Source organism: Lytechinus pictus, chromosome 2 (assembly GCF_037042905.1).
Source record: "Lytechinus pictus isolate F3 Inbred chromosome 2, Lp3.0, whole genome shotgun sequence".
NCBI classification, from domain to species: domain Eukaryota; kingdom Metazoa; phylum Echinodermata; class Echinoidea; order Temnopleuroida; family Toxopneustidae; genus Lytechinus; species Lytechinus pictus.
The window spans coordinates 53,185,470-53,257,558 of NC_087246.1; the positions used below are offsets into that span (position 1 = coordinate 53,185,470).

Consider the following 72,089-nt stretch of genomic DNA (forward strand, 5'->3'; position numbering starts at 1 on the left):
TTTACAGATGATTCTTAAAAAAATCAACCAGTTGAAAAAAATCATAATTTTTTGTGTATTAATGCTGACTCAAATTTCAGCATTGGGGCACTTTAATGTTTTCATGAAAAGTTGTGATTAAAAAAAAATGAAGAGTTTATATTCTGTTTATTCATTATTTTTGGCCCTAATTAGTATCTGCACTTCACAATTTCCAACAATTACCAACAAATATTATACCCGTTGCTTTTCCTAGATGCCAGAATTGCGAATGTGAAAGGGTAATTCCTATTTGGCAATCCCTTTTAACGAAAATTTCCCAAAATAATGTTCAAATAAATGGTTCTAATTTTGAAAAAATGTTCGGACTCTCAACTGATAAGTTCATTTCATACCTTTTTTTACTTTTGAAGTATTATATTCATACATGTAAATTTAAGAATAATCCTCCAAGTTTTGCTCTTTTTAAAACATTTGTTAAAAAACAACAAGACTTGGAATATTTGATAGCTAAGAAAAAAAATAAGTTGCCCGCTCACTTTAAGAAGTGGCGATTCACCTTATAATTTGGTTGTCAAAAATGTCAGCAGGTTACACGATAACTAACACTGTATATTTTGTATAACAGGTTTAGTGTCCCATTTTTTAATAATACTGCACTGTATTGGTTATATGGTTGTAGACATCAGATCCCATTTTTTCATGCAACTTGTATCTCAGTCACCTTGATATACTTACTAGTATTCGTTTAAAAACCTCTATAATTATGTCGTCTTGGATAACCAGTTGTGCTTTTTGATCCTATGAATAGTTGTTTGGAAACCACTTCATATAATCATAGCTTGTATATTTTGCTTTGTCTACTTTATTTACCAAACACATTGCCACATTCCTTTTTTTTTTTTTGGGGGGGGGGTGGGGGAGGATAAGTGGGTAGGTTTTTTTTTAAATTATTATTATGGTTGTTATTTTTTTGTGTAACTAAATTGTGTTTATGTGATTTGCAATCACCTATTAATCATTTGTAAATTTTGTGATTTATTTCAATTTGAATAATAAAAACAGAATTATAAAAAAAAAATAGATGCCAGAATTGTTTAAACAAAAATATTTTTATTTTGATGGTGTCAATGAACCTTTGAATCCCATCCATCTGAAATCATGGGACTGGGATGATCGGAGGAAGAAATGGGAAGAGTAAACAGTGAAACTGATTGAATAGAAACGGTTCTGCAGGAGCAATAGAGTTCACAGTTCTGAGGATGCTGTGTGTCAGGTTCTGTACTAGTGTACTTTATTGTGGTCGTCATGAGTGTGTGAGAGTGACATGGGTACTGCAGCAGTATACATGTGATTGTCTGTCTGGATCAAGTCCAAGGTATTTGCTGGAGTGATAGCATGTGAGTTTTATGGGTTAGTCTTGATTTTGCTCTATGCAGATGTACATGTACAGCACATATGTAGCTACCAGTAGTTATACAATTGGCAATTTTAAAGGAAAAAAGATACGGTTCAACGCCAGCTGCAAATTTGTAATTTCTATCTGAATGTCCTACTACCTATACTAGTTACACATCCTCTGCCACCTTGGCCACCACTACATCAAAACCAGTCATTTTGAGGACATGGATGGGACAGGCATTGTGAATGTACCAAGAATCATTGAAGCTTCCTCACTCTTCGGACCATGCGTCAACTCCAATTATTGATCGATCGATGCTAAAAATAAGTGGAAAAGCTAAAGCTGTTTAGGCTGTGTGTTCAGCTTGGGACAGCTGCCTGTGTGCACTTCTCATCAGGTGTGGGGTGAAAATTAATTTGAGCTCCTGTAGTAAGGCTAGTACTTGGCAAGTGCTAAGAAAGGTTGATTTTCCCATTTTCCAACGATTCTTCCATCCTGTTCATATCTTTATTATGGCTGTTCACTTCAAAATTGTTTGCTGGACGATGGCTATATTGAGAGAGGGGAACTGCAAACTGGGAGAGGTGCAAGTGGCAAGGGGGGGGGGTGGAATGAAGAGAGACAAGGGTGCAAAAGGAGGAGAGTGGATGGAGATGGAGAGGGGGAAAGGGAGGAAAAGGAGAGAGGACAATGATAAAAAAGAGGGAGGGGAGCTTAAAGGGAGTTGAGAATCATGAGAATGGGAGAGAGAAGCCTGGAGAGATGATGTAGGGATTGGAAATGAGGAAGGAAGCTACATGATGGATGCCTTTACCACTTTGGCTTGGGTGATGTTTTATGGTAATTTTATAATAACTGGTGGTTTCAAAACAAATTATTGTGCACTGACATACCTGGCTCATTTTATAACATATTGAAAGTGCTTTTCTTTTTTGTTGGAACTTGGAAGCCCCTAGTTTTGCTGCCATAAGTTGCAGTGATCTGAAATTGGATTCCTCGAAGACACTTCAAGACAGTCTGTGATGGGAGGAGGGGAAGAGCCAGCATAGGAAGTGGAGAGGCGAGAAACCATAGTGAAAGCAAGAAAGCTATAAAGGAAGTAGAATGAGAAAGCCAAGTTGAACAAAATTATACTGTCTTATAACAGTACATGACACCGTTCCCACTACGTTCCTAAAACTAGTTTAACGCGTAGTGAGAACGGTCGAAGCGGTCTTGGAAGCGATCTTCCAAACCAGTACGGAAAACCAGCTCGCGATGTAATTTTCAAGATCGCTTTGTCTCGTTTAATTGGTCTTAGCATAAGTGAGGACACAACCGTTACATTTTGAGTGCGCTACTCCACACGACAGAAGTAGAATGTCTACGCTGCAGTTTCGAATTTCGCACGAAAGGTGTCACCCCACTGAGAGCATTTCCATAGCAACAAGATCGCTGTACATGAAGTGATTTTGAAAACCACTTTCATGTGATCAAGAGGGAACGCTAGCAAAGCGATCTTCCAAACTGGTTTCCTGGATCGGTTCCCAGTAAACTAGTATTAGAAAGCATAATGAGAACGGCCTCCATGAAAGAATGAAAGCTGCAGCCAGGTCACAATGGAGGAAATAGAGAAATATTCTAGTCCTGTTCATCATGTTGTTTATTGAAATTGGTTTACTTCATGCGTCACCTCCATGACCTGACCATGGTTTGATCAGGGAACTGTGGTTGGATGTTATGATTGACGCTTGGTTTCCTTGATGGATCATCTGGGATCTGGGGAACCAAGGGTTGAATGGAAAGGCGTTAACCATATCATAGGATTGCAAGGACCTGTTCAGGGCCGTAATCAATTGATCGGGTGAATATACCTTTTGTTCCAGTTAGATAAATGTTTTGATGGATCCTTTTTATAGTGGGGTATTATTGATTTTTGTGAATCAAAGGTATCACTGTCTAGGAAAGCCTTTTCTTATCTGAGGTAAAGATGAATGGGGGGGATTTCTTACAGCAATTACTTGCCATCAGTGATTTTCACAGACAACTACTATATATGTAACTGAAATCTTTGAATCATGGTCAGATGTAGACAATAACTAATTAAAGCAATTTCATAGAAGAATCATTTTTCAAGAAAGCAAGGGAATGGAGAGACAATATCCAAGTGTTTGATTGAATTTTTAGTGTACTCATTTATCTTGCCCCTTGACAAGATTATACAAACGATGTGATGACTCATTATTTACTACATGGTTCAGATATACTCTATATTACGTTAAAAAAGAATAAAATATACTTTCAAAAGTTTAATAACTAGCAGTGGTTAGTGCTGGCAAGATGATGTGAATGCATTCACATCTAATTCATTCATTCATTTATTGGTTTTTGCAACATTTTTCATAACAAAAATCTTGACAAGAAAATACATATCTAGAATTTGACATACAGATAATGAACAAATATTTTTGTATATTAATCATCAAATGTATACAATGAATATTAAAGTTGGTTGCCAAATTCTGTAAATCTCCTACCATTGTCCCTACCTTCTTTTGTGTAATGTAAATAATATTCTTGTGAATACTGCTGTTAGTCACTTGCTTGTACTTGCACACATCGTAATACACAATAATGGTATTGTCTGCAAGGTTATTAACTAAAAAAAAAGGTGGTTGATATATAGTGGACCTACTATATCTAGGAAGAAGTTTTTTAGCTTGCCATAGACAAGACTGTATCTGCACTTGGTGAGGTTACTGCAGTGAATGCAAAAAGTGAAATATTAGGTGGTTTCAAACCGCCTTGATCATAAGAATCCCTGTTAAATTACGAGAACTTTTTTAGGCAATGAAAATACCCATTAATTATTCCTGCATTCACCCGAAACTACCCTTTGGGATAAGTTCCTGAAGTTACGAGCATGCGCATTATGGTTTGATAAGCAGGCAAGGCCCGAGATTCAAAATCACTAGCTCAGCAGCCACCCACGGCGCCCGCGCCCAACTACACGCTTGGCTAAAAGTTCCTGTAAATTGCTTTCACATTGCCAAAATACCTGCGACCTTGGAAAAATCCCTGCGAAAGTTCTCGTAATTTTGACAAGTACCTACTATTTAGTGGGTATTTTCTTTCGGGGAGATTACGCGTAATTTGCTTGGTATTTTCTGATCGAGGTAAATTTCCCGATCAGAAAATACCTGGAACTGACAAACTTCGAGGCGGTCTGAAACCACCTATTGAGCCAATTATTAGTAATGCTCCCCATCTGACATTTATCTCTCCCATATGCTGCTCGGAGGAAAAATATTGAAGTTCATTTTCTCGGTGCCCAGAAACCAAGAAATGCATGAGAGAAAGGAACAGGTTAGAGGACCGTAAATCTTGAGGAGGGATGACTCAAAGGCAATTGAGGGGGCTCTGTGGGGATTTATGGGATTATCACTTAGATTAGCTTCTTTCTTTGCAAGAATGGTCTTGATGGGGACATGGTTTTACCGAAGAGGATGGACTAATAGGATAGAATGGGGCTTCTTTATTATCATGAGGAAGAGCTTCCATATGTTTATGGTTATGGGAACATGTTTCAGGTTGTACTGTACAGAAGAGGAGAGATGGGTAGTGGGGGTGGACAATATAAAGATGAGTGCCTTGTAAATCTTTTGATGGGGTAGCCCTACAATGGTTTGTTGTTCTGAATAAGATTAGGATAGAATCATAGGATGCAATGAGCTTTTACTCTTTTTAAATGTTTTTTATACTTGGTATACAGTCTAATTTCCCTTGAGAGTTTACTATATTGTAGCTGTTAGGACTTGCGATGAGTTTCTGTTGAGAAATAGGTTTGCTGGAGGTGGTTGTACAGATTATTGGACGATAATGCTGTCTTACAGTTACAGATATCTCAAGATGAAGTCTTGATTAAAAAAAAGGAAACTGGGACAGTTCTACAGGGACATCTTGTAGACCATACATTACCTGTGCTAGCTTGACAAGGAAATGGGTATTACATGTAGGGGACACGTTTTTACTCCAGAATCCAGATGGTTGAAAACATTAATGTAACGATAAGGCCTTCTTCCCACAGAATGGCCTTCTTGAAGTTGGTTTTACTACATGTGGATAGAAAGATGGGGGGGGGGGGGACACTAATCTTTATCCTTCCTACATGTGTATTATAGATGGCAAGTACAGAGAATATTGAGGGGTGGGGTTGCCTCTTCATTAATACAGAGCTCCAAGGGTAAAAGGTTGTCTAGGCGACACCAATGTAATGGGATTTGAGATTGCTATGAAGAAGCGAAGCTGAATTGACTTTTTCCATAAGGCATCTTTACTGAAATGAGGCTATTCCCAAAGAGAAAATAATAAGCATTTGTGATGATGTAAATGGGGCCATTACAGTTGCATCACTAAGGACCCCTTTGTCAGAAAGGACATGGTCCATGAGATGAGTTTTAAGAAAATTAAGTCTATATATGACATTAGGATGAGAACAAGGTTATAAGGATTAGTATCATTGAATCCATTTTCTGTTTATTACTAAATTTATCCCCTTGCTCGAAATAGCATGATATGATGTGAACAAGGTTGGTAGGATGAGTGTGCACTATTATGGGATTATACATGTAGGTCATGGACAGTAGGATATACAATACAACATTTGTGAATTCTGTACCATTCTTTGTTTTTCTCTTTGATATGATATTGCTTGAATATATATATGAATATATATACCTTGATTTGAAGTATTTCCACTCATTCATGCATCAGTAATGTTTTTTTTTATTTTATAGGAAATACGCATTTGAATAGTAACCATGCCTTTATATTGAAAACTTCATTGAAAACAACTCAACAATAATGGGAGGTGGATAAGAAAATAGTGCATGCAATGATTTCATGTATGGTACATGAATGAGAATTAGTTGTCGGTAGAACTTGTACAGCCTTTAGAAGTGCTGAATGTAATACTGAATCTCGTGTTACAGATATTAATCCATTTCAGTCTGAATTGACATGAAAACAAGTTCAATTACAATCTTAAGTTTCAGGACTTCCAGGATTATTTTATTTGAAGGCAGATTTAAATTGATTGTTTTTTGTATTTTCTTGTCTGACAGTGCTTTGATAGTTTAATGACTACAATCCCATGAACTTTCTTTTATGTGTGTGTGTGCATTATTTCCATTTGGATGTGTGTGTTGCTTTTTCATTTTTGCGTTCACATTCATTTTTTCCTCCGAGGACGCAGACCTACATGTATATAGTGCATTAAAACATTGACCAATTTCTATAGAAAAATGGTAAAGGTAAACAAAAATATATATACACCAAAGAATAAACTTCAAGCAAACAAATTCATTGGGTTTTTTTGTTGTTTTTTTCACTCAATCCTGCAGGTTCTTCATGTAGGCAGACAACAAGCATCAGTCTCAGACAAGTCTAAAACATTTTGTTTCAAAGCCTAGACTGGAGAAACTTCTCTGGAGCCATAAGTGTAAGTAGTAAACCTCCAGTGATGGAATACAGTAGGTGGTTTCAGACCGCCTCGAAGTTAGTCGGTTCCAGGTATTTTCTGATCGGGAAATTTACCCTGATCAGAAAATACCAGGTTATATTGGCAATGTGAAAGCAAATTACGCGTAATCTCCCCGAAAGAAAATACCCACTAAATAGTAGGTACTTGTCAAAATTACGAGAACTTTCGCGGGGATTTTTCCAAGGTCGCAGGTATTTTGGCAATGTGAAAGTAATTTACGGGAACTTTTAGCCCAGCGTGTAGTTGGGCGCGGGCGCCGTGGGTGGCTGCTGAACTAGTGATTTTGAATCTCGCACCTTGCCTGCTTATCAGACCATACTGCGCATGCTCGTGACTTCAGGAACTTATCCCGAAGGGTATGATTCGGGACGGTGTGAATGCAGGAATAATTAATGGGTATTTTTTAGCCTAAAAAAGTTCTCATAATTTAACAGGGATTCTTATGATCGAGGCGGTTTGAAACCACCTAGTGATAAATTTAATGCAAGTTTTGCATAGTTGGATGTGATTTGAATGCAGATACAGTTATATGGACATGATCCTCATGAAATTTAGTTCATATGCTTAAAGGGGAATGAAATCCTTGAAACCAGCTGAATCCATATCAAAGAGAAAAATCAAAGAAACATATTGTTGAAAGTTTTAGGAAGATTGAATGAATAATAAGAAAGTTATGAGCATTTGAATGTTGAGATCACTAATGCCATGTAGATCCTCCCATTGGCAATGCGACCAAGATCTGTGATGTCACACACGTACAACTCCCTTATTACTTTAGTACTTATTTCACTTATATTCTCACTTTTATAGAGTCTATCACAAGGTCAGGTGTTCTCTTTATGAGAGGACAAGTACAGAGGTTTCACAACATTATATCATTGATGAAACGTTTGTCATATGATTAGAATGAGCAAAAAGAGATGTTTTGGGTTATATTTTCAGTGTCCAAAAGGGGAGAGTTGTTCATCTGTGACATCATAGATCTTGGTCGCATTGCCAATGGGAGGATCTCCATAGCATTAGTGATCTCGACATTCAAATGCTCATAACTCTTCTATTGCTAGTCCTATTTTACTCAAAGTTTTGTTGATCTTATTCTTTGATTTTTCTGCTTTCACAAAAGCTAACTTGCTCCAAGAGTTTCATTCTCCTTTAAGATTGAATATCGTTCAAGTTCACATTACGGCAAAGTCAGAGCTCAGTTTGGACCGAAACTGCCAGCAGGTATCCTTCCAAGTTTGTTTGCCGGGTTTCAATCTCAAAAGATTCCATTGATAATATACCCTTCCTTATAGACCTGAAGCAAACTCAAGAGATTATCATCTAACAAACTCCTTTGGCTTTCCCATTCCCCCTTCAAATAATCTCTTTTTCCCAGTCTACACCAATCGAAGGATAATACACTCTATCACCTTTCTAGCCAGCAGTCATGAATGAATAAGTTGGGAGTTTTTCCTGTAGATTTTTTGTTTGAGTTTGGGATCTAAAATCTTCATAGTACCCTACCTAATTCAAAAAGCTTATTATTTGTGCATAAAAGGCCTCCGCTGGTGGCTATTTTCTTGTCGAGAAGTATTAAAAGTATACAATCCCCAACCATGCAGCACAAGAAATTTTCACAGTATTGATGGGAACTTGTGCAAAGTTTTCAGCTGAAGAATATTGAAAACTAACACAAAGTATTATTGTATGTACATCATTTTGGTTTTATTCTTGTTGTGATCACATATTTTTATTTTTTCTTGAAAACCTGGGAAGATATACAACGGTACCTCATAAATTTTCACTTTGTCCATAAAAAAATGTATCAAAATATGAAGCTGACTGATCAAGAACTATCACCATTGAGCTAAAAAGGATGCTCTTTGAATAAGGGATGGATGTGACAATTGAGTGTTGTATTTTCTTTTGAATACCTCTTGAATACCTAGTATTACATAAGAATTTGCAGCTGACAAATCACCAAATTAAAAAAAAAATACATGTATATAAGTCCATAAAAGTTAGGATTACATAACAAATTGTTGCAGAGAAATTATTAGAATCTGAACATAGAGCTATAAAGGGGTTGCCTTTTGATCAAGAGATGCTATGGCCATTGTAGGATCGTGTAGGATTGTATCCAGAGATCCAGGATATTTCTATTGATTGTATGTCATTGAAGATGGCTCAGATTTGGTCATGGGTTTGAGGCACCTTGTTATATTGAAATGAAGAAAGGAATTTATGTGGTTAATTTAGCAGAACCTGGGAGAAATGTATTGCCATTGAAAAGGAATTGTAGGTTGCCACGGAACAGGACTAGATAGGAGAGGAGTTTTTCCTAAGAAAATTGTCATTTACATCAATAGGACAGGCACTGTATGTCCAGTTCTGAGGATATTATATTTGATGTTTATGCTTCGAAAACATGATCTTCAAATCAATTCATTTGGCATTTGTCAATTAAGGTCAACAAGGTATCTATATCAACAAACCTATTTTTAGTTTTCTAACTTTTTAGATTTCCAGAAGCAATTTCAGGAATCTGTCAATGATCCATGAAGTATACTTAGTCCCTGAAAATTAGATTACAGATTCCAGAATCGATTCCAATGTAACATGACCCCATCAGTCCTGCATATGTATGGGAAACATTTCAGTAAGCATCTTGTGAAGCATTTGCTCTTAGCCTATCAAAATAAAGATTTTCAAAAATTATATCTGAATATCATTGACAAATCACTTTGCGAAACCCCTTCCATGTATGGCTTCTTTTGCTTAGTGTTTCAGTTGAATCATAAGAATCAAATTGAACAAGATCCTTTATTTTTTAGCAACAGCATATTTGTACTCATCACAAGATTTGAGCACAATTATTGGACCTCCAAATTAATAGTGAATCACATCTCATTTGCAACCACACTATATGTAGGTTTAAAGCTTTCCATCACAACTGATGCAATCATCCGTTTCCTAATCAAGCTAGCTGAGATTGAACCCTTCGTAATAAGCTGCTGCTATTCAGGCAAATGCCACATTCCATCAAGCTTTAATATTTGTGTCTCGAAGTAAGGAATATTATTTCGGACCTACTTCAGCTTGAGCGCGTTTCCCCTCCAGCCCCTTCCAGCTATATTTGCATTAAGTACCAATCAATTTTCTCTGTCTCTGTCTCTCTCTGTCTCTCTCTCTCTCTCTCTCTGTTATACAATTGTATTTCTCTATTTGACAAATGATAAATGGTAGTAATAACTAATATAGGTATTAATTAAATAAAGTCGTGCATGAAATTTAGTTATTAATAAATGTTTGAGGGACTTTGGAGTGTATGGTGAGTTGACAGTGTGCGGGCATGCAAACGTGGGTCTTACATCTGTGGTCATGAGGAGGATGATAGTCCTAATGATAGTGATGGTGCTCTTAATGATGATATCATTGTTCATTATTGTTCTTAGTGGTAAAGGTGGATGAGAAGTTGCAAAATTTACGCCAGTAAATGTCAGGAGAGGTGAGAGTATAATGTTGTTCCCCGAATCAGTTATCTTTAGATTTGAATCTTGGGTGTGGCAGTAATCTTGGCAAAAATTATTATTAGCTTTGTCAGAATAGCTAATCTATGTCTTGTGCATTACAGTAGGCCCTATTGGAGCGTTGTGGTCCAGTGGATTAGTCTCCAGACTTTGAAACAGAGGGTCGTGGGTTCAAATCCCAGCCATGGCGTAGTTTCCTTCAGCAAGAAATTTATCCACGGTCATTGTGCTGCACTCAACCCAGATGAGGTGAATGGGTACCTGGCAGGAATTTATTCCTTGAAATGCCGAGTGCTGAATAGGATGCTTGAGCTACAGCCGGGGTAATAATATCCAAGTACTTTGGAAGCGCATAGAGACGTTATTCATAATGTGTTATGCGCTTTACAAGAACTGACTATTTTTATTATTATTGTCTACTGATTAAGATGTCACAGAAGTTGGTCACAAATATAAAGCTGTCTTTATAGTGATCATTTACTTTTACACTGTTTTCATTTTGTGTGTCGGGGCAAGGGCAAGTTGTGTATGTGGTTGGGGGAGGGAGGGGTAATCGTGTGAACCCTTGGGATAGAGGGCGACTATTTCGAATGCAGCAAATCATTTCCTGACACTCGTTAACTGTTCTTTGGCATAGCCACTGCCAAGGGTGATCGCAATCTTTGTTTAAATTCATTAAAACCACTTGCCCCACCCCTGAGGGGACGACTCTAACCCTCCCTATCCCTAGACCTTTCATTGTTTGGTTGATATGATGAGGGTTTGTCATCTCTCATGAGACTGGCAGGGTGAACGTGACAGAATCAGATTTAATTTGAAGGAGATGAGCGGGATTAATATCGCTGTGGTAGAACCAGGTTTGGGAAATGATTTTGTAGTCAAGATGAGAGGCACATAGCATGCGAGGTATATAGGAGAACGTGATTTATTTTTATACTACAGTACATGTACATCTCATCATTGTTATTGAAATATGGTTTGCCTGCACAGAAGCCTCTGATCTTGATAGGAAAATACATACCATGCATGCGTACATGTATTGTCAATGTCATATCAATCAACCCATTATGATGCATTAAGATTGAATTATTAATTAATTTGGTTGGATTGTTGTTTAAAAAAAAGCACCGAGAACTTTCATAAAGTACATTGTGTGTATTAGTTCTCAAAGAAAAAATTATTTCCTATTAACAAATTTTGTAGAGGAAGGAAGAGGGGGGGGGGGGCAAATAAGAGGAGAACGGTATGTTTCTTTAGTATATTCTTAATAATAATAATAATAATATAGGGTATTTATATTGCGCACATATCCACCTTGTTAGGTGCTCAAGGCGCTCCTATATTACCCGGCTAAGCTAGGCGTTCATAGCGCACACAGCTTTTTAAGGAATTACTTCCTACCGGTTTCTTATTCACTCATGTTTTATTAAACAGTTGTCGCTACATTTGTACTATAAAATAGTTCACAGAATTAACTACTTGTTTTATGATGAACTTGCAAAATTACAGTCAGAATCAGGGGCTGCGGAACAGTTTTCAAAGTGGGGGGGGGGGGCTGACCATGCAAAAATCACAATTATATGGTCATTTTTGTCTCACCTGCATAGCAGAGTGAGACTATAGGCGCCGCTTTTTCGACGGCGACGGCGACGGCGGCGGCGGCGTCAACACCAAATCTTAACCTGAGGTTAAGTTTTTGAAATGACAGCATAACTTAGAAAGTATATGGACCTAGTTCATGAAACTTGGCCATAAGGTTAATCAAGTATTACTGAACATCCTGCCTGAGTTTCATGTCACATGACCAAGGTCAAAGGTCATTTAGGGTCAATGAACTTAGACCATGTTGGGGGAATCAACATCAAAATCTTAACCTAAGGTTAAGTTTTTGAAATGTCATCATAACTTAGAAAATATATGGACCTAGTTCATGAAACTTATACATAAGGTTAATCAAGTATCACTGAACATCCTGCATGAGTTTCACATCACATGACCAAGGTCAAAGGTCATTTAGGGTCAATGAACTTTGGCCGAATTGGGGGTATCTGTTGAATTACCATCATAACTTTGAAAGTTTATGGATCTGATTCATGAAACGTGGACATAATAGTAATCAAGTATTACTAAACATCCTGTGCAAGTTTCAGGTCATATGATCAAGGTCAAAGGTCATTTAGGGTCAATGAACTTTGGCCAATTTGGGGTATTTGTTGAATTACAGCCATAAATTTGAAAGTGTGTTGGTCTAGTTCATAAAACTTGGACATAATAGTAATCAAGTAACACTGAACATCCTGTGCGAGTTTCAGGTCACATGATCAAGGTCAAAGGTCATGTAAGGTCAAAGAACTTTGGCCACGTTGGGGGTATTTGTTGAATTGCCATCATATCTCTATAAGTGTATTGGTCTAGTTCATAAAACGTGGAAATAAGAGTAACCAAGTATCACTGAACATCTTGTGCGAGTTATAGTAGTTTTCAAAATCAGCACTGCTGCTATATTGAATCGCGTGATGCAGGTGAGACGGCCAGAGGCATTCCACTTGTTACGTTTTTGTACACGGATTTGGAAAAAAGTGGGGGGGGGTGGCTAAACTGCTTCCGCGGTGTATTAAATTGACTCGGAAATTTATCATATTTGTTGGTGACAAATCTTATTAATGGCAATGCAAATTATGATCTTTTTTAGAATACTAGATCCAGGACATCATAGTCTGAATTCCATGTGAAAGGTACATTTTACAATAGGCCTACACTATTTACAGTATGTACCTGTATCCCATTGATAAATAAGGCTTCAATCTGTTTTTATTTTGTACTACTGCGATTGTTCACAATAGGTGTAATGTACTATGACAATCATCAACACATTCCAGTTTGAATGGAATTTTATTTTAAATACAGTCAAGACCAGGGGCGTTATTCTGAAAACGTTCTTATCTTAATTTTGTTCTTATCTACGTCACGTTCTCAAATTGGTATTCTGAAAACGTTCTTATCTTTTTCTTATCTTTTGTTCTGATCTTTTTCTTATCTTGCTTTCCATCGATGCTGAGCGCGTAAATTTATAATTCGCGCATATGATACAAAAGCGCGCTAAAAGATAAGAACAAAATAAAGATAAGTGGTATTCTGAAAACGTTCATATCTTTTTTCTTATCTCTTTTCGATATTTATGATGATATTTAAGATAGCTAGAGGGTTATCACATCTTACGCTGTCCGCCTTCTTTCTTGCTAAAAATCGATGGCCACTGGTAGTAACAAGTATTCCTCCCAACCTTTCTTTCATTCACCCTTTATTTTGCCTGTCTCTTTTTTCTATCCCTTTTTCTTTCTTTCTTTTTTTCTTTATTTCTTTCTTTCGTCCTTCCTTTCGTTCTGTCTTTCCTTATTTCATTTAGGCCTATTTCTTTTCGCTTTTTCTTTTCTATCTGTTTGTCTTTTTTCATTTCTTTCATTCTTCATTTTGTTTTGTTCTTTTGAATCTTTTAACTTCTTCCTTATTTTTCTTTTGCGTTATTTTACTTATTCTTTCTTTTTCATTTTTTAAATTGAATTTATTTCCGTTAAAAACAAATAACAATACATATAAAATTATACATGTGAATTGATAAATGAAAAACGGGAGGATGGCCCTGCTCAGCAACATCAATCATGGTGCTGCTGGTCTACCGAGGGGTCCTTCCTTTTTGTCTCACCTGCATAGCAGAGTGAGACTATAGGCGCCGCTTTTCCGACGGCGACGGCGGCGGCGGCGGCGGCGGCGGCGGCGACGGCGGCGGCGACGGCGGCGTCAACATCAAATCTTAACCTGAGGTTAAGTTTTTGAAATGACAGCATAACTTAGAAAGTATATGGACCTAGTTCATGAAACTTATACATAAGGTTAATCAAGTATCACTGAACATCCTGCATGAGTTTCACATCACATGACCAAGGTCAAAGGTCATTTAGGGTCAATGAACTTTGGCCGAATTGGGGGTATCTGTTGAATTACCATCATAACTTTGAAAGTTTATGGATCTGATTCATGAAACTTGGACATAATAGTAATCAAGTATTACTGAACATCCTGTGCAAGTTTCAGGTCACATGATCAAGGTCAAAGGTCATTTAGGGTCAATGAACTTTGGCCAAATTGGGGTATTTGTTGAAATTACAGCCATAAATTTGAAAGTGTGTTGGTCTAGTTCATAAAACTTGGACATAATAGTAATCAAGTATCACTGAACATCCTGTGCGAGTTTCAGGTCACATGATCAAGTTCAAAGGTCATGTAAGGTCAAAGAACTTTGGCCACGTTGGGGGTATTTGTTGAATTGCCATCATATCTCTATAAGTGTATTGGTCTAGTTCATAAAACGTGGAAATAAGAGTAACCAAGTATCACTGAACATCTTGTGCGAGTTATAGTAGTTTTCAAAATCAGCACTGCTGCTATATTGAATCGCGTGATGCAGGTGAGACGGCCAGAGGCATTCCACTTGTTTATTTTCCCTTTCTGATTTTTTACCTTTTTTTCTTTCACATTTTCTCTCTTTCTTTCTGTTTTTTTTCCTTTCTTCCTTCACTTTATTTATTTTTGTCTCACCTGCATAGCAGAGTGAGACTATAGACGCCGCTTTTCCGACGGCGACGGCGACGGCGGCGTCAACACCAAATCTTAACCTGAGGTTAAGTTTTTGAAATGACAGCATAACTTAGAAAGTATATGGACCTAGTTCATGAAACTTGGCCATAAGGTTAATCAAGTATTACTGAACATCCTGCCTGAGTTTCATGTCACATGACCAAGGTCAAAGGTCATTTAGGGTCAATGAACTTAGACCATGTTGGGGGAATCAACATCAAAATCTTAACCTAAGGTTAAGTTTTTGAAATGTCATCATAACTTAGAAAATATATGGACCTAGTTCATGAAACTTATACATAAGGTTAATCAAGTATCACTGAACATCCTGCGTGAGTTTCACATCACATGACCAAGGTCAAAGGTCATTTAGGGTCAATGAACTTTGGCCGAATTGGGGGTATCTGTTGAATTACCATCATAACTTTGAACGTTTATGGATCTGATTCATGAAACTTGGACATAATAGTAATCAAGTATTACTGAACATCCTGTGCAAGTTTCAGGTCACATGATCAAGGTCAAAGGTCATTTAGGGTCAATGAACTTTGGCCAAATTGGGGTATTTGTTGAATTACAGCCATAAATTTGAAAGTGTGTTGGTCTAGTTCATAAAACTTGGACATAATAGTAATCAAGTATCACTGAACATCCTGTGCGAGTTTCAGGTCACATGATCAGGTCAAAGGTCATGTAAGGTCAAAGAACTTTGGCCACGTTGGGGGTATTTGTTGAATTGCCATCATATAGATCTCTATAAGTGTATTGGTCTAGTTCATAAAACGTGGAAATAAGAGTAACCAAGTATCACTGAACATCTTGTGCGAGTTATAGTAGTTTTCAAAATCAGCACTGCTGCTATATTGAATCGTGTGATGCAGGTGAGACGGCCAGAGGCATTCCACTTGTTGTAATCTTTTTATTTCTTCATTTTTTAGGGTAAATTATACTTCATTTTCTTCTTTATTCTTTCCATTAATCTTTCTTCGTTTTTTCCTGCCTTTTTATTTTTCCTTTCTTTTTCCTTCCTTCTTAGAATTTACCTGTCTTTTTATCTTTATTTAGTTTTCAATTTTGCTTTACTTTTCCTTTCATCTTTTATCTTCCCTCTCTTTTCTCTTTCTTTCTCTCCCTCTCTTTCTTTATTTCTTTGTTTCATTTTCCCTTTTTCTCTCTTCCTTCACTTTTTCACTGCAGGTGAGACGGCCAGAGGCATTCCACTTGTTGTAATCTTTTTATTTCTTCATTTTTTAGGGTAAATTATACTTCATTTTCTTCTTTATTCTTTCCATTAATCTTTCTTCGTTTTTTCCTGCCTTTTTATTTTTCCTTTCTTTTTCCTTCCTTCTTTGAATTTACCTTTCTTTTTATCTTTATTTAGTTTTCAATTTTGCTTTACTTTTCCTTTCATCTTTTATCTTCCCTCTCTTTTCTCTTTCTTTCTCTCCCTCTCTTTCTTTATTTCTTTGTTTCATTTTCCCTTTTTCTCTCTTCCTTCACTTTTTGCATATTTTTATTCCTTCCTTTTTTACTTTCTTTCATTCGTTTTTTCTAACTTTTTTTGTTCTTTATTCCTTCATTTTATCCCTTTTAATCTGTTTATTTTGTACTTTTTCGTTTTTTCCCCCTTAAGTTTTTTTTCCTATTCCTTCTTTATTTTTCCTTCAATTTTATATTCCTCTTTTTATCATTGATAATCATTCTATTTATTCCTCCTTTTTCTTTCTTGTATTCTTTCCTTTTTTATTTCTTTTCATTTTTTAAATTTTCTTTAAAGTTTCTTTTGCTTGTTTTCTTTCGTTTACCTTTTCTTTCTTTCATTGTTTTCTGCATTGATCCTTTTATTTTTTTAATTTCTGCTTTACTTTACTTCTTTCTTCCTGTTTTATTCTTATTCGTAACTGCTTTCTTTACCTTTTTTCTTTACTTTCTTTCTTTCTTTATTTTGTGCACGTGTCTCGAAATAATAATCAGTCATTGCGTATAAAATGCCTATTTCGCGCAATGCGCAAGAAACAGTGCACGCGCAGCGCCCATGATATTCTCTTACATAAGGAACGCTTTTATTGGTTAAACTGCCAATATAAAGCGCATTTTGATTGGTAATATCTTAAAAATGGGCGTGTTGAAGATAAGAAGGAGGCAGTCCTTACAAAGATAAGAACGCGTTAAGAAGATTTTCAGAATACCGATTTGCAATGATTTTAGCGTCTTCTTATCTCATTGAGATAAGAACAAAGATAAGAACGTTTTCAGAATACCACCCCAGGTATATATTCCCCATGCATTTTCCCATGGAGAGGAATTTCCCCTTCATTCAGAATTAATTTCCATGGATATTTCCATATCACAGGATTTGATTTATGAAGGGTTGAATAGCTGCATTCATCACAGGGCGTCAGTGGTTTTACGTGATATGAATAATGTCGGTGATTAAGAATGATACAACTCATTGGATGCCTCTTTCAAAGGCAGAATAAATATCATGTATATCGTTATTTGATATGAGATTGCAGCTATTGGTTGTGGGAATATTTCTGAGCTTTTGTGTAATCGTATGTGGCTGATAAAAAAACAGGTTCTCAACCTATAGAATCATTTTGAAAAGCATGTTAAAAAAAAAAAATCCCCTTTGCAAATTTTGTGTAGGTCCACAATCTTGAATCTGGAGTGGACTCCCTTTGAAATAAATTGTACATATTCTCTGATGGGTACATGTACACTCCATGGTGGCTAGTGAAAAATCCTTTAGAATTTACTCATGGTGACATACATATGATCCTGTGACATTTGCTCCGGTCTTAATATCTCAGAGAGCATAGGGTTAGAGTTAGGATTGTAATAGAGTTTTTGTTTCAGAATAATGTAAAGATTAGGATTAGGGTTTATTTAGTTTTGGATGTAGTTTTCAAGATCGCTTTGTTGCGTTAAACTGGTTTTAGTGTAAGTGAGGACACAACCATTCTTCGGGAAGCAATCTTCGCACATTTTGAGCGTGTTACTCCACATGACAGGTGTAGAATGCCTACACTGCGGTTTTGAATTTTCAGGCGAAATGTGTCACCTTACTGAGAGCGTGTCCATAGCAACAAGATTGCTTTACGTGAAGTGATTTGAAAACCACTTTCGCATGATCAAATGGGAATGCTATCAAAGTGATCTTCCATACTGGTTTCCTGAACCGGTTTCCAGTAAACTAGTTTTACTTTTAGAAAGGGTAATGGGAACGGTATCTAACACTCCTTTCTACACATAATTGGTTCTCCATCCTTTTTCTCTCATTTCACAATCATGTATTTTCCAAATATGATACAATTTCCTCTGATCCTGCCCAAAATTTTAATACAATCTCCAAATCATTCCTTAGAAATCCACTCACATTTCAGAGGTACCCCACTTGATTAGAGAGACAAAGTTTGTTTAGTGAGTCAGGAGTAAACCGCAAATGTTATTCCTGCTCATTTGCCATAATTTCAGGCGGAATATACAAACATAGCTTATGATATCAAGGGGGAACGAGAGTGTTTGCATACCTCCTTAATTTCATTTTACCTGTTTCTCTATCCTTGTTTGGATGCTCGATACTGGATGAGGATGTCTCCAATGGTGGCGATGAATCAGTCTGGTTGCACTTCAGGGATTTATACATTTACCACATTCATTTTTCATAGCTTGAAGTGCTACATTGTTACTGTAAGAGCCTGAATGTGCTAACATATTGGATGTTTTTACGACACCACGTGCATACATTAAAAAAAATTGTATCCTGATCCTCCATGATATGATCCCATACATACATGATGATAAATCATAAATATTATTACAACAAATCATGGTTTTTGCCTTGAGTTGTGGATTTCGTGAATGCGAGGTTGGAAATGGTTACAATAACCATACAATGTCACACGATTTATAAGAAGACACTCAAAGTTGTGAGATCTGCTCCTAAAAATTAGCTTAGTATTTCAAAAGGTAAATGAATATGACTATCTATGAATATGACTTCTTTTAGTATGCCGGGCTTACGTGAAATAATGGTATTTTGTGAACCTGTTTGTAATAAAAATTATCATCCACACTTCAGCTTAAAAAGTCAACACTATCTGCTAAGCGAAATAGATCTGGGCTCCGTAGTACAAAGGTTAGCGATTAATCGCTAAATGAACTGACCTATCAAGACCTTCTTTGCATGCGCAAATTGCTCAGTTGACTGACCAGAAACCAATCAGTATCGTTCTTTCAAATTAGTGATTAATTAATCGCAACTCTTTGTGTTACAGAGCCCTGGTAGGTTTATTATCAGCAGTAGTCTAATTGTCCTTGCATTCATCTAAGCTGTTGTAAATGGCCCCTTAGTAATTAAATAAGTCATTATATATTCACCTTGGAGCGATTACGATTCATTCAGATATATTAGCCTTTAAAGGTCAAGTCCACCCCAGAAAATTGTTGATTTGAATGGATAGAGAAAAATCAAACAAACATACCACTGAAAATTTCATCAAAATCGGATGTAAAATAAGAAAGTTATGACTTTTTTAAATTTTGCTTATTTTTCACAAAACAGTTATATGCACAACTCATTGATGCGCAAATGAAAGAGTCGATGATGTCACTCACTCACTATTTCTTTTGTTTTTTATTGTTTGAATTATACAATATTTCAGTTTTTACAGATTTGGCAATTGCGACCAACTTGATATAATCACAAACTGTTAGAGTAATGGTAATTGCACATGTTCGTGGAGGAATAAAATTTTGTTCCACATGATGACGAGGAGAAATTAGAATTTTTCATATTTCATATAATGAAATACAAAAGAAAAAGTGAGTGGGTGACGTCATCTGTCTGCTCATTTGCATACCGTGCATATAACTGTTTTGTGAAAGTAAGCAAGACTTTAAAATGTCATAACTTTCTTATTTTACAACCGATTTTGATGAAACTTTCAGTGTTGTGTTTGTTGGATTTTTCTCCTTTTATTCAAACCAAGTTTTATTGGGGTGGACTTGTCCTTTAATAGAAAGAGAATTACATCATGCAGTCCAATGGACAAAGCAACTGACGGATCAAATTATAGATGAAATATTTTTATAAAGTCAAAAAGGGGCCTAAGCTTTCGATCCTAGCAGAATCTTCGTCGGAGGCAAAATGACTTTTTTGACTATTTTTGGCAGGATTTTCTTTCCTCACCTGATATATGATGAAGCAAATTCTTTTGATTACCTATACATTTGGATATTATTCAATTGAGCTAGTTTTAACAAAGCTCTTCATTTTGCATAATAGGGACCCATTTCAAAAATATGAATTGCCAATTACTACCATAATAACCTTGATTGTGATTGGCTGTTGAGCCGTGTCACTACATTGCCATAATGGTAAAAATACAAAAGTTGTATTTTTTAATGAAACTGGGCCCCAAATAGAATTAGAGTTGAATATAGCCCCCTAAAGTTGACAACCCATACCAAATAATGCAATTTCAATTTTTTTTTCATAATATTGAGTTGTGTCATAGCATAAAATATATCTAAAGTAAAAATTCACACTAAAGGGCTTATACACTGTATATCCAGTTTTTTATAGTTAACAGTTGATGTCAAGAATTAATTTCAATCATTAGAATTGTGAGTCAGTATATTTCGATGAGTAATCCGAGCGCTAATGGGATTGGTATATCAGTTTTTTAATGCACGATATGCCATAGAGCATGACTTGGGATTAATTATATTCCAGACAGACATGCATACTGTAGCAGACTGACTTCATATCTAATAGAGAAAGCATACAAATGCAATTAATTGCTTGATTGTACTTAAACTGTACTTACATGTATCCACAACTTACATGTATGTGTAATGGTCCCTATAGTGTGTAATATTTTCATTTTTCAAAAGGTGCAAGACATGTTTTTTTGCTGACATTTTTGCTGGTCACATAAATTAAATCCTTTCGCACACAAGCAGTGATTTTCCTTTTTCATTGTCTTTACATCACCACAAACGTCTGATTTCTGATTATTTTAATTTTCAAATTTGATTAGCAGATTTGGGTTTCTGGCCAGTGGGACAATTATTGTGATCATATTTTTTGTACAGTCCTATATGTATGGAAAATTTTATCATGCAGAAGAGATTCTTAGTAGCAGTCACATGAAAAATACATAAGCAAACCATGAAAGTTACCCTATTTACTAGGAAAAAAATATTGAGGGTCAAATGAAACTTTTATTATTACCTTCAAGTGAATCAATTCCCTTCCAAGGTGTGTGATATTTATATCATAAATAATCTACAAGTAACTTAATATTGATTTCAGATTGTGTAAATTGATGCGTAGATTATCTCTAGTTTGATGAGCTCCCTATATGACTAATAAAGAGAGCAACAGAAAAAAAATTATTCAGTAGGAGAGATTGGGGTCTTGTGTGTGATACAAGTGCAATATGTAGATCTTATAAAATCAGATAAAGGGGTTGTGAATGTTGGAGAAAGACAGTGAGAGGAAAAGATGGGAACTCTTTATAAGAGAATTTAAACAGGAGGAAGAATAAAATGAAAGAAAACTTTGAAAAAAGGGTCAGGAAAAAAAAGGAAAAATGCTAAAAAGTATTGAAATATAGAAGTATTCCATGTAGAGTGAAGGAATTACATTTTGTAGAAGAGTTGATGTTACTGCAAGCCGACATGAATGTTACCTATAATGTTCATCTATGTAACATTACTTTCATCCTGTTCATTGACCACAAGCACATTTCTCTGCACGTTGTTGAAATCTTTCAGCGAAAGCAATCATGTAACATGAACAGTGTCTTTTCTCAAATATCATTAACCTCCCTGCCCTTAATTCCATACCACTTTCTCATGTAGCATCCGATCACAATGTTTTCACTGTAAGCAATACCATCCTTGTTATTGGAAAAAAGAGCTAAAGGGGAGAGTAGTCCAGTTTATCTGATAAACTACTGTACATGGTGAAAGCAGGGAATTCTCACTACCAATTCCCTGGTACGTCATCCATGAGGCGGTGCTGCACCAGCCCGAGTTTGCTCAATCTCGAAAATTTTAGCCCGATCAGCCCTCTTCGCGATTAATCTCGAGATTCAAGAAACCCCATCTCCACCATCGCAAGAAGAGAAACTCGTGCTCGAGTGAGGCATCAATGTATTGTGGTAAGGCGAATTTCGAGTGCGTCTGCACCCATGAATTGGCGGGATCGTTCGTAAATAGCGCGCTAATTTGCAAATAATCCGAAGTTGACTTAGGATTGCAAGCTCGAGATTAATCCAGAGAACTATCGTGATGATTGCATCTCCATTACAAATAATCTCGAGATTGTTCAGATTGAGATAATTTGCGCGATTATTTGAAAACTCAGGCTGGTGCTGACCGCCCTCTTGAGGTAAATTCCTGGTATGAGAGATGGGTTATTAGATACCTTTAAAAAAAAAATGAAGACAGATTAAGTGCATGTATATACCGCTATTTCTTTTCCTATTTTTTAAATAGAAAATTCAAAACCTATGTATAGGATGAAAAGTTGGAAATCAGAGAGAGGGGGAGGGGGTGGGTGGGAGAAAGAATGGAAGAGGTCTATAGGGGATGAGCAACCATTTAAACCACTCATCATTTGTATTGGGCACTGGTCTCCTGTGCATTCATATAAATCTGGATGCTATCATTGTTAAAATAAAACAAAATAAAACAAACAATCGAACATAACGAGAGAGAAGTGATGAGTAAGAGAGCACATTAGAAATGGATGAGTGGCAAACCACAAGGCGTTTACCTCAGAAATGTGGTACTTTATCCTTGATTCTAACATTTCCCTAAAATAACCATTGAAGTCTTAAATATGGATTCTTCCGACCCATGAGACCATTAACCTTCCATCCCCCATTTCCATTATTCATACGCTGTAATTGATTGTGCGGACATTGACGCCAGCATCACGAATCGTCATAGCGATGAGCTAGTCTGAGCCTATAGTCTGGTGGTTGTAGTACTTCTGGTTATGATGATGATGATGGAGTAAGCTTTTCACATGTGCTATCAATTACACAACCATCTTCGTCATCGCCTTCTAATCATTTCCCCACATCCCAGCTTTGTCACTTCCAAAGAAATTTAAGGTCTTGGGAAGGGGCGGATCCAGGATTTTCCAAAGGGGGGGGGGCATATTTTCCTGAGGAAAAATCTGACAAGCAGAAAAAAAAAGTAAATTGATCTGAGAACTTTAAACAAAATTCTAATATTGATTTGATTATAATTTTGATAATCTGCAAGTTATGATGCATACATATTTTGAGTTATGAAAACATTTGAGCTGTTAATAAAATGTACTAAATCATAGAATAAGTTCTTCTAAAATAAAATCTAAAACTAATCTTTCACACCCAGCACATTAAAGATCTCTGTATAAGCATAATCATGATTTTTTTTGTTCAATTCAATTATTTCCACAAAATAGATACATAAAAGTCTAAGAGACATTTGTAAGACTATAAATCTGTCCATGATAATGATATGGATATTGTATTCCTATACATGCTGTACGTGTTGTACACAAGGGACATCTTTGAAAGATGTAGGCAATGATGACTTCTCTGGCTCTTGTGCTTGAGATGCCCATGGGTTAACAGTGTGCATACATATGCCTATTACTCTGAATTGAAAGCTTTTCTTCAAAGAGTTCCTTATACTTTGTAACAGGTGTATTGCAATATAAATATGCAAGATTTTATCTTCATATTATTCTTACTGAATTCATGAATTGCCAATTTGAGAAGGTTTTTTTCCAATTCGTCCATTTGCCAACTCGTCTGTCATTTGGTCAACCATCGGTTTGTCCACTATCCACATGGTCTAATTCGTTCGTTTGCTCACTATTTCGTCTAATAACCAGTTGGTCCAATAGCCATTTAGTCCATATACCATTTGGTCCATATACCATTTGGGCTAATTGTTAATTGTGCAAAATGAATATAAATGAAATGGATATTAGACCAGCTGGTTATGAGACGAAATGGTGACTAGATGAAGTGATGATTGGACCAAATGGTTGTTAGACGAAATGTTGATGGACGGAATGGCATTAGACTAAATGAAAGTAGACAATGTGGTGAGTGGACGAGTTGGCATTAGACGAATTAGCAATTTACCTTTGAGAATGCCATGAAAATGTCTTCAAGTTTTCGATAGTGCAGCATTTTCTGATGTAGTCGTAAATGTATGTAATTCACTAGTTAACTCTTTTAAGTGGCAACAGCTTATACATAGCTATACTGTTCTTTCATAATCTCTCAAACATTCTACTATATTTCAAAAATATATTTTGATATATTTATAGTAGTATGGGATCACGGAATACAGTCTCTCCTTTATTCAAACACAGGATTTGAAAAATAAGTACAACTGCCTGTGATTGTGCACTTTAGGATATTTCCAAAGCTTGACAGTACTGAGTCAAGCTATAATATCTTGATTGGCTTGTTTATTCACTGAAAGATGAATCCATTTTAGGAGATGAGATAGATTCCATCCTCCTTCTCAGAAAGATGCCGTCGTCACGATCAATGGAGAATGACCCATTCTGGCAGTGAGTCATAATTTGATTTCTATGCATCAAATCATTTTCATATATAACCATGTCAAGGGTACGGACAGTTTGGGATGTCCGCCTTTTGCAAGATATGATGTAAGGGGGCAAGATTTTAAGTAGGTTAGTCAAATCTGTTTGAGTGTGTTAATTGCACTGAACCCCAGTATTTTTGAAAGACTATTTTCAACACATAGACGTACATGTACATAGCTTTCATAAGGTTAAAAATTATTCTACTTTGCTCTTCATATTCATTGGCAAAAATGTTTATTGTATTTATACTTTTTTGTACTTTGAACCCGGGGGGGGGGGGGGGCTACATCCATTGACGAGTGGATACCATGCGCGACCATGGGGTCTCGAAAAGCACCCTAAACACGTATTTTCCATTTTCTGAAAATGCACCCCTTAACAAGTATTGGCGTGTGAAACCATGCCCTTAACAAGTATTGGAAACAAAACGATACTCTTGGCAAGTTCCCTGAATTGACCCCCTAAACAAGTACAGCGATATTTTAATTGTTATGTCACGGGCGTCGGCCTACCTTCACCCACATCATTGGGTTTAGTACAGCCCCACCTCCCACATCTCGCCCAAATCGTACTCTAAACACGTAGTGTTGACTCTTGGGGCAAAAGTACATCCTTTATAAAACATTTTAGTCTTAATTTTTTACACCATCGCAAATTTGACCCTAAACACGTAGCTTTCCTAGCGAAAATAGATACCTTTTTTCATTATTTTAGTGTTTTTGACACCCTTATCACGTTACGTACGTAATTTGCCCTATCTTGAAAAAGACATCCTTTTTACGTGTTTTTTTTGGTCGCGCATGGTATCCACTCGTCAATGTAAGTGGCCTCCCCCCCCCCCCCCCGGGACTTTGAAAACAATTGATAATAACATGAATCAAAATGTCTGATAGATGGTACAGCATTACATGTATTTTATTATCAGTTGCTAGTATACAATTTCAACAGTGGTTTTGTTGTTTATATCGCATTGGCAATTAAGAGTGCGTAATGACTTTATTCTGGAATGGTACCACATACATGAAATTACATATGTTTAAAAAAAAATCAGTGTATTCTTCCCTTTCAATCATATTTCACATTTTCATATGTAATTGATAGCATTTGGTAGAGCAAATGTGTCCCATTAAGGAGACCCACCAATGGAAACCATATTTAAAGGTCAAGTCCACCTCAGAAAAATGTTGATTTGAATCAATAGAGAAAAATCAGAGAAGCATAATGCTGAAAATTTCATCAAAATCGGATGAAAAATAAGAAAGTTATTACATTTTAAAGTTTCGCTTATTTTTCACAAAACAGTTATATGCACACTTTAGTCACTTAAAGCAAATGAGAGAATCGATGATGTCCCTCGCTCACTATTTGCTTTTTTATTGTTTGAATTATACAATATTCCAATTTTTACAGATTTGAAAATAAGGAACAACTTGACTGAACCATAAAATGTTAGAAATAGTAGTTCCACATGTTCAGGGCAAAATAAAACTTTGTTTCACAGGACAATGACGGAGAAAATTAGAATATTTCCTATTTCATATAATAAAATACAAAAGAAATAGTGAGTGATGTCATCAGTTCCCTCATTGGCATACCGACCGGGATGTGCATTTAACTATTTTGTAAAATAAGCAAAACTTAAAAAAGATATAACTTTCTTATTTTACATCCGATTTTGATGAAATTTTCAGTGTTGTGCTTGTTGGATTTTTCTCTTTTTATTCAAATCACCTTTTTGGGGGGATGGACTTGTCCTTTAAGGGATACAACCAATTTCATCTTTGTTTCTAAAGTAGTTTTACTCATCATTTCTAACTTATTACTAGTACAGTATTGCTAAAAATAAAGTAGATACCCGTTCAGGTTCTGGTTTATAAATTTTCATTAAAACATTCCGTGAGGATTTCATGATAAAGTTATTTTGAAGTTCAGGGTGTCAGAATCTTTTTGGATCACAATTTACAGAACTTTGGATTTTGAGCTGACAGCGATAATCTGCTTAACCCAAATGAATATCATAGATCTGTTTTTAGAAACATGACTTGTTTAATCTGTACACGATCAGATTCCACCCATTCTAAATGAAATTCCCTTGGAATATTATTACATAATGAAATTAAATTTTAGCCAAGTTCATTTCCTTTCTTTCATTGGGTAAAAACCACACTGAAGGGATACACATCCTATTCTGATCAGACGATCTTAAAAATCTTCCCTGAGGACTGATGAAATTACCCCTAAGATTATAAATAACTGTATCTGTGACTCTGTTCTTGAGAACGTCAACCACAAGTGGGTAACAGTTAATTAATTGATGTAATAGTGCTGTTGGATATTGCCTATTCATGACAGGTTGAGACTGAAGCTGAGTGAGAGTTGAACTCTGCCTTATTGCACTGAACATTAATATGTCATAAGGTTCCTGTGGATTAATGGCTTCTAATATTTATTGACTTTTTTCACTGCCAGATTCTTTTTTTTTACTTAGTTGTTTAATGATTCATTTATTTTGGGATTATAGAAAGTACATGTATCTGAGTGACCTCTAACCTGATTATCTGAATGATGTGCTGAAAACCTTAAGTTGTGTTTTTCGTATGGTATACTCCATAATTTTTAGATGAGATGATCCAATATCATATTTGTTAGGTATTTATTTTGACAACACAAGATATAACCCATAATATATATGTAGGTGTTTTTAGCTTTCATGCTTTAATGCTTTCATGCATTAATGTGATCTTCTAAGGGACTTTCGGACAAATTATTGATTATGCCTAGGATCTTTTTTTTTTTCAGCAGGGGGGGGGGGGCAGAAATCTTGAATGCCAGCCCTTCTGCTTTCATATTTTTGGGCTTCATTCATTTTTTAACTACTGCTATTTTTTCCTGTTAATTTCTTTTCAACCCTTGTCATTCATGATGATATTATGATTGGTCGTGTGTTGTCCATCGTATATACTCAACTTTGTCCCATGCTTCATCACCTGTTGCACTAGTCTTTCTTCAAGGCTGTCACCTGTATTCTTTCCCTGTCAAAGGATGATCATTCTTCTATTCTGTATTTCATACACTGAAGACGCTTCTCGCACTTGTTGAATTGCAAGATTGACAATGAGATTACAAATATTGTAGTTAAGTCTATTTCTTTCTCAATTTTCATTAATTCTAGTAGTAATGAATAGATTTCTTAATTAACCTATGAAAAAAAACAGTTCATAATCTCCAAGCAATATTTTGGTTTACTGGTCTGATATTGCAAAGGTTATTTTGGAGAATTTGCTGGAAAACTGACCTATTAAAATCAACCTTAAATTAGAATATGACCTTTTGGGAGTCAAGTAATTAACTAATACACACTTTTTACAGTATTGGCATTAGACAATAGCATTTGAGTATTGTGCACCTGCCTTTCTATAAAAAACACAGAGGTCAGTTGAGATCACTGACAGATTCATTTTTTTTATATAATTGATGGACATTAAATCATCACAAGAATTAATAGATGACAAGGCCAACATGAGGCCCTGAAGTTTTCTCCAAGTATAAGCCTGATGTCCAAAACCTCTGTTTTAACATGTTGGTGTATCCCTGTCCATATTATATGAAGAGGGGGGAAAACCACAATTTACCAATGGCAACAGGCATGATCGTTTTTTGTCAAGATGTGGTTTTCTTTTGATCCATCCACCTTTTGAGGGCTGATGTCAGATATATCTCTGCAACTGGTTCCATTAATTCACTTGATTGGGGTTAAAACATGTTTGATGTGTCATCTGAATATTTTCCCTCTCTTTCTGCTGAAGCATTCTGTAATACATGTATATGAACATAAAGTAGTGACATCATATTGCCATCACCATTGGATTGACACACACATTGACAAACTTTTAAAAATATGACTTGGTTTGGAAATTCAGATGTATATATAGTTCAAAACAGTGCTGACAGTGTGATGTACATGTATATCACATAAACAGAAATTAATGATTGGGCATTTGTTTCAGAGAAACTAGAATAATACGAGCTGGAGTCATAGGTTTTAAAATGGTTTTAAAAGGGGGAGATGGCTGTCCATTCAAAGAATCACAGTCAGATGGGACATTTACACATTTTGTTGAAAAATGTTTTAATTGATAAAAGTGCCCCTTCCTGTCCTAATGCACCCATGTATAGCCAACATTGCCAAAGCCACAGTTTTACTGAATTTCTTTTTATTTCATCATTTGAAAGTAATTCTAGAGACTTTGGTTTACTTCTGTTTTTTTTTTCATAATATAAAGATACAGTATGTTATTGGGTCTTGGCCAGTGTACAATGTATAGATTTTGACAGTGTTTATATACCTTATTAATAATTTGTGGTAAAAGAGTGATTGAATGATGGCTCTTGTGATATATTATAAATTTGGGGGTCTTTTGTATAATCCCTGTTGGAAGCTTTTGGGATGAGCTGTAGTGGAGAGTGGGGAGCAGTAAAGGTGATATTTTACCTTTCACCTTCACCTTGTTGTATTAACGATCCGTAGAGATGTTTTTAGTCATTTGCAAGAGAGGTTTATTCATAGTTTCCTGTCTTCTTCTCTCTCGCTCTCTTCTTTATCCAGGGTCAGGTTACATCCCCAAACCACAAAGCAGCTGCCATCAGGTGCTCGTTGGCCTGTCAATGGTTTAAGAGTTCAGTGAGTCTCTGTGACCACCAGTGACAAAAATCTCATTTCGTAACCGTGTCTCGCGAGGATATCGTCGGTGGATCAGTGCTGGATGCAAGTCATGCCAAATTAGTCCGAGAGGAAGAGGAATTTATGTGGATCAAAGCAATGAGTGTTTGATTTTCTTTTTGAATTATCAGGAGTGTATTGCTCGTAGAATTGATAGGCAATCATGCACAGAATGAATGGATCCCCCAAAATGGGGACAAGGGTACAGTGTCCAGGGAGCCCAAAGATGGGCAGGGAGAGGAGCAGGACTCCACCAAATCCGATGAAAGGGCAACCAATGAGTAGCCCAAAGCTAGGGCGATCAACAAAGGCGCATAGTTTGGGGAATATCCATGCCAACCATGAACTGAGCATTGCAGAGCCTCCGCCCCCTTTGCAGCATGCTTCGTCAGGACCCATTCATGTTAGCTCACACATTCATGCACCACGACCGCATAAAGCACCGATGGTGATGGACCCTAGTGAAACAATGCCCCATCCATTAGATATCAAGTTAATGTCAGGAGGCCCACCGAAGGCAGGCGATGTGACACATGTCGGTGCTACAAGGATTCACAGTTTGGGGTATGGGACAGGAAGCGATAGCAGCAGAAGTGGTACTCCACCTCATTGCTTTGACAATCCTATGGAAGACAAGGAAGAGATGAGGCTTAGAGAGCTGGAGGAAGCAAGGGCCAGAGCAGCCCAGATGGAGAAGACAATGCGATGGTGGTCAGACTGTACAGCAAACTGGAGGGAGAAGTGGGGTAAGGTTCGTGCTGAGCGTAACAAAGCTAGAGAAGAGGTCAGGCAGCTACGACTCAAGCTAGAAGCAACCATGAAAGAAGCAATATCACTAAAGCGAGAGAAACATGGACTTCTTGTAGACAATGAACAGTTGCGCCTTAAAATGAAACAAAGCAGTGGAGGAGACGTTGAAGCCTCCCCTCTAGACAATGTTAACCATGCCAGTGATCTACCAGAGAGAGATGTTGGTGTGATACAGCTTCCACAGGACTTAGCACCGCCACAGGGAGTAGACTTTGTCTCGCAGCTCATGGAGTCGCAAGATTTGCCATCACAGGAAGTGACCCTCTGTGACACCATGAGTCAGACTGATCTTCCAATCTGCAGACCCATGGAGATCCAGACCTCTCCCGGATGGGGTGCCGATGAGACTTCAAGCACTATAATGGGTAATGGCTCCTTCATCCTGGGCGGTGGGATCCATGATTTAAACCTGGACAGCAGGAGAGGAAGCCTGGGCTCCTCATCCCATGGCTCGAGGGATAGCCCAAGCAGGAGAGGTAAGACCAAAGAGATGCCATCACCATCGGAAGAGAAGGCTGAACAGAGGGCTTTTATGCTGCAGATGAAACTAGATGAGGCTTCCAAGACCATCCAGGTGGAGAGGCAGTAAGTTGAATGATGTTTTTATACTGTGACTAATCAAATCAACTTAACATGCATACTGTACACAAATTACTTTGTTAAAAGAGTATAGCAATATACATTAATTCACAATTTAATTTAGAAAAGTTGATTTGAGCATAATTTGAAAGAAATAGAAATGGGTAATTCCAACTTTGTTTTTAAAATCTGATGTAAATACTCCCTTTTTTTAAACTGTAGCCCTAAAGAATAGGGAAATTCTGATAACTTTTGATGTGAATTTCATATTGAACCAAAGCAATGTCACCATTAAAGTAGGGAAGTAGGTGTTATTCAAAATGTATACATATTATTGGAACTTTCATGCTTCAAAGAATCATGATTTTTTTCCCTTGAAGGTGTGTCAGTTTATCATCATCACCATCATCAACATAGTTAAATAAGTCAATATCATCATCATCATTATCATCATCATCATCATCACCTTCATCATCACTTTTATCATCATCATCATCATTATTATCATCATCATCATCTTCATCACCATCACATCACTATCATGATCATTATCACCACCACCATCACATCACTATTATCATCATCATCATCACAGTCTTATTACCATCATCATCGTCATCATCACCATCATCATCTCATCATCACTATCATCATCATCACCATCATCGATCTCACCATCATCACTGTCACTATTGTCATCTTTTGACAATCAGTCATTATTGTTATAATCATTATTCTTTGTGATATTTTTCCACCATCAGAGAGAAGGACACCCTTCATCAAGCCATTAACAAGTTAGAACAAGAGGTATCATCTCTGAAGATCAGAACATCGGATCTTCAAGAGGCAAAGGACACTGCAATCAGGGAGGTAAATAATGATTATATTCCATTTTCTTTTGCATGTGAGCCCCGGCAGCTTATCTTTATTTATATCTCCAATGGTACTCACTATTGGACATGAATAATAGTTGAAGATTTGCTGCTCATTTTAAATGTCAACTTTCAAAAAGTCAACTCATCAACTTTCTATTCTATTGCATGTTAGGATATTGGAAGTCATAGAGGATTTCTGTAGCCTATTCTTTCATCATTTTTTTTCAATACATTTATAAAATGTTCTCAAGGTTCAAATTTTGAATGTTGCCGATTTCAATGTGGATGGCTAATTCATTCATCCTCTTTTGAAAGTGCTTTCCCAGATTAAGTTAATTATAGTAAAATGCATCTCCTGAGGGGGAAAAAAGCGACGTAAGGAATTCCATTTGGATAGGTCAGCAACCTGGAGGAAACCAATAATGGCTCTGTATGAAACTAAAAATAGTTCTCATGACTTCTATGTAATCCCAGGTAAATAATTCCCCTTCTAAGAGCATACTCTGGTATTCTGGTGATAACGAGACGCCGAGATGCTATTCCTGTCTGTGCCTCTGTCTAAGGTTTCACGGCGAATCTCCAAGGACTTTGACGAGACTGTCAGTTGCTTTTGTTTACATTGACAAGGCCGGTAAAGATGCGCAATGTGATACATTCGCCGCTTCTCATGGCTTTCCTAAATTTCCAATCCTCGGTTTTCATGAGCCACTTGGGTTTTTTATGAAGGAATAGAAGGGTTTGTAATAGACGTACGGCAGGTGTGGGAAGAAGATGAGACATGGCGTTCTCAGGTTACCGGGATTACTCATCTGAACCTGACATACATGAATGTGATGCTGACTATCATATGACTCAAGGGTGCACTGTCACTGTCTTCCGTGCTTCTAGACAAATAATATTCTGACTGGTTTTTAAGAGATACATAGATTCCTTATTCACCATGAATGTTTTACCAACTTTCCTAATATGAAAGAAAATGAAAGTATAAGAAGGATTCAAATTGAGTTATTTTATGTGGAGGTATGTGTACATGTATGCACCTGATATGTAAATGTGGGGTAAATATTATGATGTTTGCTATGCTCTCAAATCGGTGACACGACATTTGCTCCTATGACATTTGCTCCTGCGACAATTGCTCCGTGCTTAATTTCGTCTTAAGATGTAGGGTTAGGGTAGCAATAAGGTTTTATTTTAGGTTTAGGGTAGGGTATAGTGTTAAACCCAGGATTTAAGTTAGTTCATTTGATTAGTGTGTGGAATTTAGAGCAGATCAATTGTCGCCGGATCAAATGTCATGGAACCCTCAAATCTTGTACTAGAAGCCCTGTGGCTGTATGATTTGCAGTCTATATTGAGAGTATCAAATCAATGTAGAATCAAATAATATTGTGCACATAGAATGTATCAGTGGATGCAATCGAAATGCAATGATTCAATGAAATAACAAGGTGAAATATTAAATGCATATGATATAAGAAAGAAAAAAGTAGATTGGTATCATTATTGAATTTAGTGCATAGCAAATTAAATTATAATGAATCAAAAGAATATTTACTGCTAAAACTAATAGACTGATTTACTTGAATCAATTGTTACATCAGCATATTGGCTAATGGTTGTAAAATTACTATTATTTCAATGAAATATTTTTTTGAAACATACAGGACATGATACAACATGAAATTCTGTTGTTTTTTTGCTAAATTGGATAAAGGAAAATTATTTTCTGTTGTATATAAAATTGTCATTATTGAAGAGAGCACCATTTATCTTACAGGGGTCTGCTTCTCTTTTGTGAATGTATTCCTCTTTATTATGGAATCTTCCCAATGGACGCTTTAGTTTGTAGTAAGCTGTCAAACGGCACGGCTCTGTTTACTCATGTAGAATACAGGGTCTTTATATAAACAGACATGACGTCATATACTCCAGCCCATGTCCTCCGGGTGTCGTTTTATGATAGAAAAACAGGTTCATCATCTCAGAGATGCCTTCCCACTGGTAAAATTAAACCATGCTAAGCTGATTTCTAGTGGTACTTTTAAAGGACAAGTCCACCCCAACAAAATGTTGATTTGAATAAAATGAGAAAAATCCAACAAGCATAACACTGAAAATGTCATTGAAATTGTGTGTAAAATAAGAAAGTTATGACATTTTAAATTTTCTCTTAATTTCAACAAACAGTTATATGCACATCCTGGTCAGATGCAAATTTCTTTTGTGTTTCATTATATGAAATATGAAATATTTTAATTTTCTCCTTATGGTCATTTGAAACAACGTTTTAACCTAAGTCGTATTTATCCCAGTGCTTACATATTAGCATATTTATACCAGATATTAACTCTTTGCCTGCTTTGTTCTACAAGATTCACATACAACAGACTGCCAAGTTTGTCACTCAAGTCACATTTTATTCACAATAGACACGGAGTGCATTAACTCTATTCTTTATACACAATAGTGATGCATGCATAGCATTATACTGTGTACATACAAAGCTTTTCTGTACAATAACCCAATCAAAAGCTATTGTGAGCTGAATTAACATAGTCCATGCCAAACCCCTCTTAAGGTTTCGCCTTGAAATTAATAAGGCCCAGGAGTTATTTTGTCCGTGGCAGGCAAAGAGTTAATGGTTATGGGTAGGGATGCAGACTGAAATGAAACAAAGACTGTACTTCCTAAAAAAAAAAAAAAAATTAAAGACTGTACTTGCTGTAGGTAAAATCATGAAATAAGCGAAACATAATTAAAACAGGCAATCATTGATAAAATATGTATATAATTTCTTGTATTTGACCAATGGTATTGAAAAAGATTTAAAAAAATTGATCATTGCCATCATGAGACTGAACTATAACCATGATAATGCCAATTAAGTTTGATAAGATTTTTTTTTATGAACTGATAATAAAATTACCGGTAGGTAGAAGTTATCGTCCAAGTGTGAATCAGGGTTTCCGCTGCTTTTCATCACTTTGTGTTTGGGATTTTCATTGTAGGGAAATTCATATGAGTACCTTCAATCATATTTTTCATTTTTGTGTGAACCCAGGTGCAACTATTGAAGACATCTCATCAGCAGGAGTTGGGTAGAATTATCAATGACCTTGAAGATGAAGCCAGCTCTAGGAATCACATGGATAAGAGACTAGGGGCACTACGGAAAGAGGTATAGTACTCTAATGGGGTGTTGCAAGAAACTTGCAATCGATTGCAAGTCAATTTTAGGTTCCGAAATCAATTAAAAGTTGTGCATTTCATTGAAAATTTGCAATTGATCAGCTTCTTGTATCAACAAACATAAATTGATTTGCTTTAGTTAAGGTTGATCTATCAATTGCTAAATTTGCATATGAAATTTGCAATTGATCGCAAATATTTTCTTGCAACAACCCCCTAAATCCTGGCACACACTACATGAACTGTTTGTTATCCAATCTTTAAAAAAAAAATTATAACAGCATTTTATGTAAACATTTCAACCTGTAAAATTTATTTTTTTAAAGTTTGAAATAGTGGTATAAATATAAAAAACTAAAATTCTAGTCTCATGTAAGCCTCGCTGCAGCCCTTAGAATGAAAGAGGTACAGTTCTATAAAGCCTGGCACACATTACACAAACTGTTTGCAATCCGACTTAAAAAAAAAATTATAACAGCATTTTATATAAATATTTCAACATGTAAAATTTTATTTTTAAAAAGTTTGAAATAGTGGTATAAATATAAAAAAAAACTAAAATTCTAGTCTCATGTAAGCCTCACTGCAGCCATTAGAATGAAAGAGGTACAGTACTATAAAGCCTGGCACACATTACACAAACTGTTTGCAATCCGACTTTAAAAAAAAATTATAACAGCATTTTATATAAACATTTCAACCTGTAAAATTTTATTTAAAAAAAAATGAAATAAGTGGTATGAATATGAAAAACTAAAATTCTAGTCTAATGTAAGCCTCGCTGCAGCCCTTAGAATGAAAGAGGTACAGTTCTATAAAGCCTGGCACACATTACACAAACTGTTAGAAATCCGACTTTAAAAAAAAGAAAGATTATAACAACATTTTAAATAAACATTTCAACCTGTTAAATTTTACTTTAAAAAAATTGAAATAGTGGTCTGAATATGAAAAACTTAAATTCTAGTCTAATGTAAGCCTCGCTGAAGCCCATTAGAATGATAAAAAAAGAAAAGAGGAGAAGTGGAAAAAGTGAGCATAACTGGAAGCATGTGTGAAGAACCATGTCTACCAGAAGAAAGAAGAAAAACTAGTTGGTTTAATGGGGCAATGATTTTTAAAGGGATGGTCCGGGCTGAAAATAGTTATATCCTAATACATAGAGTAGAATTCACTGAGCAAAATGCCGAAAATTTCATCAAAATCGGATAACAAATAATAAAGTTATTGAAGTTTAAAGTTTAGCAATATTTTGTGAAAACAGTTGTCATGAATATTCATTAGGTGGGCTGATGATGTCAAATCTCCACTTACCGTTTTCTTATGTTATTACATAAAATCATATTTTTTTCATTATTTCATACTTGTGTGAATAATATGTCTCCCTTATAATGAAATAAGTTGCAGCAATCAATATCTAATGCACTAAATCAGTTGTCAATCCAATTTTCTAGTTTTTGGAGGAAATATTTGAATAAACCTAATTTCATATACTAAAATACAAAAGAACAAGTGGGGATGTGACATCATCAGCCCACCTAATGAATATTCATGAAAACTGTTTTCACAAAATATTGCTAAACTTTAAAATTCAATAACTTTATTAATTGTTATCCAATTTTGATGAAATTTTCAGCATTTTGCTCAGTGAAAACTACTCTATGTATTAGGATATAAATATTTTCAGCCTGGACCATCCCTTTAAGGTCAAGATCTACCAATGTGAAATGGGTAGCTGCAGTTTGCGATTATAGACTTGGGATGAGAGAAATTTGAAGGGCGCTTCTTTCATACCATTTTTCATCACAGTTGAACCTACAAAATAATGTCTTACACCGGGTGCGAATTATTAATGAATACTTTTTTCTGAAGTCAATGATGATTGATTTGAGATGTTTTACTTTCCTGGCCATCTGGTCAATTTTCACTGGAATTTCCAGCCATTGTGTTCTTGAAATATTCAATGACCATCTTTCCATTATGGTAAAACATTCTCTCTGTTATACCACCTTCAACTTGTCATCAAACGTATTTCTTCTCTCCTTAGCTTGAGAGGCTCCAGGCGGAGAATGCAGCGGAATGGGGCAAGAGGGAGCGTCTTGAGACTGAGAAGCTGAACTTGGAGCGGGAGAACAAGAAGCAGAGATCCGAGATTGAGGATCTCAGGGAGACCATCTCCATCAGGAGCAAACAGACTACCATGGAGATGGAGAATACTATTAAGAACACACAGGAGGATCTCAAAGCTAAGTCTGCGGTAAGACTGAGTGGTATATATAAAGAACTGTGACACAACATTTGCTTCTGGGATATTTATCCGGACTTGAATTAGTCTAAGTGTTAGGGATAGGGTTGCAATAGGGTTTGTGTTAGGTTAAGGGTAAGGGATAGTACTACATCCAGAGATTAAGTTAGTCATTCGATTAGTGTGTGGAATTTATAACGGAGCAATCGTCAGCGGAGCAGCTTCAGGGAATGATAAGAAGAGCGATATTGACATTTATTTTATTGATTTTGTGAGAAAGTTGTGAGGAGCTGCTATTTACTCTCAATAAAGGTGGAAAACAAACTATTCCCAACAATGAGACCTTTAATATAAATGGCTTGGGATGTAAATTATGTGTAAATTTGAGGCATTTTAAAAGTTGGAATTCATACCAAAGTCCAAAACTACTTGCTGTGAGTTAAGTTGTGATATTTCTGATTTTAGTATTGAATTTGAATACTAGCCCAAATGGAAACTTGAGAGGATCAACATCATGCTTATAAAAGAAACAAAGAATCTGTGCCAAGATCATTACTATTAAAAAATCCTTCATTGATAACCATGGGGAGCGTTTCATGAAGCATTTAATTCGTGATTTTCAGTGATAGATTTGGTCTCAGCCAATCAGACACGAGGATTTTAGTAGATTATAACAAATCTCAGTGAAAGTCATCGGAAAGTAGCTTCATGAAAACCTTACTAGGACTTTTTTAACTAGGGGAAAGGAAATTCAATCAATCCAAACACAAATGTGTGTTAATTTGATTGTCTTTAACCTTGAGCTGAAGATGACAGCTGCATTGCCAACTTAATAACTAGGAAATAATAGAGATTACATCTTAATAACCACCCACATAGTTATGGCACACAATCGGCTGTTAGTTTGAAGGGGTGGGATATTTCCTTATTGTAAATCTTTTTCAGACATTTTGATCTATTTATTTATTTATTTAGATATATTTGGCTGTAAAAGCATCATTGGAAGCAGGTACAGATTTCATTTACAAATTTTGACTGTGTTCTGTCAACGATCTGCCTTTTCATTTCTGTTGTGGTTTTCATTCAGGAGGGGGGGTAGGGGTAGGGTGGGGTAGTTGTGAGAGATAATTAAAGAGAGAATTGATAATTGAGATAATTCATAATTTAATTGGGGGTAAAATCTGACCAGTAATTTCAAGACCTTCATCTTACCTATTCCACACCTTTCCATTTCCTGGGGTCTCAGTACAGTTTTGCTCTGGGTTTAATAATGCTCCCCAAAGCTGTTGATGTGCCATGCCCTAATTAAACCAGACTTTGATTATAATGAAGGAGCGTGCCTGTAATAAACCACATCAGCAGTGTCTAGGGTATGTACGAAGTCATGTAGGGGTGTGGTGTTGTCATAACATGAATGTTCCCTAGTGAGGAAGCTCGGGAAACAGACAGCAGACTGAATTAATTAGTCACAGGTGTAGAACTTTGGTAACCTGTGAAGTGTTTCACAAAGATTTACATGTGAACAATCGTCAACCCTTAAAATTTCCAGTTGCGTGTGGTACAGAATGCATCACCACATTGGTCAACAGGTCAAATCATGCTCAGAGAATGTGCATTACTACATATTGCTCAATGATTACTTAAATCTTTGTGAAGCACCCCCTGGATAGCAAAACTATGGTTGGGTGTTTCCCCCTCTGCATGGCTGTTAGTTTTTTACTGGAGACGCCAGCATCATTTGGATAGATTACATTACTTTTAGTAGATAGACTCTCTAAACCTTGGTATTCTTTGGTAACATATCTAGTAGAGCCACCTAAGGATAACTGTTCACAGTTTGCATTTCTTGAAAAAAAGGTTCACGAAAGACTTCATTTCATGTGGAGAATATGTAATTCTAATTAGAAAAAAAAATGATGCTGTATTTTCTTTGTTGCCTGAATAATTTGCATAGATTTAATCACTGAAAAGATATTCTATGAAATGTTAATTGTCAGAATTGGTCTAAAATTTTACTGATACCTATAGTAGCCTTCCGCCTCTTAAAACAAACCTTATAGCCAGCCTCCTCTGATTGGATTTGTGACATTTGAAACATGTAGCAACTGCTAATCAGTTTTTATTCTGTGAATTGGAAAACATATGGGTCTTAATCCTGTGTGTCCGACCAATTACGCATCTTGTAATGATCAACTACTTACACATAGGCAAAATTAATAACACTCTTTACTCTGTATTTATTCGTAAGAAAAAGCATGAACGAAGTCTGTTATCCATTAGTCCTTCATTAGACTTGACTAAGTGGGTGGTCTGTACTGTATGACAGTTGGAAAGTAAGACACATCCTGTCAAATAGTATTTCTTGTTTGAAATTTAATTGGATTGATTATTTTGGGGGGCGGGGTATCATTCTACCTTGTTTTTTCAATTTCCTGACAGTATGTATTTATTTGCTTTAAAAAAATCTTGTTTGAGCAGCAACTAAAGAAGATTTCCATGCCTTGTTCTTTGCAGGAGCTGACGGAACTGAAGCACAGTCATAACAAGATGAAGAAGCTGCTAGCGGACAAACTGGCTGAGCTAGACCACACCACCACCAGATGTCAACAGCATGAAGAAGATGTCAAGAAACTTAGAATAAGAGTGGACGAACTGAAGAGGGACCTAGCTAGGAGAGAGGATGAGGTAAGCTGATAAATGGTACAGAATTTTATAAGGGTCATAATGGATGTTGCCATGGTGAATATATACCATATTTTAATCAATATTTAAGATAGAATTGGTATTAGTCCTTGAGAAAACTGTGATTGGAATGGCTGAACTGAAGAGGGCTTAGCAAACAATCTAGTGAACAACTTAACCGTTTTGTAGCCATTTTCTCTCCCTTTGTGTAGCTGATTTGCAGCCATTTTGAAAGACCTTCTGAAATATTTTTCTCCATAGGCATTTGCACACGAAATGGCTGCAAAACAGCAAATTTTGTCAATATTGCTCACTCGAGGATAGGGTAATCCAATGAATTGCAATGGTGAATTGGCACCATAATTTGGTTATAATCTTGGATATAATTGGTATTTAACCTTGAGAAAATAGGGACCAGAGTGGATGAACTAAACATATCAAGCAAGGAGAGAGGATGGGGTACGACAATGAATAAGACAGGTGGTTCAGGGTCTGATGGCAGTTGCAATGGTGAAAGAGACCATTTTTGTAGATCTATCCTAATTCTAAACATGTTTGTATCAACATATGAACCATGCCCATCTCCTCTCTCTTGTCCTCCTTGCTCTCTATGGAGTAGCAGTGCTCACTTCTTACACTATTGCACTCTCCCACACCCTCCACCGAATCACACTCGCACTCTAGATTAGGGGAATCATATCGAATCAATATTGTGCTGTAGTGATTAAAGATTTCACTGTAATCCTCTTTCATTTTCTCTTTATTTCCCTTCTTCCTCTCCCTCTTCACAATTTCTCCATGTTTTGCCCCTACAGTGTACATGTAAACAGCGTATGAATATTGTTATAAACATCAGTTTATTGGATTCCTTGTACATTAAAATTTCTCTCATTTTCTCCGGGCTTTCAGGTCGATGAAAGAATAAACTTTGTGAAGAAAATTCAGAGGAATCTGGACGAGACGTTACAACAGAATGAAAACCTCACCCTTCAAATAGATCATCTACAAAACAGGTTAGAAAAACGCCAATCATATAAAGAAAGTGTGTTAAATGAGTTGGAAAGAAATAGAGCCAAATGTCTGGCTGCCATACAGACCTCCCAAGCTTACTGAGTTTGACGAAAAGAATCTCAAATTTTGACCAATCCTAGTTCTTGTTTCCTTTGTAATAAAGCTACCATGGAAGTTGCTGTATTTTACCCTTTTTTTTAATATAGCAAAATCATCCCAGTTTTTTTTCAGTCAGAAAGGTTGGGAGGCCTTTGCCACTTGAGGGCGCTAGACTTGTATTTAGTGTTTTGCTGCTTGAATGTGTCTTCCTCCTTTCTGGATTATTTGTAATTTGAACATCATTCGCCATTGCTTTACTTTTTATGATGGTTTATTTTCACTTTATATAGATTAATCAACATAAATAGATAATAAGGCATTTCAAAGATATTGAAGCATTAGATTGAGAGCATATTTTCACAGTAATAACTTGAGGGCAAGTAATGGAGTGTATTAATATTTGCATGTTTCAATCAGTAATCAATCATACTTCAGACCAGGGGCCTGTCTTACAAAGACTTGTGATTGATCCGATCAATCGCAACTATGAAGAGCTAGCAAAGTCAACATATATAATGCATGTTTGCTCAATTTTTTTTCTAGATATGATGTATATTCATAAAATTCATTGACTTCTTGACAATTTGGTATGTTCTCCTTTGTTTACAAAGGATGTTTTGCAAATTTCCTGTTGAAAAAATCTTGACACTGATGGATTTCCATAGAGTTATGCTTGATTGGATCAATCGTAACTTTTTAAGATGGGGCCCTGGGCTACGTAACACATTGCTTGCAATTGATCACATTTGTTTATATAATTGATTGCATTAACCACAATGTAAAATCAACCATAAAAATTAATCGTAGATTAGTCGCTAAGCCCTGTGTTACAGGACCGTGGGACTGGTAACACAAACCTTAGCAATCGTCATAGAACATTTTTTGAATTATTAATTGCATTGACCACAATGTAGAATTAAATCTAGAAATCAAACATACAATTAATCTCTAACATTTGTGTTACTTGACCCTGATTGGGTCAGAAATTATCCAAGTTTCTCTTTGCACGAATTCGCTCAATGACTCTTTTTTTTTGTGTGTGTTTGTCGTTTTCTTTCTTTCTCGTAGACTCCGTACTCAGACGTCAAATCTTACTATTGCCAAGAAGAGAATGTCAACTCTGAAGAGGAATGATAATAAAAGCGATACCGAGTCCTGTTCCGACTGATTGAGAAATGGATTGTACTCAAAGGATCATGTTTGAATTTGCAAGATAATCGCTGCATTTGAAAGTGACTCTTCTTATCGCTAGGGATTTGGGATCTACCCTATCAAACTAAATATCTCTAGGTAATTTTTTTTTTTGATCCCCAAGACAACTGGTACGTTAAATAGCAAATCTTAGCAAAGCCTGCTCTGAAACAGGAACCTGTGCATTATTTGATTTATTATTTGAATGGTGATAGTTATTTCTTAGAAGCAAATCCTCAGGGGTGGATACATGCAGCAGTCATTAAGCACCGTGAAAAGTGAAAGTCTGGACTAAGTTTTCAGCAGTTATTACACTCAGCGTCATTTCCTTACTATTCTCGTTTCAGTATTGTAAACATCAATTAGGAATGAAGGACAGCCACTCTGATATATGCTAAGCCAGATTTCTGCCTGGAAGCCATTGCAGAGATAGTATTGCTTTCATTTCGATTTGCATTCAATTATGACAAGTGTCATGTTTGTAATCAATTAAGTTCTCTCTTTTGCTAGTCAGTTTAAAAGAAACTAGACTGCAAGTAAACGATGATTAGAAACTCAATGGTGTTTAGTCTTTTGAATGTGTTTTTTTATCCTTTCGATTTCTGTTGAAGGAAGGTAATTATCTAGTACAAACAATGACTTTCAGTATCAAACATTCTTTTATTAAATGTTAAAGCAGATGTATTCATTCATGAATTGGCTTGAATTGAATCTTGTGCAATAGGAGGGGGGCTTCAGCCCCCTCCCCCTTCACTTTTTTTCAAAATCGTGTACAAAAACGTAAAAATTACCATCTGATTTTGATTTTTTGCGTGGTCAGTACCCCCCCCCCACTTTCAAATCCTTTTCGTAGCCCCTTTTGTGTTTGAAAGGATTCTTGTTTCTTTGTCTACAAATTGTGTAAGTGAAATGTTAGTTTCAAGTTTCCACTCACAACTCCCGTCCCTTCTGACCAAACAGATTCCAGTTTCACATTCCACACTTTTCTGGGATACATTTCCATGTTACAGTTTATACAATTTTGTTTCTGTTGAAAGAAATATGAGTAGAACTATCTATTGAGATAAGGTAACATCAGCAATCTGATGTAAGGTTATCAGTCTGGATATGTTCATCAATTTTAGATGTTTGTGTTATTTTTGTTTTGCCTTTAATTAAAGTGGTGACAATTCATAACAGGAGACATTGTAGAATAGTGTTTGTCTTCTGAATCAATATAATCTACATGTATGATACTATAGCAAACTTGGAATGTGATATAATTGAGTGCAAATACCCTTGAAGAATTCAAATTATTTTCTTTGATATTCCGCATACTAAAAATCTTGCTATAGGATAGGTCAGAAGTCAGTCACGTGATAAAGGATAGTTTGCCCATCAATCATCACTCACAGTGATGGAACTTTTGTGTTTCGCTGATTACTTCAGCCCATAGGCACATAACATGTTTAAATTAGTTGGAGTACTCGCGAAATTAAGAGGTCGTTGCCCCTCAATTTTTTTTTGGTCCATCATTCTCCATCACATGCATTGACGATCGCGCAAGATCTAGATGTTCACGCACTGTGTACATACGCGCTAGTAGTAAAACTTTGCGCAAAATAAAATAATTTCAGGTGACGAGGCAAACTATCACTTCCTTGGCAAGCTGGATGTACACGCTATCTTTTTTTAGCTTCGCTTCGGAAAGATCGCTACATCTGTTTGCCTCGAATGATAGTTTACCCATCACCTTCACCAACGATGATTATTTGATTTATTTTTTATTGAGGGGTAACTCTTACAGTTCACCCAGATATGCATTATAATCATGTGTTTCATGGTTAATTCATTCTATAGCAATTGTTTTTGTGCTAAATATGTGAACTGTGCTTATTTTTTTTCCTCTCAGTGTATGCATTCTTGAAACTGTCAGATGATGTGTAGTGTTGAATGAATAATGTCACTCTTCAGCGTAGTCGGATGCAAGTTAATATACCTTGAAGCTAGTTATTAAATCTTTAATGTAGTGACCATTAGTGCAGTAGAAGTGGTGTAGTCAACCATTAACCATTTTTACTCATTAACTAAGTAATTGGTGTGCACTGCTCATATTGGCATCAATTTATCTTCTTTTTTCTGTACCCATTCAGTTCGAAACGAGCCAATATAGAAAACCAACTTGAAAGTAGGTTACTTAGCTTTTCTTAGAACATTTTATGAATGAATATAGGGATTTTGTTCTTCACGCTATGTGGCAAGTTTAGAAATTACAATTCTGAATTAAGATTTAATATCTATAAAACTGGAGAACAGAAATATTACCCACAAATGATGTTGTGTTGCTGTTAACTAAGGTACAATAGTTAGAATGTCAACCATTAATAAGATGTATTTCACTAAGCATCTCCTAACAACATTTTTAAATGGAAATCATTCTTGGAAGAAACAAACATGGTTATGGTTTGGTAAGTGCACTTGAATATTAAAAATTGTAATTTACAATATCTTGGAATCACTAAATTGGGGTATCGTAATTGCTACTGCTTTTATCTAAGCCGGGTTTGTCTAAGCGCAGTTACAACTGATGGTAATTAATTGTACCGTCATGAATGACCTCATGGATGGTTTAATTTGATTGGTTGTTTTGCTAGTGATATACCATGATAGATTAATTTATTGCATTGTTGTTCATGGTTTTATCAGGTCTTTTATTTAAAGAAATATATAAACAAAATGAGTCAATTCTTAGAATAGCTAATAAGGTTGACAATTAGAGTTGCCTTATAATTGTAAAGTTCTAAAACATTAGATTCCTAGTCTGTAAATATCTTATTTTTACCTTAAACCATGCCAAAATCTGCCAAACTAAAGCATTTTAAAATGTGACATGATCATGATCAAAGTCTGAATAAAAATACCATGGCTGTAGGCTAGCGTTGTGTGCACAGAGGAAATGCCATTTTAAATACATGGAAAAAAAGTAGAAATTATTTGATGGGCTTTATAGGAAATCTCTACATACATGTCTGAAATGGAATTGTTTTTTATCTGAGCTGACTTTGTGGAAATATATTTGTATGATTGCTGAACGATATCGTAATCATCAATCGTCTGTCTTGAAAGGAATTAGATTTCTTGTATATTATACCTGTGAAACAAATAAGAGAAAATAGTCATAATGTGTAATTTTATCGTGGATATGTGTATTTATAGCAAGGCTAAGAGGGCTAGTATTCATTATTGACAGATTCATATCACATATGACATATTGTATAATAGAACATATCATATTACCATGTGCATAGGCTATTTGTATGATTAGCTGTATATTAAAAGGAGAAAGTTGTCTAGTTTTGTGATACATTGTAGATATATTGTACATTTCATGAATTGTTCTGTCTGCCTGTCTACTTGTCTCCTTGTCTGTCTCTGTCCTTTTGTCCATTATCTTTGTTTTTAATTCCCAACTGCTCCATTTACTTATATTTCATTATAAAATATCATATATACAATTTTACAGCTCATGTCTGCATTTAGATTTAGATATTCATCTTTCTCTTGTCTTTCGAAGCATGTCAACATTTATTGATATGCCCTGTATTTAGATTTGAGTCTTCTTACTTTTCATGAGTATAATGTTTATCTATTTATTTATTTAACTTCACAGCATTTGTGTATTGATTTTGTATTACGCATATACCACCAATGATGATGAATTCATGACTATTTATTTTACCATATTTTGTGTTTATATTATTTTACTACTGAGTAACAAATTGATCATGCTTTAAAATGTAATTATTCCACAACATGAGTATAATGTTCAGATGAAAGATGATGCAATGACATTTGGCAGATGATAATTGCTTGGAACAACATATTCTTTTTAAATTGCTCCTACGGCCAAATCTCTCTTGGTATAGGCATTTGTCATATCACGAGGAGCAGTCGTCCTGAAACATGATATGGTGTTCAACCCTATAAAAGGAGGTTCTCTTGCTTACTGGTAGGCTACATTGTGATGTAATATGGATAGTTTTGAACTCTGGGTACTCCGGGTTCAGTTCCAGATTGAATCTGTTATATCACTTAGTCAAATGAAACACTAGACTTCAATTACTTTGTTCCAAAGAAAAACCCAAGTTATTTCTTACTTACTTTCTTCTTTTTTTGTTTGTTGATTTTATCATTTCACTACATAATTGAATTTTATATACCATGGATATAAATATTCTAAAAATATATGTACATGGATTAATTTGTTGAATTTGCTTAAGGGAGGATGCTCATTGGAGCCTCAATGATTTTTCAAGGACATCATTTAGTTAGAGTATGCTCCAAATTTTCCTGAAATGTTGGCTTTGTTTTGGACCCCCACCTCTTCTGCTGAATGCATGCAAGAGTTGTTTCCATCCCTAATCTTTGCATTTTTTTTTAAACATTCTTTGCAACTAATTGCTTTGATAAATGCCTATTTCATAATTTGAAATGTGTTGGATTATTGGATATGTACCTTGAAAATAATGTATTCTCTCTTTTCACCCACCTTGACAATTATGTGTGATAGAATTCACTAGTCAGTAATAGTGAGATAATGTAAAACATGGGACCTTTCAGTTAGAACCAATGGTCCATACATGATTTGTTATCTTTAGCCACTAGTTATTTTTCAAGGAATTTCACACTGACCAGGTAATACTTTTAAATGCATTCTTTAGTAGAAAATCATATTTTTATAAAAGAAGTTTCAAGATGTTTAAAAAAAAAGGCTTAAATAAACTTGGTACTGAGTGTTACTTGTATCGAGAGACAATTCTTTTTTTTGTTTTCATTCAAATTTACAGTTTATTTTAAGGTATTCACTTTGTATCGTAGATCATGGCACGAGCAGTATTCTTTATTCCTTATGACAAAACAAATGTATTCTCTTTTCCTTTTGTGTCTGTGTAGTTCTTCAAGCAAGAATGATCATGAATAATATGCCATGAAGTATAGCATGAGACAAGGATTGGAATAGACATAATTTATATGAGAGATTGGATGGCTGATTTATGTGTCTGGTATGACAATGTTGTACAGTCTTGATATGATGAATAATGGTATCATGTTCAATCATAATAAATGAGATTGTATAAAAAGAAATGTGAGCATCCATATTCAATTTGTCTGGCATTTCAGAATTCCCTTTCTCTTTTACTTATGTGAGGGTGGGTTCAATGGTAGTGGCCCTCCCCGATTATTCGAGTGATGAAACGATGGAGGGAAAAGTAAAGGAAATGGGAAAATGAAGTCGACTTCAGGATACCCTGCCCCCCCCCCCCCCCAGGAAAAAATACACTGGCACTAACCCTCCTTGCGCTTTCTTTCTCTTCCTCTCTCTCTTTCTCTCTCGGCCTTTTTCATGTTCACACATAAATGCTTCTTGATTCCTGGGACACATGAAAGGGATGCATTCTGATACGACCTACATTATCAAGGAATGAGTGGCTGTAAAAACAAATGTATTCAATTTATTAATGTCTTGTAATATGCAAATGCATTTATGAGATCTTCAGGCATGATGTGAACTTCATAATTTAAATTAATCACAGATTTCAGTGCACAACCTGTAACAAATTAAATGAAATGGCAAATGGAGTAGTTACACCCTTGAGCAAATCCAAAAGAGAAGACAAATCAAAAGACACTTTGTATATCATGATTTATTTTCATATCTTTCTGTAATACATCACTTTTTCTCTAGCCAATGTTTAAAGGACTGCATAAACAGGTATAGAGCAACATCACACAAAATTGAAAAAAAAAATCACAGAATTATAAGAAGTTTTAACAGACAAACTATCAAACGTAACAATCAAAAAAATAATAAATAACATCATTACTGTACAAGAGATTAATTCAAGCAATAAAAAGTAAATGATATATCCACTTTGTAAGGCTCATTGCATGCTAAAAGATTTCACAAGCACCGGTGAATTAAAGATAACAAACAAGATATAGTAGCAGAAGAACATAAGTTTGGAATTAAATAAACAGATCATTCTTAAACTGATGAAATCTTTGAATATAATACCAGAGAGATAGAAAATCTAATTGCGCGTACAACATATTCTTAGAGGAGTGAGTGAAGACCATGAATCATATAAAGCAAACGTAGTCAAATTACTTGAAAACCTATATTTTTATCTATTAAACTACATGGTGTGTTCATCTTTATAATAAAAGTTTACAAAAAGTCAGTAAACACTCCGAAATCTTAAATGAATTATTTTTCCTTCTTTTTGACACCATTCATAAATACGAGGGGCGACTGAAAAGTTTTGAGCCTTACATAGAAATGATTAAGATATGAAGAATGCATTTGGTCCACATAGTTTCTCACATTTCTTAATCCTACCCTCCAAATTTTGACTCGTAGCAATATATATAGTCTGATTTTACAGGTTCTTGTATGATAGGCCCGTATTCCCCGACTTCAGAATACAGGCCATAGGCCCGTATTCTGAAGTCGGGTTTAATCTAAACTCTGGTTTAAAGTTGTGGTTTAAGTATGGATAGCCAATAGTGGCCTAAATCTCTAACAGTATAATTTCAATGTATCAACTCATTTTTCTCTCAAATCATTCTTCACTGTTTTGGAAGGATAAATAAGATAGCTTTCTTCACCATTCACGAGTTAGAAAAGAACATAGTAAATATAAGAAACATACATTGTAAGGAAAAATTTGACATTTTTGGCTTTCCATAATTTTAGCACAAAGTTAGACCAAGGTCTAAGTAAAACCCGACCTTCAGAATACGGGCCATAATGTCTAATGAAAACTGGACAAACTTGAGTTGGCCTTCTTTGGGGTAAGTGACATGGGATGCTTCCACTGTTCTGACTGCCCTTGGCAGTCTAGGGCTGATAGTGGTGTTTCATCCAGTCACAAATCATTCCAAGAAATTGGATGGGTTCTCTGCTGGGGTCATAGCTTTCAGCAGCAGAAACATGGACACCGTTCTCATTACAATCCTATAAGCTAGTTTACTGGAAACCAGTTCAGGACACCAGTTAGGAAGATCGCTTTGCTTAGTGCTCCCATTTGATCACCCGAAAGTTGTCTTAAAAACCACTTCCCCCGAAAGCGATCTTGTTGCTATGGGTACGCTCTCAGTTTCGTGCAAAATTTGAAACCGCAGCATAGGCATTCTACACACAACATGTGCGAAAATCGCTTGTGTCCTCACTTACGCTAAACCACTTTAAAACAAGGCAGAGCGATCTTGAAAACTACATCGCGAGGTGGTTTTCCGAACCGATTTGGAAGGTAGCTTCCAAGACCAGTTCTCATTACACCTAAGTTCCTACTAAACAAGTTTTCACTGAACTAGTTTCCATTAAACTAGTTTTAGGACGGTAGCAAGAATGGGGTCACGATGACAGCTTGATACTAGGGGGGAGGGGGGTGTCCATTTTTCATGCAACAACTGAGTACAGATATTTCAGGGCCCTGTAAAATAAGACTTGATACATGTCGTGCTATGACCAAAATATTTGATGGGTAGGAATAAGAAATGTGAAAGAATTCATGGCCCAAATGCAGTCTCCATGTCTTATTCCTTTCCTTGTTTAATAGGCTCAAAACTCTTTAGTTGCCCCTCATATAAACAAAATTATACAATCTTGCTTTCCATGAGTTTCTGATTAATATACACCATCCAGTTGTGTGTTAAACAAATTATTACATGGACTAGTTTTTATTTCAATGTTACTGAATAAAAGAAAATATATTTCTTAGTTATATACAGGATCATTTGCATGTAATATTCAACATCACTGATGATATGCCAACTCATTTTGAGAAGAGACTTTTATGAATTTGTAATACGTGATCAAGTACATGAAATATGTCTTGTAATTCATTTATATACCCTTAAAAACTCCTATAATAACTTCATTCAATTATTTGACATGACAAGACATACTGTAGTTAATGACTAAATGATTTACCTCAAATGTGGCATGTGCTTTTCTCGCTCGAATGCACATAATTTTCATATGCATTGCTATTCATATCTTGGCAACATGCATCTGATAAGAATTCACATTGAAATCAACCCACATTGCACATACCAATTAAAACATGTGTATGAAACCTATTAGTTCAATGTAAGAACTTCAAAAAATAAGCAGGCCGTTTTAGAATGCATCTTAAAGACCAAGTAGCAATATCATTGATAAAGCCTGCCTATCATAACATCTACAATTATTTGAAGTTTACATATTGATTACTGAATAGGCTAATTTGTTATTCATATCCAGGCACTTAACTAAGCCATATGCACTGAATTTGAATATTCATTATAAAAACGGTCAACATGGTTCAGCTTTATAAAAAGAAAAAAAAATGGCTCTGCTATAGCTGATATTCTTCTTATTCATTATTTCCCCTTTCAAATACTGTCGTAATAACTATTTGTTTTCTCCGAACAGACATGTACATAAGATACAATGAGAATAAAAACCACACAAACCATGCAAAAGAAGTGAAATCTTCAACAAAATCACATCCAGTACTGTAATAAACATTCAATTTATTTTAAAGAAGGTGTTTCTTTCTCTTTCTTAAAAACATTTTTTTTCAAGAAATCAATAACAGGGTATGAAGTTTTTACGCCAATCATGTACATAGCCTAGTTCTGAATCCAAAAAAATGACCTATGCTCAAGAGGTACAGGGAACTAATATGTATTTAATGACAATAAAGATAACTTGTGTAATTAAAGATTACAATAATAATATTAGTAATAAAATTCATTAATAATTAGAAAATAATAGAATGAAATAAATAGATCTAAAATGCAGAAATATTGAAGATTGAATCAAACTGTTTTCTCACCTTTTTTAAAAATTTAGGTAATTATAAGAATTCAAATTTGTAAACATTGGATGTTGCTTGTAAGACAAGCCTGCCAATCTTTAATATGTAACTTCAATTTGCTTTTTAGGATTGTAAGAAATTGCAATAAGTCTGTATACAAGTATATTGCAGTAGAATCGAACATCATCATTATAAGACCCTTGTCGATGTTGTGTATGTATGCTGTGTGCCCTCATACATGAAAAATTTTCCTGATCTCTCCAATGCAAACATGAAAAAGTTTCAAGCAAAAAATAAGATTTACAACATGTTAAGTGGTAATGATATGTCAAACATACAACTCACACAACTAAAAGTAAACAGTTTACAAGCAAATAAATACAAGTCTTTGATCTTTGAAATCGCAGGAGAAGCACTAGCCCTGTCCAAACCTGAGCAAGCCTTTAACAAAAATATATAACTATTTTCTACATGAGTTGAAAATAAGACCATTTACAGATAATTCATTCATTACAAGACAAAAGAGAGGTAAAAAGTAGTCGGATGTGTGCTTTTACTAGGTGAGCAAATAAGAGCAATGTGTAAAAGGCAAAAAAACTCTTTTTTTATAGATTTTGATAACATTGTTGCTAATTTGTTGAGTACACGTTGCAGACCAGTTTGCGAAACACTATGAATTTGGACACATACTACACTATTATGAAAACATTTCAAACAAAGAATTATTGGTAAGGTTTTGAAATCTTGCATGAGGCATGCCAGACATGGCAACTAGAACTTCATGCTAATTGGCTATGGAGTAATTACTGCTTTCATAAAGCAATACTTTAATGCTCAGCATCTAGAGAGAGAGAGAGAGAGAGAGAGAGAGAGAAAGAAAGAAAGAAAATCCAAGAGAAAAGAAAATCCATAAAGTGTTTATCATTGCAAACTGGTCTATAGAATGCATTAGATATTATCTGGAACATCAATGTAACATTCATGTTTTCAATCAATCAGTACAAAGTACGAGCAAGCTTTTAAAATCAAGAGTTTCAACAAATTATATGGTCTACTATGAAAAATATATGAACTACCAAACTCCTTCACAAATTTGAAGTGAAGAGGTGGCGCATTGATTCTTCAATACATGTACAGATCAAAATAATATTTCTAAGAACACAAATAGCATTCAACTACTACAAGCAGACAGATTTATGCAAGAATATGTCCACAAATAATTAGTTTTTCTTAACAAGAAATAACATATGACAATTTGGGAAAGCAAGGATGCATGGGAAATCACTCACACTATTAGTAGTATATCTGTGATGCTGTAAACATATTCAATTTGGACATGGTGACTCATAAAAAAAATAAAAATGAAATTCTCACAAGTAGAAACTTGCAGTAACTCAAGAAGAAATTATGTAACAGTAAATTATTGATTGCCAATATTTATGACAGGACTGTGTAAAAAGAGGAATAGGGAAACAAGAAATATGGACGAATACATATTAAATAAATGCAACAAAAAAGGAACCACGAATAAGCCTTGTGAAGAAAGGGACATTAAGAAAGCACAGATAAAAGAGAAGGAGACGAGATAGCCCTTGAAGCTAATAATTTCAAATTGGAATTTTAGAATATTACTCATACTCGTAATATGATCTTTCTTATTCATTTTGAACACAATGTAGATTATTATCTTTCTGGACTGATTGCATAATCTCAATTTTATTTCAGACTTCATACTATTTCCATTACCATCATTACGGCGAGTAAGAATTTATAAGTTATAAATTTTTCTCGCATTAATGATGGTAATGTAACATACCGTTAAAGATTTTGATATGATTTTTTGTTGTTTTGGATGGCCTCTGGTAATAACAATTGGATAATGAAGAGCATTGATCTCTACAAGTACCAAATACTTATATTAGCTGCTGGTATAACTGGATTTAGTTCAAATACATTAATCCGATCCTGATACATAACTCATTAGATCAACACAACAGACTCTTAATTGTACCAAACTGATCAGCAATTACAAAATAATATCAAAATCAGTGTTTGAGGTTGATGGTAGAAACAAAGATTTTGACTACATAACAAAGGATGATCTCCAATAAATATGGTCACATATAATTCCAACTGAATGGATATTTTAGAGACTATCTACAGGTAGCAAACATCTGGATAAGTCGCATTGTTACGGAATCCATACCAGTCCATTTGTCTTTCAGAGGTGCCTGGATATACATTCAGTTCGTCTGTTATAAATAACTGTATCTCATTATCTAGAAGCCAGAATACAAATTAATCGTCGGGTCAGATTGACTTTGGCTTATGTGACCTAAAGAAATGTAGGGTGACTCATCAGTCATCACAAATGGATGAATTAATTTGAATCATTCATGTTAATATCAGAGAAAGATTGGTCACGATGACCAATGCTTTGGCTAAAATGCCTGACCAACATATGGGTAGAGAATGACCAAATCATTGGTTGAAATGAACAGGGGATGACAAGGATTATGGTATATTTTGGATGGCGACATATTTAGTGACATATTAGTTACCATGGTGACCCATCATTTTTTGTTATGTATCCAGACTTTGCTCAAATACAATTTGAATGTTCTCTCTCCTTCCTCCAAACATAATGTTATAGAAACTCAAGTCAAGACTAGCTGCAAGCTGGGGTAGAGCGTTTGGATTGAAAGTGACTGTATAATGTATGCGACGACGCTAGCTTATACTGCATGGCTAGCATACATCCATGCATATACATACCCATGGTGCATGGAGGCATTCAATCACAACACAATAACGTTTCTCCGTCATAGCTACCTGCATGTTCCGACCATCAAGCGAATGAAATTATCCAACATATTACGGAGGACTGCTTATACACACACCCTCCTTTTATAATAGATAGCTATTTCCAATGCACAACATTTAACACACATAAAGAGGCTTTCGAAAAAAAATGCATCGAAGAAAGTCATCTCACGTACAGAAAAAACACAATTAGTCATCTTCAAAATATGTACAAATGTTTTCATCTTTATAAAATGTCAATAAAAATATGCCAGGCTCCAATATACATGTACATACATTTCTTCTCCAAAAAAGAGTGTGAATAAAATGTATATATCTGCAGATAAGCTATGTACAAAAAAGGAGCAACTTTTTTTGGAGGATGGCTTGAGAAAGGTAGCCCTTTCATATCTTCTCTACAATGTATGCATGTTCAGCTTACATATTTCACACATAAAGTCTAGAACACACACAATCTTATGGTAAAATATACAACATTAAATCTAGTGAGCTGTAACTGATTAGTTCATGATTAAATGAAGAAAAGCAACTATAAATTGGATCACGTCAAGTATCCTTGGACTAGAGTGGATATATAAAAATTTGATATCCTTTTATACTATGTATTCAGGCAACCAGCAACACGAGTCTCATGTCAAAAATTCATGTTCATTAAATCGTTAAACTTCCTAAGTTTCTAGACTGAGTGGGTACAAAGATAAGCCATATTGATTTACAATGGATCTTTCTCTAAGAGTTTATGATGGAATATTACGTAGGTTATGTAAATTTGAATCAGCGATACTAGGTTAAAGTGACATCACATGACTAGAGCTGCAGGGATCACATTTGTTATATTCTAGGTTTTGAATGTCACCTCAGTCAAAACAACATTGTTATATTCACAGAAGTGATGTCACTCACTGCTAATAAGCTGCGCAATCCAGTAGTTTGCGTGATGCAAGCGCTAGTGTGTACGCAAAGTTTTGCAGGATGCTCGCGCTAGCTGTGTTTTTCTATTGCGACGTAAACATTATCAGAGCTCCAGCAAGCATATCGTCAATGCAGACTAGTCTGCAAGTACAGACTCGTATTTGACACTTTAACTAGCAACAGGTCTAGAGAAAAGACTAAATGCCAAAGGCTCTGTCTGTGTAGAGCCAGCCACAATACATAGTGAATCTAGTCTCAATACTTCAGACTCTGCATAATGCACTATGCAAATTGCGAAAACCAAGGCTGCAGACTTAAATTCATACTCTGAAGACGATTCTACAGTCTTTACGATATAACAGTTATTCCTGGTCTATCTGTTTAATAGATAATATTTCATCTCCCCTCCAAAGCTATTTTCATTTTCCCCTTGTAAAAGCCCGGGCAAAATATAATTTTGGGAAAATATAATTCCATCAGGGACATGAAATGTTATACAACCTCCAGTCATGTTATATCTGTTTCTAAAGGGGTCACTGAACAAATTCATGCAGTATCTCAATTTCAATTTTCCATGAACACATACCTGAATACAAAACATTAAAATTCTGAGGAAGATGTATAGATCTCGGGAAGATGGTGGAGATAGCATCTCTCATTGGATGGTGAGCAGTGCAGAGGGTTAAAAATAGATCAAGGAGGACCGTTTGTTTCTTCAGAGGGAATGGGATCGGGTCAGGCGTTCTTCTCTATAATGCCATGTGACATGACGCTTCAAACTAGGTCAGCTGAAGAAATCTGTACGTACAGCAGGGAGTGAAGAGAACATCCTCATCATCATCATGGTTGGTTACAGAGAAATAGCCAAGGTGGTGAGTAATGACATCCGATGCTCAGGGGTATGTTCAGATGGAGGATGAGGGAGGAGGATGGAGAAGGGGGAGACAGGCTGGGGAGACGGGAAGGGGGTGCCCTCCGGCAAACCCACTTTAAAACTAATATATCTAGGAAGGGTTAGGGACCTAAAATAAGCCCGTGATGGGTTGGCAGAGACACTACTGTCCAATAACTACATCTACATGCAACATTTAAATGATCGTAAATGTGCCAATTTTAGAGTACACTCTGATTTTGATTATACACTCTTTCCTATCTTTATCTATCTTTTGATTAAGATCTTGGAAAGGGAACATGAAACTCAATTATATTTTATTGATCTAAGTTTGCAAAATCTTTTATGAAGTTTTTGAACAAGCACAGTTGTTGTTAAGGGCTTAGAATTCTCAAACTCACTGATACAAAAATAGTTTAGGTTTTCAGCAAACTACTTCATACAGGGAACTAAAGCCATATTTGAAGGAAACCTTACAAAAACTAATCACATATTTATAAACCTGCCTTGCACTTATGAACCCTCTCTTGGAATTTGAAAAATGGAAAACCTACATTTTAATCTCCTAGCCTGGCTATCCAAGTACATTAAACCAATACAATTCATGGGCAAATGGGCTTGACTTCCAAAACAATGTTTAAAATGCATCTAAGTCTAACAATACTGTGGAATGAAAAATGTGGTTAACAAAATATATATTCACTTATTTTATACCTTATGGTGTATGAAAGTACATATAACTATAGTTCTAAAGAATTTCAATCATTAATTTTTTAAAACACCAAACCTTTTTAAGTTTGTTTTTTTTGCTGCCTGACTGCTGTTTTTTCAATTGAATAATATATATAGATGACAGTTATCTTTATTTTTCATTTACTTTTAAAATTCTGCTCACTTTCCAGTTAAAAGGGTGTGTTTACATCCATAATGGCTCGCTGAATATGATTTAAAATTTTAGAGTAAATATTCCTCCAGTCAAATTGGGTGCATCTGTGCATACACATATTTCCTATGTCAATCTCACTTTGTTTGCATACCGATTCAAATATTGCACAAACACACAGATTGACAACTGTTCATCAATTTGTTTATCAAATCACACTCCATTTACTTTTCAAGCATCAGGCATAAGTGATTCATCAATGCATAATTCATGGCACTTATGATTGTGATACGTTTTATTTTTATCTCCACAATTTTGATTTCACAGAACTTTGTGTACAACAACAAATCTTTTTAATACCTCGTTTTAATTTTGACTCATTTTTTAAAGACACCATGCTTAATCGAAAAAAAAAATGTATACTGCTATTCATATAGGTATGGTAGAATTGAAAACTGTAATTAAAAATAATGGAGGCACTATGTTCCCAGTCCCATTTATATTCTTTGAATAATTGAATGGTAAAAGGAGTAGTATACAGAGGCAAATGATGATTGATAGAGTAGGCAAATACAGCCATTCTCCCTGCTAAACACATCCATCATAATGTTCTATTGATATTAACACATGATTCCTTCTGATAGCATACATGTGGGCTGCTTTTATTGAATATTCATAACATTCATATTATTGCAAAGATATATTTTGCCAAAGACCTGTGTCAAAGACTGGTGCACTGCATGAAACAGATTATCATCGCTGCAGCCACTTTTTCTTCTGCATAAAAGCCCTATATAATTCTCACTTATAACAATTAATTGGTATGTTCATTAAATCCTAGCAAAGATGGAAGTGTTATAACCTGTATGACTGTGAAGACCTTTATCTCTTAACTCTATCCATGCTGTAATACAGTACAGGGATATTGTTTTGAATTATTTTTGCAACTGAAAAGCCTTTTCGAAACAATTGGGGGGCGAATCGCCTTTTGCCTTCATGAGAAGCAAGTATGAAAATCCTAGGATCATCATCATGCCCAGTGGCACAGTGGCAAAAAGTCGACCTCAGATGATGAAATGATCGCGTCATACTTTGAAATGTTTCCATCCCCAGAACGATTGGAAAGGAGCAGGGTAAATGGATGAAATCACATATCAAAAGAAAAAAATGAAGTGTTGACTTGTGAAGGTATACACACAAAAAATATTTAAAACATTATAGCTCACCAATGCCAGCATATTTGTATCATACAATAATCTAGTACACCTAGATCATAACACTCTCTATGTAATATCATTTCTAACAGTAACACCTTAAAAATAAATTCCTTTATCAGAATGTAAATTCGCATAATCAATTGGCTCAACAGATGATATGGATTACTTTGCAACATTGCTAATTTGCATGACCAGCCAGCCATGTATGGTTGACTGCAAAGCTTTTCCTCAAACAACGCATCACACATGAATGAATTCAACATGTACAAAACAAACGTGACACTTTGCACAAAATAGAGAACATTGCATCTTGCAGTTTCTAAAAATACTCTATGGACTATAATGACACATGTATATTTGTAGATTTCAAAGAAATATGCTCTTTTTTACATCGATACAAAAACAGGAAGGATAAATCAGGAGTACTGAGTGTAAAACATGACAAATTTTGTCATGAACATGCAAATTCTTTTTACAATAGCGAAACACAATCATACCATATTACTTGTCACATTCTTCTCATTATATCACATCAGGGGCATTGAACCTTGCCATTACCCATACAGGGATAAGCATGGTGGCTCTTAAGTATGGTCAATCACAAACTACTTCAATCGTGAAATAATTCACAATTCAAAATCACAAAGTTTGCGACGAAAGTCGCGAACTTTACGAGTGAGATTGCAAAATATGCTACGGAAATCGCGCACTTCGCGACTGAAGTCGTGTTTCCGACCATACTTCAGAGCCATCATAGGTAAGCTCTAGAGGTGGTCTGGAGAAACACCAGCACCATACAGGATACTCAAGTGGTACCACAATATGGGTATAGTTGGCAATAGTGTACGGGTATTAAAGTGGACAGGTACAGAGGTGGTTTCAAAAGGGGAGTACATGCACCTGTTGTTCCCATTTCTTAGTGTACATTCTCACATATACAACATCACAATATTCTGCTACAATTATCAGTTTCATTAAATGAGAAGGATCTTTTTACCATAAAACATTCAATCACTAATACTGGACTCATGGATTTTGATTGGCTAATGATGGCAAATTTGACTGACATAAAATCATTTGTTAGAGAATACCAACATTGTGTGAACGTCATATTCGCCTAGCATCCCAATATTCAGGTTTAGAAAAAATGGAGTAAGAACACAAGGAAACAAAAAAAAATTGTTATTGTTGCTTGTGTGATTACCAGGTCATTGTTTGTTTGGATTTGCGTAACCTTGACAAGCTGGTCATGGTGAATGTCGAACTTTGTAACTATATCAATAAGTTCTGTGAAATAAGGCCCATTAACCAGTTCTAAATTTCACTTTAGTAGTGAAATAACAAATGATAAAACCAGTCGTTACTTCCCAGAGCTTTGTGACAATCTTTAGCTGATAGGTGACAGTGGAGACAGGTAACCAGTCAGAACATCAATATTTGGTTGCTGCTATTACGATGATGAACACTTCTCCCTGTAAGTTGATATTTGACTTTAAAAAAAATTAATGTGATTGAATCATTAAAACGAGAATATTCCCAAACCTAATTTCACTAATCCACTATCAACCTGCTTTGAACAAACAGACAGGATTTTGATCCGTAAATTTCTGTACTCTTTCTTCTTCCTTTCTCTTACTACCCATGAGCGCTTCTTCCACATTTTTCCTCATCAAATTATCAAAAGCAAATTAAAACCTGTATGGGTATTATGAGCCGATAGCAGAGAGCCGAAGAGACACTTTGGTATCACCGTTACAAAACTCATCAAATATTCATCCAGATGCTAATGTGCTTTGAAGCAGATGTGTGCTCATGACATTAATACACCACGTTTGCATACTTATTGTTTTCGCCCAGTTGCCAGGCAACTTGTGCGTGAGTGGGCGTGTTGTCAGTGGTAGGTGATTATTTTTTTCCCCTTCATGCATCAGTGCATAGACGATCACCTCACAATCATCAGATGCTGCCCATATCTCACTTGTAGTAATTCTATCGAGAATCATCATCATGTATTCTCTGGTGGATTAAGGTCAGCGGCTACCAACCAAGTGAGTGAGATAGTGCCAATTTCGATCTGATCTAGTTAATCCTGAATAATAACTTTGACTTTTGAATGAAAATGCAATTTAACACTCTCAACTGGCTATTTCCAGACCAGAAAAAAATTATGCCAGAGCTTATTTTGATCTGGGTCAAAACAATTCTAATAAATCCTAGACACTCTTACTTGTAGAACAGACCGGGGGCGGAATATTGACTAGATATATCCAACCACTTTTTGCTTCAATTCAATTTTCATTTCATAATTGCCAATTTATTTTGCCTATACCTGATTTGGAAAGAAGTCCACAGCAAGGATAGATAAATGGGGAAGATCTATAACAAAATAAGGTATTGGGATTTCCAAACTTTACATTGTACAAATGTGTATCATCTTTCTTGGAATTATCCATTTATAGAAAATTGAAATAGAACTTCTTGACAAGATTGGCAGCATTCCCACAAATTTTGAACTCAAAACACCATGCATGCATTTTGTAATGTCTTTCATTTAAAGGCTAAAAATCCAGGCTAAAAATCATTATATCTAAATAAATAAGAGTAAAATTCAATTGGCAAAATAGTGAATATTTCATCAAAATCTGATTACAAATAGGCCTAACAATGTTATTGAATTTTAAAGTTTAGCATTGTTTTTTTGAAAATAATTATTAGTATGCCTATTGCTATTGTCGTGAATATTTGTTAGGTGAACTGATGGTGTCATGTACCCATATTCACTTTTCTTGTGCTATTTTATGAAATCATATCTATTTCACTTTTTATATGTATCCTGTATAATGAAATAAGCTGCAGCAATGAGTATCTAATGCAATCAGCTGTGAATCCAATTTTGATTCAATTTTTAAGGACAAAATTTGAATAAATATGATTTCACATAATAAAATGCAAAAGCACAAGCGGGGATATGACATTATCAATTTGCTAATTGAACATTCATGAAGACATGCATAGAACTGTTACACCAAAATAATGCAAATATCTCAATGTCATAACTTAATTATTTTGATCAAATTTTCAGTATTTTGTTTGTCTGATTTTTTCTTTATTTGTTCAAATCATATTATTTTCCACCTGGAGTACATGTACCCCTTTAAAAAGATATGTTCATACTACATTTTTAATGTGTTCACCTCTAATTCTTGTTTTCATTTCAGACAGTGCTGTTCAACCTTGAGAATTGGGAAAAACCATGGGTTCACTTTGAGGCATATGTTCCAGTGGAAGCCTGTCTAGCTAGGGCTGCAGGGCATTGTGACATCATCATAATGAGAAATAGGCATGAAAGCAAGCATGCTTACAATGTGTTTTGAATGCACCCCTCGTCTTGTAACAGGGTTTGTTACAATTGAATTTACACCACAACGTACAGGAAGTACATGTACATCACTAGACTATGTATATGGATGGATAGATACAGTTTGTGGATATAATCTGAAGCTTAAAGGAGAATGAAACCTTTGGAACAAGATAGCTTGTGTGAAAACAGTAAAATCAAAGAAACAGATCAACGAAAGTTTCAGAAACATCAGACAATTAATGAGAAAGTTATGAGCATTTGAATATTGCGATCGCTAATGCCATGGAGATCCTCACATTGGCAATGCGACAAAGATGTGTGATGTCACTTGTGAACAACTCTCCCCATTACTTTAGTATACTGTATATTTCACATCTACCAGTAGATCATGTGTTCTTTCTATAGGAGGGCATGTAATACAGATTTTTAAAGAAAACATCATGGATAAAGAGTTTGTATCACCATAAGAAAAAGCAAAAAGAGACATTTTGGGGGTATTTTATAGTCCATCAAAGGGAAAGTTGTTCACATGTGACATCACACATCCTTGTCGCATGGCCAATGGGAAGATCTCCATGGCATTAGTGATTGCAATATTAAAATGCTCATAACTTTCTCATTATTTGTCAGATTTTTCTCAAATTTTATTTGTTCTTATTCTTTGATTTTTCTGTTTCGACACAAGCCTACTTGTTCCAAAGGTTTCATTCCCCTTTAACCAGTGTGTTTTGGATGATTGGTTACACTCACTGTGGGAACAGAAAGATGGTTTCTGAGGTGGATCTGTTCAAACAAATAAAGATATTATTCAACATGGTGGTTTTGTCTGAACAAAACCACCCTCCAAATTTAGAAAAATACACAAAGATAAACCAGGAGCTGGTATGAGTCTAGACATATTTTTGTTTTCCTGTTGGCTGGTTATAAAGACTATCATAATCACCAAATCAAAACTAAGTTGGGATTGAGACTGAAAGTTATTTTCCAGGCAGTGCAGATTTTATAATTAATCAAAATGAGGAAGCAGATGCAGCTAACAAAGGCACAAAGGAACAAATAAATTGAGTAATTCTCTAAAAAAAAATCACCCCCAGAAATTTTACTTCAAATTAACAATTGAAACAAGTGCGATTTCATGATGACAATGATGCCTTTTGTTAATCATCTTCTTCAGATAACGATTACCGGGATATATATATTCTCAAATAGGACACAATACACAGTCCACATGATTCAGAAACAAATCTTAAAAGGTGAAAAAATAATTGCTTTTTAACAAAGCATACAGAATTATAAAAATCGACGGCAATGATTCCATTTACAAAGACAATGAAAAATCATGATGGTACTAGGTTCCAGCAGATACCTTGACACGTGTGATGTACAAGTCTTGAAATGAGTGGTATAGGTCAATACAGAATGAACCTTATTCCAATACACTTGGTAACCCTTGATGCAATGGTGTTGGTTCTGAAGATATCAGCTCCATAGAAGCCATAAATCGTATCCTTGGTAAAATAGTCCTTGGAGATGAAATGGGTACGTCCTTGATTCCGGAACCAGAATGAAACACACAACGGCACGTATGCAAGAATCAACTTTCACCACGACACATTGTCCACATTTGATCCAGATTAGATTCAGATATGGTCCATGTTTGATCCAGATTAGATCCATTTAAATCCAGACACAGGGGCGTTTCCATGGCAATGATGTTATCCTCATCCCTTCCTCTGAAAATAACCTCTTATCCGTAATACTCGTACTCCTATTCCACTGTACTATCACATCTTGGAAAAAAATATACAATATCAACTGCTTGACTTTCATATGGCATTTTTGGCTACACAAAAGCATTCCAGATTTACTAGAAATGATTTGTAAAGGATGTTTTGACCACTTGGGTAGGTATATCTCCATTTAGTGCATCATTCTGATTGATCAGAATTATATACAGGTTGTTCTTGTCATTTTGGCTCCCATCTATGCAATCAAAAGCACCCATTTATCACTGCTGCTCCTCCAGACCTCCAAGCATGTAACCTTGGCAACGAGAGGATGATGGACTGAACATGATGACGATATCGTCCACTTGGTCTCGTTTGCTTAGCCACAGAAAAGTTCTACGAACTATTTCGTATTGAAACAATCAGATGCATAAACGTCTTCATATTTGCACATATCCTGTCACAATTATGCCATAACTTCATGGCTTTGCTGATTCGAGTAAGCATCTATATAAATACACTTTGCAATCTGCAACATGTACTATGTTTCAGGTAAAAGAGCTACTGTATCGGAGAGAGCTGGTTATCAAAGACTAGATGTAGAGCGCCCTCTTAGTTCACTTCTATTAAAAGGAGTTGGAAGATGACAAAGGTTGATTCCGAAAGGCCTCAATTGGACTCGAGATGAGTTGATGAGTATAGTCTGCAAAGATTGAAAACAAACACAAAATAATTGGTTTGGGGATACGCCATGCATATGGTTGAATACTTGAGTTAATACCATATTTAACTCAATATATGAATAATGGAGATGGTTTAGAGATCCATGGGTTTGAAGGTTCTTATTCCCTCTTTATCTCTACATGTATTACATCAATTTTGTGCAATACACACGTATTACATCAATTGTGTGTAATACCATGGACCTACTAACACAGGTCCATGGTAATACAGATGACCATTTCATGTTTTGAGTAACATATGACTGAGTACCAATTAAATGTTTTGCTATACTGCTATCTGGCTTGTAAATCAATAGCAATTTAGGAAGTCAGTGCTAGCATCATGTACCATTGTATTTTTCAACATGATTAAAGTCTGGCAGTGGGAACATATTAGCCTGATGGTAGGGTTTAGAGCATTGAAAATCTTTATTCAACGCATGGGAAGGTTGTACATTGTGAAAATGTGATATTGATTCTGCCAGAAGGGAGAAAATATTGAATTAACGAGCCGATAGAGGAGACTTTATTTGTGTAGATTCCACTTGTGAATTATTAACATGAAAATGTGCAATTTATTGAAGAACTCATTTTCATGAAGAACGTAATGTACATAAGCCAATGTAAGATTGTATTTGCTTACTGTGACTTTCTGTCATTTTATTGTGGGTTTTGTGGGCAGGGGGGGGGGTTAGGAGTGCATGTTACAGTGTGCCCCACCCCCCCACTCAAAATTTCCTCCTTGATTTCTTTCCCCCTTTTCATGTTTTGATGGTATCAGTATTATGACATTACACAGTATAATGCCACAAAACAAATAATAAGTAGATCACATGTTTTTAGATTGTTGGGTTAATTCACTACCTAAATCACATGACCTAGATAGATTACAGTTACATAAAAGGCCATTCTGCTATTTCAAAATGATGAATTGATCAGTCATAACAGAAAAGCCTTGTCAGACAAGGTTGACTTGGTTTATATAGAAAGTGTTGGAGATCAAATGGTAATAGTAAATGCACAAGGTGACTTTTGATAACAAAACAGAGGAATCTGCTCTATATCTCTTGAAATTCAACATATTGCAATAACAGAGCATGATAAATGATACTTGGCAAATCATTTAAATGATACCCTCAATAAAATGAATAAATAATTAAATCAAAATAAATAAATATACAGACAGACAGACAGATAGATAGATCATGGACCTATAGGTCCATGGATAGATAGATAGATAAATAAATAGATAAATAAATAAAATAAACAGATTGGCAAATTGGGGGGGGGGGCACCAAAGAGCAAAACTGTAGTCTGTTTATCATTAAAAAAATTATGATATTGCAAATTATGTAGGTTGGTGGAGTGGACGTCAACAAGAAATTCAAAATCTTAACTATGTAGAGATATTCATGTATATTGTGGCAAAATGAAAGTAATAAACATAATTAGCCCAGGCAGAAAATTATTTCCCATCCATTTAAGACAAGTAGAAACCCTGGTTTATATACTCTTGTTGAGTCGTCTCAACTTTATACTCACTTTAATTTAGATTCACACACACACTCTGCTCCTAGTCGTTCGGGTGCTCCGGACACGATCGATTCCTCTCAAACCAACTGTCGATACAACTGAAATAGAAACAGAAGTCAAGTAACAGGAGCTGCCGGGTATGAAAGGTAGCATGATTTTTCACTCAGCTTGATCAATTACCCCCTCCCCCCTCTTTTTCATGAATCAAAATACTTTCAGTTATACAACTGCTGAACATATTTCAATCGCTTATACATATAAACATCTGCAACAATTTCATTTGCGTTTATTCTAAATACACATTTTTACCTTTTTAATCAAAGTTCGTACTTTCTATAACCCCCCCCCCCCATATCATAGAAGCAGAAACATTAAATGAATATTGCTCAATGATCAAAAGGTGAGATTTAAGTTAATTGAAGTGGTATTAGACAACATCTTCAGTATAAAAAAGGTATATCTTCTTTTTTGACAAATATAATCTTTCCTTGAAATAATTTTTGTCAAATAAAAACTCAGTTCGACAATTGGCATAACCATCTCAACTTAGCACTCACTCACTCATTCACTAACCATACACAATCACTCACTTTCCCACTTATTCCATCTCTCTAACAAAACCACCTACTTAGTCTATAATATCTCACTCTGAACGTTGTTTTCATCTCAAGTTCACTGCTCACACACCACTTTATCACTCATAACTTATTCACGTATAGCAAATTACCAATTCATACATACTGTATGCACATACAGTATAAACTCAGTCATTTGTCAACTGTTGAACAACTCACCTATTTGCCCTTTCTTGTTCATCACCCCCAATACTCACACATTTCTTCTGAGCACACTTATCTGCTCACTGGACTCATCACCGCCTGCTCACTCACTCACTAGGTGGTTTCAAACTGCCTCGATCACAAGAATCCCAGTTAACTTTCTCAGGCTAAAAAAATACCATTAATAATTATTCCCTCATTCACACCGCCCTAAAACATACCATTTGGGATAAGTTCCTGAAGTTGCAAGCATGCGCACTATGGTCTGATAAGCAAGCAAGGCGCGAGATTCAAAATCTCTAGCTTAGCAGCCACCCACGCCGCCCGCGCCCAACTACACGCTGGGCTAAAAGATCCCGTAATATGCTTTCACATTGCCAAAATACCTACGACCTTGGTAAAATCCCTGCAAAAGTCATCTCGTAATTTTGACAAGTACCTACTATTTAGCGGGTATTTTCTTTCGGGGAGAATATGCGTAATTTGCTTTCACACTGCCAAAATACCTGGAACTGACGAAATTCGAGGCGATCTGAAACCACCTACTAAAGTCTCAAATCACCCACCCACTTTCCCTGAATATTCCACCAGTCACATGTTCACTTGTAAACATGCACACTAATAAATTCACTCATCCAGTAAAACCACATAAACCGTGTTTACACGTGCATCAGCATTTGGTTCGGAACCACAACCGATGCACAATCTGCTTTTGGTTTATCTTGCACCGCGTTTACACGCTGTCACAGCTCGCGGTGCAGAATCGGCTCGTGTGGCAAAAACTTGAAATGATCCGCACACCGACAATATACGTCATAATAAAGACAACGTTGGTTCCTTGCGCTTACAAGTACGTCATAATGGTAAAGTAAATGAAATGCGTGCCAATTGCCAATGCAGAATCGGCTTTCTATTTAAACGTAGAAAAAAGGCCGATTCTGCATCGGCTCGCAATTCTGAACCTACTACTTTGGTGCCGATTCTGCACCGAGAGCCGATGCAAGTTAATCGCGTTTACATGCAACAAAAAAGCAGATTCTGCATCGGCTCGCGGTTCAGAACCGCGAGCCGATGCAGCGTGCAAACATGGTGTTAGTTACTCGATAACTTATTAACTCTCACTGATCATTTTCAATCTCACACATTCATTTTCTAATATACCCACTCATTTAAATCAATCAATCAACCTATCTATAAATCAAGCTATCAATCAATCGATCAATAAATCCATCAACATATCGATCAGCCTATTCTATCAATAGATCTATAAATCTTTTATTCATCAAACTATCAATCAATCCAGCAATCATTCTTTCATTGTTCTTACCTTTTGTGATAAATACAAAGGCATGGCAGTCTTGCTATGGTATCCCCTTGTAGCATATCTTCTAGGCATATTACACATTCCCCTGAGTCTAACGTTAGTACATCTTCTGCAATGTTTCAAGAAAGAAGAAATAATTGACTGAAAATAGCATGATTTCTTTTTTAGTTAAACCAGCCTTCAGACAGTGATAATGTACATGTATTGTAATTCCTGTTCAAAATTATTAACTGACACCTGTCAAATTTTTTAGAATGTGAAATCTCAATAATTAGAATGCACATGTATTGCTAAATATCATGTCTTGCACAATAGTCTTCGAAGCCATTTCTGACCTTAGAATGAGAGGTTTCCTACATGAGTATAGTACATGTATGCATATTATTTGAATTGATTTGTGAGAAAGAAAATGTGGAGAACAGAATAAGTTTATTAGAAATAAGAAAGTTATGGCTCTTTTAAAAATAAGATTACAAAGATTATTGTACACATAATAGCACAATGAAAAATCAATGAATAGATTACAAGTGGAAAGGACAACTTTTCGTTTGACATACTTTAATTACGAGGACTTTGTAGTTTTCTCCATAGCACCTTTTCATGATACCATGATGGGCGATTCCATACATGTCGTATGGGACATTTTGACAACAATTTCTCGTTTCCTAGCCGAATGCTTGAGCAATAATTTTTTTTTTTTGTCGGTGATAAAGCTATACATGTAGTGGGTAGTCATGTGAAAAACTAATAACCAACACAAAAAATGATTATGGGTAAATTATAGGTGAAAATGTTGTGTGTCGTATGGGATGCAGAAATGTCTCATACGACACGCAACATTTTAAGCTCTAATTCACCTATGGACGACATATTTTTGTTCGTTGTTCAGTTTTTTGCATGTCTACCCAGTAGTACTTTAATATCATTACCACAAAGCAAATTGAAGTTCTTCGTTTGTTTGGACAGTAGGTTGATAAATGTTGTGAATATGGCTGATTTTTCTAGCATGGAATCGCCCTGTCAATACTGTATAATCCCAACCAGGCATTCATCATACCAGGATCCACGATCATACGCACTGGTTTGGACATACAGAGTGAAATGGTCATTACAGTTGTTAATGCATGGTGGTTTCATAAAACCACTGACCTCCATCAAATTCTGACAGATGTAATTAGCTGAATGAACCCTGGACCATGCCTGGACTTTACCCAGGCAATATTCCTTACATCATACAAAATAGAGGGTGTGTTTATGCTTCTCAATTTTAAGGCCAAAATCAGGATTTTGTTACATGTTTAGTTCAAAACACAGTTGCAGCCTTTTCTTCTAAACAGATTTAGAAACAGTGCCCTCCCTAATCCTGTATGTGAGCTTAATAAATATTACAAATCTGAACTAAAATGATTTGAAAATTCTTGAACGTTAATCTAATCCATTTACTGAAATTAACCATTAACTTATCATGTTTTAAGAGTTTTATCATGAATAATTCAATCAATTTATATGTAATCTTCTGTCTGTTATTAATTCATTTTTGTCAATACTTTACAAAGCAAATTCTACATGTATGTGAATAACTTCAATTGTCTCTGTATTATTTTTTACTACAGTATGTATGTTGCAATTGATACCCTCTAAAGCATTTTCAGTTTTTTATTGCGATACAATGTCTGTTGAATAAACCATTAAATGAATGAATGAAGTCACTTTCATGTAATCAGCAATTGTAAATTTACACAAATACTTTTATCACCAGCGTTCCTCCGAAAACACGGTTTCTGTGGAAGTGCAAACGCAATATTAATTCTAAATGTGTTTCAATGATGTCGTTATAACAATGTGTTTCCAGCTTGATAGAAACCACTACATACAACTCAACCTCTTCTCCCAGGTCAAGATAGCAGCTTGTCAAATCCAGCTACAGAGAATGAATTTGCTTTGAAAAAAAGAATGGACAGAATGCCGTGGGAAATCATTAACAATAAGCGTTTAAAAAAGAATCATAAACACACGCGAGGACTATAAAAAAATGCCTCTATCATTGTCCTTTTACTCTCTTCATCAAATGATTTCGATGGCAATATTTACTTTCATATCCAAATATAATAGATTACAGTAACAGTTTCATAAGCTCCATGAAAGTGAAATTTCAATTTATCTTTTTTTAATGTGCAGAGTAAATAAGGAGGAAGAGGAAGTTGAAGTATTATTTCAGAAGACAGGAACTTTCGGTTCTGGCATCACACCTCTACAGAAAGCATGTAATCTGGATCAGAAATGGCATTAACACTGACATCTTAGCATAGACATAAGACTTCTAAAGCCCTTATTGCTCTCAATACATCAATGTAATCAAATGAACAAAAGAGTAATCAAATTCAGTGTGTATGGACTTGATAAGGAAATAAGAAAAGGGAACATTCTCACGTGTACAGAATATTTCTGAAACTCGTTGCCACAATATACATGTGTTGTAAAATGCATGCATGCATCTTTTGGCAGTTGGAAACATTCAAAATTTCAAAAAAAAATTCTGCCAACCTAAACTATATTTGCACAAAAAATGTTCAAGTAAAACGAGCATAAAATGCATGATGACTTTATTACATTGGCCTGCTTCATGACATGGTAACCAGGCCTGTAAAACTGCACTTACACTGTACTGATGCAAATATAATACTCAAGATTTTTTTTTTTAGCATTATGCTGTGTATTTTCTTTCTGGGATTGGTTAAGATATTATTTACAAAATTGGGTTTTAATTTTAAGGATTAATGAGACTGAACTAGCTATAAAGGCATGGTCCCACTAGCCGACGGACACAAAACGCATTCATATCGGATACAGCGGACAAGGAAAATGTTGGGGTGGCTCCATCCGTTTTCATCCGCTCCAAACAATGGACAAAATGGACTAACAATGAAATCACAGTGGATGGATGCTCCATGGATATAGAGTGTATGAAACACGTATGCAAAGACTACACAACGGATACATAACATTTTCCAATGGATGGCAAGATTCTTTTCCATTTTACATCCTCTCTGCATCCGAAAGTGCAGTGGGATCAAGCCTTAAACATGACAACTTTCCTAATAACAACCAGCACAAAATCACTAGTAACTTCTTGGATTGACTGATATCTTGCTGGCTTCTACGTATAAGGAGGGTCAAAGAGATTGTTTTCCAGTAATCTTTTTTGTGCATACCTGTACATCCTCTGTTTGGAACCAAAAGGGCATTAACCCAAATTTATTTGTAGTGTTGTTTAGTGCCCCTTTTTCTCCAAAATTATGAGGTGCATCATTCATGGCAATTAACTTCAAAACAATCCAAACCAACTGCTGATCTCTACAGCATTGAGAGTAAACTTGGTAATTATAAGTTGCATGTACATTGTTATTCTCCTCCTCATGACCAATGATGACGGTCATCATCATTATCATCATCGCCTTCTTATCACCACTACCATCATCATCCTCATCATGACCATCATCAACATAATCATCACAACCATCATCATCATCATCATCATCAATATCATCATCAACATCATCAATTTATGCATCATGTTTAATATGCTTTAATATTTTTTTAAATTGAAATTGGAAATGGACAGATAAAAAACTTTATGATTGATATTCTTTGAATAGTAAAAATCAAAGATAATATGAAGCCTTTTTTTAGCTAACACTTCTATTAAAACTGAGAAGAGGAAACAACAATCAACTACGGTTTTTAAAGTTAAGACTCAAATTATTCACTCAGGATGGAATCCCCTGCATATAGAGTACATACATGTACACACACATTTTAAACATTTTGATACCATGTACAAAGGTAAAACATTGTAATGCTGTCGTTGATAATATTATCTTGCTGAAGCAGTTACTAGAGTGTTGTTTACATAATATGTAAACAAAACTTTTCAGAAGCAGGGCAAAAGGAGAACCCTAATGAGTATTTCTAGATATTGAGCCTATAAAACAAAGATCATTTGTACAATTCGGGCAGACAAACAAAAGATATGACAGAATATAAGATATAAAATTTCTTATCTAAAACTCCATGAAAATATTGTGATTTGTGAGACTCCATGTTAAACAGCGCTAAGAACCATTTTGCAGGAACTTGATAAATTTTGGGGTTGCAAGTGCTTTCTTGATAGTGCACCTGCACCCTTACGTTAAGATATGTAGGATGAATAATAATTATCATTGTTCTCTGGGGTTGCCACGCAGTCAAGCTTAGCTTGTAGTGGCAACCCCTGCAACCTTCTAAAAATCGATATGTTTTAATAGAAAATGCAATTTTGTTCAATGTTTTGCTTGTCATTTATATGTACATGTATATTATTATTGTATTTTCTTTGTTAATGTGTTTATGAAAAAGTGTTGCAGAAACCAATAAATGAAATGAAAAGTTGTATTTATGCAACAACAAAAAATCTTCCAGCAAAAAGGGTGTACGTGTGCAAACTTTAATTCTTCATCAATTCAAAGAAAAATGAACTCCTTGCCTTGTTTCTTGAAGTCTACCCTGATTGCATATTGCCATACACTGGGATGTCCATATGTTTGTAGTGTAATGTGGTGGAGAATCTTCTTGTACAAAGTGATATACAGAAAATAATGTGAAGTGACAATGGATGTTATTTAAGGTAACATCCTGTGCAAGAATGTGCTCATATTTCATTAAAGGGAAAATACACAGAGAACACGAATACAGACCAAAAGAAATGACACCACTCTTACCATTATATACAATCCTGGGTTTGGTGAGGCAGGCAAGCAAATGAAGCTCAATATTATCGGCACCGACAAACTTGGAACATACTGGACATTTGATACCTGGAAAAATAAAAAGTATAACAATCTGATCAATCAAGATGCTTATTTAATACATGAATGCATTAGTCATACATGTAGCTGAAAGACAAATTAGATAATGGAATAATAGCAATCAAATCAACTGAAA

The 72,089-nt window shown here is 35.5% G+C and overlaps 1 protein-coding gene across 2 annotated transcripts; it reads left to right on the plus strand.

The window, feature by feature from the left end:
- The first annotated feature begins 29,292 nt into the window (after positions 1 to 29,292).
- On the plus strand, positions 29,293 to 47,214 carry LOC129277726 (coiled-coil domain-containing protein 102A-like). 2 transcript variants are annotated; one of them, XR_010292654.1, is made up of 8 exons: positions 29,293 to 30,801; positions 31,557 to 31,665; positions 34,735 to 34,851; positions 36,910 to 37,119; positions 39,622 to 39,792; positions 40,699 to 40,802; positions 41,968 to 42,805; positions 42,911 to 47,214. XR_010292654.1 is itself a non-coding variant. In XM_064095149.1 (7 exons), exons 1-7 carry the CDS (start codon positions 29,570 to 29,572, stop codon positions 42,065 to 42,067), a joined length of 2,043 nt encoding a protein of 680 aa, XP_063951219.1. In that variant the 5' UTR covers positions 29,293 to 29,569; the 3' UTR covers positions 42,068 to 47,214. The 2 variants fall into 2 exon arrangements, 1 of the variants encoding a protein (XP_063951219.1); XM_064095149.1 differs by having other exon boundaries at positions 41,968 to 47,214.
- Positions 47,215 to 72,089: the final 24,875 nt, after the last annotated feature.

What these genes read in the sequence shown, in the direction of transcription:
- LOC129277726 (XM_064095149.1), top strand. Translation starts at nt 29,570, where the DNA reads ATGCACAGAATGAATGGATCCCCCAAAATGGGGACAAGGGTACAGTGT. An exon ending in TAGGGGCACTACGGAAAGAG is followed by an intron (nt 34,852 to 36,909) that starts GTATAGTACTCT and finishes TTCTCTCCTTAG; the next exon opens with CTTGAGAGGCTCCAGGCGGA. An exon ending in ATAGATCATCTACAAAACAG is followed by an intron (nt 40,803 to 41,967) that starts GTTAGAAAAACG and finishes TCTTTCTCGTAG; the next exon opens with ACTCCGTACTCAGACGTCAA.